This window comes from Homo sapiens, chromosome 9 (assembly GCF_000001405.40).
Source record: "Homo sapiens chromosome 9, GRCh38.p14 Primary Assembly".
Taxonomy (NCBI): domain Eukaryota; kingdom Metazoa; phylum Chordata; class Mammalia; order Primates; family Hominidae; genus Homo; species Homo sapiens.
This window is the reverse complement of record NC_000009.12, coordinates 117,422,325-117,494,413: the sequence shown is the minus strand read 5'-3', so window position 1 is coordinate 117,494,413 and position 72,089 is coordinate 117,422,325. Positions and strand designations below refer to the sequence as shown.

Below are 72,089 nucleotides of genomic sequence, written 5' to 3'. Positions count from 1 at the left end.
GGAACATTATGGATCTTAATCTGCCATAGGAAATTACATACAGACATAAGAAAACTATATCAAAACTGAAAAAGGAAAATAAATGTCCCTAAATTCACAATAATCTTTCTTTTTAGGTTATCCTGGAACTTCATTTCCATAGAATTCTATATACATTTCAGTACATTCTTCCTCAAGGATAAATATAACAAATTATTTACTCCTCAGATGGCCAAGGGTGGCCACACATTGACATATTTGGACAGAAACTGCCCCACATCTGCTAAGATTTCATGGCCTCAGATTAAACAACAGTAAAGGAAGTTAAGGCTTGGGGACATTGGCTTCAGTAAGGACAACTGACCAGTCAATGCAAAGTGCCCAGTGGCCTCAGAAAGCTCAGACATGGTTTAGCAGGCCTTAGGGTACCATCCCAGCAGGTAGCATTAATTTAGCCACTTGGGGATGTTCCCAAATCCAGGTCAGCCTTCTACTGATGGTGGGACCACAGTGAGTGGTTTTGCTCTCTGGGAAAAGAGAGTAGTAAGAGCTAGGCAGTGTTGTGTATCAGAGTGCTCCTCTAACTTCCATATATTGACAATTCACCTGCAGCTATCGTTGAAATGCAGATCCTGATTCAGTAAGTTTGGGGTGGGCCTCAGGCACTTGCACTCCTAAAATGCTTTCAGGTGAGGTTGAGCAGCTGGTCCATGAATTGCATTTTGAATAGCAAGCGTGTAGTAGAAGGGACATTGATTTGAAGTCAGGTAGACATGGGATTGAAAATCTAGCTCAACCATTTATTGTGTAACCTCAGGCAAGTCACTTAATTACTCTGAGCCTAACTCCTCACCTGGAGAATAATTTTATCTCCTAGGATTGTTGTAAGGATTAAAGAAAAAATATGATTGTAAATGCTTAGCTAATAATTCTAGCATGATAAATCTTAAAGAAAAATTTCTACTACATCTTATGCTTCTATTTTCGCCCGTCCCTTTAGCAGCTAGTTTGATTGGTCGTTCCTCCAAGAGATTGAATTTGCCATGTTCACCAGTGGGCAGGGTTACTTCCTGCTCTTATGGGGTAAGCATATCTGGGTACATTTTGCCTCCTTGGAGAAAGATAAGCAAGTCTGTATACCTAGATCGTTTCACTTGTGCCTACAACTGAGTAACTCAGGTTACAACCTACTTTGCAGATGCAGCCTCTTTTCATTTACAGAAAAGGATTAAGTAGACCAGCTTAGATGTCTAAGCCTCATATTCCAAGTAGGCTTTTACCAAAATTCATCATTACAGGTTATTGGGTGTTGGTTAAATTATTAATAAAGAAGAGCTTTGTCTCCCGTATGTATCATTTCCCTTGTGTATACAGTCACCTCAGTGAAGAGCCATCCAGGTATACAAGCAGCAGGATAGACTCCGAGCATTTACCCAACTCCTGGCTTAAAATATTTTAATTTTTTCCAAACCTTGCCCTGATCTCTTCATTGTAGCTGCCATCATTCCACCACCACCACTTCTGCTATCATCATCATCATCACCACCACCACCCCAGAAAGAGCCAAACCCAATTTAATTCAATTCAATTTGAATTGAATTTACTGGGTCTCTGAAATATACCGAATGCTGTGGTTCTGTCCTCTGCATTTGTGTCAATGGATGGCCCGGGTTCATTTGAACAGTTTAAGTGGGTTGGACATACTTGTACTAGGCACTGGGGATACAATGGGGAACCAATCCCTGCCATCAGTTGCTCATAGGGATGAAGAACAATGGCCTAACTCAGAGACTAGAGAAAACGTGGGTCACAAGGGGTGATGCTCATTAGTGAATCCAGTGTCAGAGGGCAAGAGGGGAAGGCAGGGTTGCATACAATTACATCTCACTGAGTTCCCCCCTAGTTAAGAGCTGGAGTAGGGGAAGGAGGGTGCTGGCCATGGATACAGGCAGCACCAGGAGATCTGCTCACACTACCAACAGAATTCTTATCTGGTTTGGAAGTTATCTGAAATTAAAATCATGCCTGACATATGAGGCCCTGGGAGAAATGCATTGTGCCTTTCTTACCTGAGATTATCTCTGTCTAGTTCCTGTGCAATAAGGAGGCTGACAGGGAAAGCACGGTTGGTACCCTTTTCTCCCTGGCAGGAAAGTCATCTTCCTCTAAGCCATGGCTTTTGGAGAAAATTTTTCTCGGGGTGGCATTCCTGCTAAGAAAGTGAAACACTGGCTTTTGTTTGGAAGAGGTCCTATCTGTATCCGGACCTGGAGTAAATGTCATTTGTCCTGGTCCCTAAGGCTTCACTTGAAAGTAGCATGGTGGCTCTTTATGGCACCATGCTAGTCATTTATACATATATTTTCTTATTCTTGCAAAAACCTATAATATAGACAAAACTATGAATCCTGCTTTACAGCTGAAGGTACTGAGTCTCAGATGGTACAGAGACTATTAAACACAAACAAACTTTGATTCTAACTAAAGTCTTTTAACTCTGGCTCAATACGGAAATGACAAACTTATCTTTCCAACTTTTATTTTGGATTCGAGAGTACACATGCAGGTTTGTTACATGGTATATTGCATGATGCTGAGGTTAAACTTAAAGGGCCAAATAGCAAATATTTGAGGTTTGCAGGCCATAAGATCACTATAGCACCTACTCAACTCTGTCATTGAAGTGTGAAAACAGCCACAAACAATACATAAACAAATGAATTTATAGCCGTGTTCCAGTAATGTCCCATTGTGTTTATAATACAGGCAGCCAGCTCATAGGCCACAGTTTGCAGACGGCTATTGTAGAATGCTCTTTGGACTCCCGCCCTTGATACCTGGTGATAAGTAAGGTAAACAGGCAAATAAGCATTAGTGACCTCTGAGTTCTCATTCTGTCCAACAAATACCTTGTGACCCAGGCCTGTTCCCAGGTCCTAAGTCTCTCTGTTTTATTTATGTCAGACATAGCCCACATCAGTCATTGATTCTGCCATATATTTTTATTTGGGCATGGACATCACGGTAGAACATAGATCACACACTCCTTACTTAGCTTCATGGTACAACCCATTATTTAATTTTAAGATTGTATCACATATATAGAGAATTTGAGGTCCATTGCATTAAATAGTGGAAGTAATCTTTATTCGCAGTTTCTAAAAAATACATGCTTTTTTCTACTGGGCAGTTTTTCTATCAACCCTCTATAAAGGCAAAGAGAAAAATATTAAGTCGTAGCTCAGGGAAAGCATTTCTGCTATGGACTTAGATAATGTGACTCAGGTATTGCCTTTCAGGTAAAAACTGGAGATGAATGGATAGTTAGCATGTCTATTAGACTTTCTCTATCAAACATCAGATAGGGTAAACGAGCCTCTGAGAAGTGCTGACTCTCATTCGATTCACAATCAAATACTCTAACAAGGACTTAAAGTGCAGATAATCTCTATTGTGGATTAAAGTAAAAGCCATAGACTTTGGCCGCTATGTGATGCAGATAGGTAAAATGCCATTCTTTTGGAAACACTTAAGAACTGATTATTTATTGCGTTCTCAGGGAAATAACCAAAGCACTTTTGTACAAATGTGATCAGAATATCATTCCCTGTGGGGTGCTTTGGCTGCAGTTCTCAGAGGCCACCCTCATTAAAAACTAGTGGATGCTGGAATCAAGAAATAATGCAGATGTGAGAGTTGACTAGGAAGCCCAGTCAAGGTGTAGAGGGAGAAGACTTGAGAAGCCACCTAGAATTAGTTTTATAGTTTATGCTCAATTTCAATAATATGGTGCAAAGATGGACCAGCCTCACGCAAAGGGCCAGTAAAGAGAAAAAATTATTTGTTTTGTTAAATATATGAACATATTCAAGTCTGTTAATTAGTAAAACCAACTCTTAGTCAAGAAATCTTGATGACAGTACATTCCACCAGTAGTATATAAGTATCTTACATACTACAAGATAGTATCATAGCCAACTTCTCTGTGAAAGACATTCCCTAGAATCAGGAATCCAACTATCCAGTCATTCATTTGCAGATTCATACATGCATGTTTTTATTCATTTATGCATACAAGCATTCATCTATTCCCAGATTAATTTGCATAGTAGCCTCCCAAGATATATTTGAATGCATAAGTACAGGAATTCATTTATTCATCCATGCACAAAGTCATTTATTCATGCATCTATGAAGCATTGATTCACTCTTTCATTCATGAATTCTTAAATGTATTCATTAATCTGTTCAGCAAATTGCCATTTAAAGCTTACCATGCAAAAACTGCCAAATTAAGCTGTGTGTGGAATGAAGATGATTCCCCATCTTCACAAAATGCATCTTTAAGAGGGGAGGGAAAAGACCTTAGGATAAAAATAGTAAATATTAGGTCATTACAAAATATGTGTTACAAGTCAAGTGTAAAAGTCCAAAAACAAGATTTACTTTTGTTTGGGGCAGAGGTGTGGGGGATAGGAAGTATATTGGTCAGGAGAAGGAGGTCTTTAAGCTGAAGCATGACAAGTAGGGGGAATTTGAAGAGAATCACCCAAGGGAACTAGAAGAATCTGTGCAATGAGCTGAGAAAACACAGTAGCTATGGAGGAAAAGGTGCTGAGGAGTAGCTGGGGGCTCTTTTTTGCTGGAGTGCAGGGATTGGAGAGTCCTAGGATGCTAACAGAAGCTTGAAAGACAAGGAAGAGTTAGATCATGAAGGGCCGCAAATACCAAGCTAAGGAGCTAGGACTTTGATCCTGCACATGGTAGTGAGCTGGTGAAGGGTTTTGGAGGAATTTATACTATCAGAAATCGGTTTAATGAGGTTTAATTTGGTGGTTGTAAGTAGGAAAGTAGGGAGAACAGCTGGGAAACTAGTGAGGAGGAAGATATCAAGGGCCAGACCTGGAGCTATGAAAGAGGATGAGATGTGCAAGAAAGAGACAGATTTAGATGATGCTTTGATAGGACGTGAAAACTGATCACAGAAAAGGGGGAGGAATGTTTCTCTGAGGTTTTTTTTTTTTTTTTTTTTGAGATAGAGTCTCACTGTGTTCTCGCACTGGATCTCAGCTCACTGCAAACTCCGCCTCCCGGGTTCAAGCAATTCTCGTGCCTCAGCCTCCTGAGTAGCTGGTATTACAAGCACGCACTACCATGCCCAGCTAATTTTTGTAGTTTTAGTAGAGACAGAGTTTCACCATGGTGGCCAGGCTGGTCTCGAACTCCTGACCTCAAGTGATCCACCTGCCTCAGCCTCCCAGTGCTGGGATTACAGGCATCAGCCACTGTGTCCGGCCTCTCTGAGGTTTCAATTCAGATCTCCAGGAGACAGGGGGCCTTCTAAACATAATAAACGAGCAGAAGAAGAGGAACTGGGCTGGGAAGGAGGAGATAAAGCTTGGTCTGGATTTGCTCTGATTCTCATGATGCCAGCAGATATCCTTGAAAGCAGAGGCAAATAACTTTAGGCTCTGAATGCGGCGGCACACCAGAGAGTCCCTTCCTCCTTCCTGCCCCATCAGCTGCACCATTGGCCTCCACTCCTCTCACCATCAACTCCGGTGACCCAGCCTCTGGTCACTGGAGGAGGCAGAGCTGGCCTGGGTGGGGGGTGGCAGGAGGAAGTGGGTGGTGGAATTACCCACAAAGTGACTTCTCAAGCTCGCCTATTTCTGGTGCCTCTCCTCCTGATGCATCTCAACCTTGGCCTGAGCTAATGAACCTCAGAGAGCAAAGCTGTCTTTTGTTTGTTTGTCATTTTGAAGTTTTCTGGTTGATTAAGATCTATGCCAGCAGGAGGGTATAAAATCACCAGCAATACTTCATTCGAGGATCACAGGGCACTCTCATCCCCTTCTGACAAAATGCTGAACTTAATATAAAAATGCTGTCCCAACCACTTTAGATCAGAGAAATTGTTAAAAGGACTTTTTTCTTTCTCTTTTTTTTTTCCCATCTGAATTGTTATTTTTCCCTCCTCTTATCATTTTCTGCTTTGTTTCACACCCTCTGTAAATCAGGTTTCTTTTAAAAGAGCAAAAATTGAATTCTAGTTACAGACAAAAACTACAAATGAATTTCACACTGAATGAAGTCCAAGGGAAGGAAAAAAAAAAAAAACTGTTACTGGGTGACACTTTGAAGTTAACTTTTCCTCACCAAACCCCGGTTATCGTTTTCCTAAGGACCACGATGTCACCTACCCCTACTCCCAGCCCCCTTGCCCAACCTGTACCCTTGAAACTCCTAACTCTTAGCAGAAAAAGAATGCAGCCGTCACAGCTTCAGTCTTCTGGGGGAATGTAATTATCTAAACTGGCGCGGATCCAGAGCTCAGCTCCCCCATGAAAAGGATTTCTTATGAAAGATTAAGTGGTAACACATATGTCAACAGCACTCCCAGCTCTGGAGTAATTCTGAGCAAACAAGAAAATGGCAACAGTTCCTGTTTCCAATCTGGAAACCCTCCCCGGGTCTTTTTCCACCCCAGGTGTCACAGAGCTCTTCAATTTGTTCAGGTGTTGTATCATGGGAGCCAATAGACAGGTGAGGGGGACAGTACGTTTATCCACGGTGAGGCTTGAGGGGATGGGAGCCAGAAAAGCAGCTGGTTTGGAGGCAGCCCTATAAGGCTGGCTGTTTTAGGGACGCGGCACCGGCCACCAGGCCTGCGTAGCCCAGGCTCCCTCCCGTTTCCTGTAGCCCTCCGCCTTGGCAGGCATGGCAACACTGCCCTCTGCTGGGGCAGCACAGTCATCACACCCCACCCAAGCTCCCCGGGCCAAGGACGATGGCTGGGAATGTGATGGGGAGGAAAAGGCTTGACAGCCAAGCAACCGCTAGGGTCAGCTCTTGTGTGGCTGGAGTGTCAAGAGTCCCCGTCTCTGATGTGTGCCTTAACCCAGGGTTTTAGAATCGAACAGACAGATCTGCTATGTGACCCTGGGCATGATTTACCTTTCAGAGACTCAGAACAAAGAGAAAAGTCACCTACATTAGAGGACTATGGTGAATATGAAATGAATATTAGCTTTTCAGCAAGGGTGACCACACGTCCTGATTTCCCCAGGATGGTCTCAGTTTTTGCTTGTGGTCCTGATGTAATTGTGAACGGCACCCCTTTCATTCTCAAAAGGCAATAAATTATATGGTTAGCCTATCCAAAACGCAAGACACTCTGCCAGACATAGTAGTTACTCAGCAAAACCTAGTTTCTCTCTATTGTACTTGAATGCTGATCTTCTGTGAATGCAGATAAAGGGACAGGTGAGGCAGTTTCCTTTCCCTTTACTTCTATGGGGTAAACTGTACACTAGCTTTTCTGCATCCAGCAAAGAAAGCAGTATGGCAGTGTATGGAAAAATCAATAGTGAAGAGGGTAGGAGTCATAGGAAGATAAACCAAGCCAACAAATTTCAGCAGAATCCTAAGCAAGCCCCTTCGTCCTCTGTCCTGCTGTCTCCCACGTATGAGGAGTGATCACCTTTGCTTTTCCTTTTTTGTAGGACTGCGGCAAGGCCCAAATGCAGCAATGGGTATGAAAATGCAGTCATAGGCAGAAGCAAGGTATCATTATCTCATTTTTGATGCATACCAACTATCCACAATTGGATATTTTCTAGAGATACTTCTCTGAAAAAGATGCAGAAGTTCAGCATGTATAGCCCCATAGCTATATAATATACATTCATTTATGTCTTCCAAGCCTAAGAAATGTGGGGAATTATTGAAATGTCTACCACTGTGATAGCTCAAATCAGTGACAATGGCCAAATTTTGTTGCATCAATGTCCCTGAGGGGAAGCTGGCACCAATGCCAGGATAGCAGCTGATCTGCGTGTCTATTTACATAAATTTGCATTGGTGTGATGTTGAAAACTAAATGCCAATATTAAGGAAAATCGTTTTCTCCCAGACTAAGTCATCTCAGCAGAGCACAGTAGCAAGGAATACAGGCTCTGGAACCTGGCCTGCTACCCTCTATTTGTGTGACCTTGAAAGTTATAACCTCTTGTGTTGTATTTCCTTATCTAGAAATGGGAATAATGATAGCACTGACCACAGAAGGTTGGTGCAAGGGTTAAATAAGTTAATGTGTATGAAGGGTTTAGAGCATCACTTGACCTATTAAGTGCTGTGATATTAGCTGCTATTATTAACTCACACCCCATCCATTGTCCCTCACCATCAGTTTTTGTAACGCAGCCTCTGCTTTTTCTTCTATAAATCATAAAATTTAGAAATTTAGAGCTGGGAGGGATCTCAGAACATCTAATCAGTCACTTTTAGACTTTTATTTTATTCCTTTTAAAATAACTATGGAGCACTTTTTGAAAATAAAAGCTTACACGGAAACCCAGCATGGGGAACCATAGTAGCGTTGCAGTTAAGAAAATGGGCTTTGCAGATAGACAGGTCTGATTTCTAGTTCAAAGCTGCTTATTAGCCTTCTAACTCAGGGCAAGTGATTTACCTTGGCATTAAGCCTTCATTTCATAAAGTGTAAAATAGCAATCGTAATTGTAAATATTTCATAAGATTGTTATAAAGTTAAATGACTTCACACTTATTGAGTGTTTAGTGCAATGCCTGGCACATAATAAAGACCCAATAATTACATTAAATTCTTATGACTTTAATAAGTGAAATAGATACAGGAGAGCCAATCCAGCTGAAGCAGAGGAGAAGACATGGACCCCATGAAAGGCTCCCAGGGAACTTCTAGGACTCTGCAAAGCACAACTTAAAAGCTCCTGATCTAAGCCAACATCTGGAAATCAGAGTCCAGGAAGTTCTCAGCCCTTAATGTTAATTAACACATTCCTTCATCTCTAGTCGTTGTAATTGTTCTAATTCTGCCACTGTCCCCTACTGGTCATGTGATTGCTCTTCTTTTCCTTTTTCTTAAAGTTACAGCCCTGAGACAGTCTCTTTGGTTTAAACACCTTTTTCTAGGCCTGATTAAGCTGAGCAAGATTGTGTGGCATCCCCTGTGGTTGGCTCCCAATGGGGGTGAAAGTATCATGAACTTGCATTTCTAACATCTTCTGTTCCCTTCCTGTGCCTTTGACAGCTCACAGCCGGAGGGGGAGTGAGTCATTTGGTTAAAAATAAAAATACTACCATCTTTTCTCTAATGGCTTTGTTCATGATCACTGCAGGCTGGCACTGATATGTATTCTAAGCAGCCAGGGATAGCCAGTGGGCAGCCTGGGAACCTAGCTGGATTGCCTAAAACCAAAGTTTTGTCATCTCCTTTACTTTGCTGAAACACGGGGATTCAGCCATCTCTACCTTGGCTGGGCTACATTAGCATGGGGTGGATGGAATAGATGGTCAGCCTTCAGAAGAGGGGAACAGTGATGAACCCAAGAGTCACTTAGAGGAGAGAAGGTAAGATTCATAGCCCACAAGAGGGTAGCCCAATCCCTTCATTTTACTGAGACCCAGAAATGGAGCGTTACTTATCTAAGGTCACTTAAGCTGAGAGTTGGAGAAGGAAGCCATGGATTCAAGGCTTCTGTCTATAACAATTACAATGACTATTGCTCTTATTTCTACTTGCTTTTCCCAGCAGTATGTTAAATGTTTTATGTTGTTTGCCTCATTCCATGATTAACACAATTCTATGAGGTAGGTATTATTTTCCTCATTTTACAGATAAGAAAACTGAAGTTTAACAAGGTAAAGTGACTTGCCTAAGTTCCACTGACTAGTACATGGTAAAGAAGTGATAAAATAAGTTCATTTAGGTCCAGTGCCTAGGTTTTCAATCATTGAATCCTCAAAGTTTAGGGAGTGGGGAGTGTATTTATTAGCATGTGTATGTGCTAAGAGAGCAGCAACAGTGTCCTATTCATTATTAAATCCCCAATTTTTTTTTTTTTCTGAGACAGGGTCTCTCTCTGTCGCCCACACTCGAGTTCAGTGACACAATCTCCACTCACTACAACCTCCACCTCCTGGATTCAAGCGATTTTCCTGCCTCGGCCTCTCAAGTAGCTGGGATTATAGGCTTGTACCACCATGCCCAGCTAATATTTTGTATTTTTAGTAGAAACAGGGTTTCACCATGTTGGCCAGGCTGGTCTGGAACTCCTGACCTCAGATGATCTGCCCACTTCAGCCTCCCAAAGTGCTGGGGTTATAGGCATGAGCCACCATGCCCAGCCTAAATCCTCAATTCTTAACAAAATTCCTAAACAGGAACAGGCACCCCATGAGGATTAAGTCTATGTGTTATAACCATAATTTTTGGCTCCATTAGAATCTGGGTGTTGCCCCACCCCCCCGCCCACTTCTAATTAGGATGTTAGTGACTACTATACGACCTTGGTCAACTCTGCCAGAGGACAACTTCCTGTGGCCAGTTTGGGATAACATCTGTTTTCTTTCCCCATCAGACACTATGTACCTGACTTATGCACAGGCTAGTGAGAAGCATTAATGTTGGAACTGAAATGGAAGTTAGTGAAGCCATGACATGTGTCCTGATTTCACCATGTGACTTTGGAGAAGTCACTCATTTTTGCTGAACCTTGATTCACTCAGCTGTAAGGAAATCAGATCATTTGCAAGAACCCCATTCAACAATTGCTTGATCCAAGCATGATGTAAAGCCAGGTTTCTCAAGCTCAGCATGATAGAAGTTTTGAGCCAAATAATTCTTTTTAAGGAGATCTGTGCATTGCAGAAAGCTTAGCAACCTCCTCAGCCTCTGTGAGAGGCCAGTAGTTCTTCCCCAGTTGTGACAAATAAAAACATCTCCATACATTGTCAGATGCCTTCTAGAGAGCAGAGGGCAAACCCTCTGGTGTGAAGTGACCTGGGTTTTGTCTTGGCTTTTTCAGCATCTATCTCAATTTCCTTACAGCTCCCTTGCCTTCTCTGGGCCTGAGTTCTCACTTGAAAAAAAAGGGACTTATTCTATTTGGCCAGGATGATTGAGCCATGAACATGCTCCAGTTGTGGTCTTTTCCTGTTTGTGCTGAGGATGGAGGTAATGATCAGTTGAAAGAATTGGTGCTAAGTGCTTCGCTACAGGTATACGACCATCAGAATCCAGTATGTGTGCTAAGGGCAGGGTGGGAGCTTGGAGAAAGTATTATGTTCACGATATTTGTTAAACCTCATAAATCTTGTCTAAAACCCTAGGAAAATCGCATAAGCCCTGTTTCACACATTCCTTTCCTAGATGCCCACAGTCCAAATCCTTTACCATCATATTTGCAATGTCTATGATTTGAACTCTGCCTAACTCCTATTCTTCTAGATAGGTAGATAGGTAAGTAGATAGATAGAAAGATTGAGAGAGAGAGAGAGACAGAAAGAGAGAGAGAGAGAGAAATGAATAGACATGGGCAAATATCTATGTCTATCCAATAGGAGATATATACATAATAATGGTGATACAGATAAATATGAGATAGATACATGGTTGGATGGATAGATAGATAGATAGATACATAGATAGATAGAGGTAAAGAGATCCTATCAGTTCTTTTTCTCTGAAGAACCCTGACTAGTAAAATATATTAATCATCATCATTATTATCACTGTTGTTCACAGAGCATCCAGTCAGCTAAATATATATTCGAGAAAATGTGCTAGACTCTAGAATCAGATATCATTTCTCAGATGACATAGGGACTTCAGTTCTGCCTGTTTCTGTTCTGTGCTGTAAGCTCCTTCTTTGGAAATGGCCATAGTAACGCCTCCTCCCTCTGCCTCAGGCATTCTGCTGAGTCTCTCCAGAGGTAAGAGATGTAGAAGCTCTTTCTAAGCTCAGAAGTCACTCCTCCTTTGAAAAGGATGGTTATCTATGGCAAAATCAGGGAGACAATCACCAGTTCTGTAGCCAGGCTTTTGGCCTGTTTTGCCCACTGCTATACACTCTTTGCCCTGGGCAGGGCCATTATGGTTGAATAAATGAAAAATCCTACATTTCCAATGGCCAGTTTGGAATGTCAGGATAACTGTTATCCATGTCCACATTGACTAGATAGATAAACATCACATTATGTGAGAAAGTCAAACATATCCAAAGTTGGAGAATGATTTTTCGATGAGTTCTTCTGGAACAATTGTTTTTCAGCTTTCATTTGAGGAGCAGAACACTCTGACCAAACAAAATCTTATGCAAAAGCACACTATACAAAACAGGAGCTGTTTTGGTTGAAGTGTGTGCATGGTGACAGGGTTACAGATCCCAAACACTCCCTACATACCCTGTGCCTTCTTCTACTTCCTCTTCCTTTTCTTTTAGCTTTCAAGGCTATCTTTAAAACCTTAAGTACTTGGAAAACACATTTGGGAAATCATTGGCCATAAATATTTTAGACAGAGGTTGGGTGTCATTAAAACAGCTCTATGCAGGGACCCCGACAGTTCCAGCTTAGCCTTCTTTCCGCCTTAGACTCTGTATGAGACCTCTGGCAAGTACTTTTCTTCTCTGTGTCTCAGTTTTCCCATCTCTAAAGTGAGAGAGGTAGAATGATATTGAATGGTCCAACCAGGCATCAGTCTAGCACAGATCAGACACTCATGTGATCTATCTATTTCTCCCTCCATTTTGTCTTACTATGTTGTCCCAATCTCCTCTTCCTGAAGAAATCAGGGGCCCAGGGGGAACCCAATAGCATGGAGCATCAGCTGCAGCAACTGAGCAATGTGATGGTGTCACCGTGTCTCCTCAAGCTCTTGAATGGTACAATCAGTTGTCTGTACGAAATGACCAGAAATCAAAAGACTCAATGTTGTGATCACAGCTGGGACCCCATGTTTGGCTTGAGCAGGATAGAGGCACAATCCTGGGGCCACATTCCAGACAATTAAAGAAAATATCAGCATCTATTTACCAACGAATTACAGAACATCATTCAAATGTCATCAGTCCAGAACCCACTCCCTGGCTCTCACAGAGCTCTGACTAAGAGCAGTCTTCTTTTCCCTCTTCTCATTACCTCGCTAATATTAGATCAACATCTTATAACTTCTCATGGCATAAGCTTGGTGTGAGGGAACTTGCTTTCTCAGGATGCCCTTCTCTGCCACATAAACATACACGCCTCTTTGACTGCTGTTTTGTGAATCAAAATTTCCATCTTCTTACTTTTTTTCTGCATCCTGGTGTCAAGAAGTCAGAAAACCTAATTTCTAAATCTTGCTTCTGCCATTTCTCCTTGGGATGATCTTCAACAACTTTTCCAAACCTTGGATTTCATGCTGATTCTTCCTTCTTGATCAGGTTTTTAAGTTTTTGAGATAATCAAATTATCATCTGAATTTTAAAGTCTATTATGAACTACAAAAACATCATTCGAATGTTAGTATTATTATGGCCTAAATGGCTATTTACATTTTACAAAATGCTTTCAGCACCAGAGTTATTTCCCAAATTGGGTGCCAGGAAAATCTAGTTTCTTAAAATAAGACTGCTCTAGGGAAGAAAGTTATAAAGCATTCATGGAAAAAAATAAAATTGGATTTTCAATTATGCAAATCTCTTTATGCAGACCTTCTCAGTGCCTTTAAGCTAGAAATGTTATCTACTCACAGAAGCTGTTATTCCTCTCCCATGAATCACTTATTTTCACTTTTTAAAATTAATAAGCTAGAAATATTATCTACTCCCAGAAGCTGTTATTCTTCTCCCAGGAATCGCTTATTTTCATTTTTTAAAATTTAGCAGGAAGTAAAATTTGAGAATCACTGATCCTATATTACCTTCTATAAAGGAAATTACAATATAACAACTGCTTTACAACTGAAAAAATTAAGGCTGGAAAGTGTAAAAAGGTAAGTAAGGCACAGAGAAATTAGGTTGCTACATTTTTTTCTAGACTTTGTAGTTGTTATTCTTTGTATGTTCTCTCTCTCTCTCTCTCTCTCTCTCTCTCCTCTCTTTCTTTCTCTCTGTCTCAGAATCACTTGGTATCCTGCCAGAAATGCACATTCTCATGCCACTCCCAAGACCTGCTGAATCAGAAACTTTCGGTGGATCTCAGCAATTTGTATTTTAACAAGCTCTCCAAAGTGATTCTGATGCATACTAACATTTCAGAATCACTTGATTCTGAATCACTGATTTACTTACTTTACTAATAGTGCCCTCTTTCAATTCCGTATGTCCCAGTCTGGACAATAAATTGGATGGTCACACTAAATATAGCTTTGCTGGCTAAAATTTGTGTTAAATAATTCTGTTTCTTTGGTAAACAGCAGCACACACACACACATACAAACACACACACACAAACACACACACACATTCACACATGCACATACCTGGACACCCCAGCCTCCTCCCCTGGGATGCTCTGGACCTCTGGACGATCCAACTACTAAAGAGTTGATGCCTGGTACTCCTGAGCATCCAGATCCTTACTAGCCAGGGTCCTTTCTGAAGGATTGATGCTCTTAAAATGACAATTAAATGCTTACTGTGCCAAGTGCTTAACATAGTACCTACTATACAGAAAGAGTCTCATAAATGGTAGTTATTTAATTTTCTACTTCTGATATCTTCTTTATGGCAGAAACTGTGGTAGGTTTTGGACATTAAATAGTTATTAAATAGAACACGAGAGCATGATCCTCATAAAGCTTATGATCTGGTTGGAGATACTGACTGCAAATAATTGTGATCCAGGGTGACAGATGCTTTTGTTGGACAATTAGGGTGGTGTAGCAGCACGGGGTGGGAGGGTGCAGTCTGTGTGCAAAATCGATGTCATGTGGAAAAATCCAGATGAGAAAGAACATGACACATTGGGAAAACCACAAGTGGCTCAGATTGGCTGGAGCTTACTATGGTGGTCGTAAAAAAAAATGGGGAAGAATAATGATGATAAGAGGTGAGTCTGGAGTTGTTGGCAAGGGCCTGATCAGAGGCTTTTTGAGCCATGTTGGGGAGTTTAAGAATTCTTTTGAGGGAAATAGGGAGCCACGGAGGGGTTCTCAATGGGGGGGGGCTATTTAGATGGATATTTTATAAAGTTTCTTCTGGCTATTGTGCAGCTGTACACGATTAAATGAGAGAAGACTAGTGCTATAAAATAATTCCAATGATAACAGGTGCTTCCCTAGATGAGGAAAGTGGAGCGGGCATGGAACCATGTACAACCACATTTATTGAGTTTTGCCTCAAAGTTAAAAAACAAAATATTTATTGTTCTCTCTCTCTCTACATACATCATTGGATTTTGTTTCAGAAAACAAAATGGTAGCCCTATAGTCTGGGCACTTGGATCCCTAAATGAGATCATATTTCCATCATTCTTGCTTATCTTTTTTGTTCAGACCTAAAGCTTCAGTTTAAACTTCTACAAATAGAACATGTATTAGCCCATCTACTATTATCTAAATATCTATATAGTGCATTATTGTTAGTAAGTTATCTTTGCTTCTAATTTGATCTGCAACATAAACCTGTGAGTCCTTTTTAATTTTTGGAAATCAAGATTCAGAGAGGGTTGGCCATGTTCATGCAGAAGGCAAGATGCCTGGTCTTTTGTCTCCAAATTCTATGTACTTGTCACATCTCCACACTGTTACCCACTCTTTTCTCGGTGTGTTAGAAGAACATTGGATGAGCCAAAGTTAGTGAGGGAGGCTGGTGTGAAGGTTTGCAATGGTTGCAGTGTTCTGCTTGCATCTTTGTGTCCCACCTAAGCTCAGGAAAGGAAAAGGAGGAGGGAAGCAGAGGGAGGATGAAGGAGAAATGCTGTGACACTTTCTAACATTGCAGGGTAGTTCAAGAGGGGTGCTAGAAGACTCATTCCCCAGACTCACAGCTTTTGAGCAGCCTTTGAGCTGCCTGAAGCTGCCCTACACTCAGTGACAAGTCGTTTTTAGAAGATAGGTATAGGAGAAAGAGAGCCACTATTGCATTAGGAAAACACTAAGTTGAGTCTTTCAATTTCCCCATCTGCACATGAGGACACTAATAATACTTATCTCCCAGGGTTATAGTTAGATTATTGAGAGGATTAAATGAAATAATGCATAGAATGCTCTTCTGAATAATTGTGTAGCTCCCTGCCTCTCTTCACTTCTTTACTCAGATGGCTCCTTTCAGCAAGGCCTTTCCTGTCCATCTGATTTAAGCTTCAAACACTACTTCCTTTTGTCCTTCCTGTTTCCCTTCTGGCTTTATTTTCCCCACAGAACCAACCTCCAACTAATATAGTAAATATTCTCCTTGTTTATTCCCGTGTCTACACCTTTCACAGGAAAGCAAGGGTGGCTTGTCTGTTTTGTTCATTGCTGTATCTCTAGTGCTTGAACAGTGCCTAGAACAAAATAGGCAAATAGGTACAAGTGGGCTGAAGAACAGATAGGTAAACAATAAGTGAAAATATATCATTTGTTTGTTTTGCATTTTCAGAAGTATTTGTTATATGATCAAAGTCTTAGCCCAATTTTTTTTACTATGTAGTACATGAATATTGTCTCACTAAAAAGAAATAAAAAATTAACACTATGAGCATAGAAAATAAAATATACAAATGATTATGGCCAAAAGGACCTTTATAAATCTCTCTATTCCACTTCTTCGGACAAATAGCCACTGTTTACTCTTAGCTGTATAAACCATCATATCTATCCTATGCAGTCACAGGTGTATTAACAAGTATAGTAATAAATATGAGAACACACATTTTCATAATACTATATGCCAAGCACGGTTCTAAAAATTTATGTGTATTAACTCACTTAATCTCTACAGCAATGCTATTAGACAGGTTTTATTTCTACCCAAAATGACAGGGAAGGGAACTGGGGCATAGTTGCTATTTCTTTAATATATAAATAGAATCATATTAAATCTATTAGCCTACAATGTGCTTTTTCCATTTCAAACAAGTTGTAGGTAAGTACACCTTGATATTTAAGGTCAGAATCCATTTATTCCTTCCATAAGCACTTCAGATTTGTAGAGGGCTTTAATTTCACCCCAGCCACTTACTGGTTTTGTAATCGTGTCTTCAGTCTCCACCCCCAAGGGTGCTGAATTGAATGATGTCGAAACTCCTTCCCTAACCATGCATGATCTTGCTCTGCAGCATCTCCCAACTCCTCACTTACCCTGGGATTGGGTGCAGGCAATCTCCTCTATTCCCCACCCCTGAGGTTAATTCCACTGATAAATTCCCACAATGCCCTTTGCTCCCTTTGCGTCTTTTATTTTTTTTTTCTTGGAGACTGAGTCTCGCTCTGTCACCCAGGGTGGAGTGCAGTGGTGCCATCTAGACTCACTGCAACCTCTATTTGCTGGGTTCAAGTGATTCTCCTGCCTCAGTCTCCTGAGTAACTGGGATTACAGATGTGCACCACCACGCCCAGCAAATTTTTGTATTTTTAGTGGAGATGGGGTTTCGCCATGTTGGCCAGGCTGGTCTCAAACTCCTGACCTCAGGTGATCCACTCGCCTCGGTCTACCAAAGTGCTGGAATTATGGGCGTGAGCCACCACACGTGGCCCCTTTGTGTCTCTTATTAGCCTCAGTATTTGATTCCTTCCTCCCTTACACCAAGGAATGAATCATTTTCTGCTAAATGGGAAGGTTGGAAGGTGGGGAGATCATGACTTCAAACATTCTTTAAAATCAGCAGGTGCCCAAGGAAGTCAAGCAGGGAAAGCAGTTGCTGCGATTTCTGCTTATTTGCTGTTTTCAAACCAAATGTTCAACCTCTTTGAGCCTCCAGTTTCTCGTATGTTAAATGATAGTAGCTCCCATCTTACCACATCACGCGTTTGAGGTCTATTATTTTGGGAGAATTTTCATAATCATGAGTTATAACAGTCCCTCACACTAATGATTTGCATACTGTGATTTGCAACTTACACAGTCCTTATTGAAGAGAGTTATTTCCTAGACTTCAAATATCAGAGGTGAATCTTATTATGGATAAATAGATCGAGTGGTTTCCAAACTCTCTGCTTCACCCACTCTGGCAAGAAGAGTCCAGAAGGCATAATGGCAGTCCATGAACTCTTTTCAATATTTCAAAAATGCTAACGGGAATCATATATCTCCCCAATAAAATCAGACTTTAATTGCTTTTGGTGGGAATTATATCAACTAAAATTGGTACTTATTGGAAAACTAATTATCCTCAAATAAATGTAAGTTGGTAGACATAACCTCTTGAAATACTGGGAATCTATGGAGAGAAAAGTCACAGAAGGAAGACTTAGTAGTGAAAAGATGGAGGGTCTAGACCACAGGGACACCTACATTTTACAAATGAACCCCAAGAAGCAAGTTGTACCCTGAAATTCTTACTTCATCTTCTTTCCCACTCCTTCATTAAATTAGGCCTCATCTGTCCTCTACTGGTATTATGTATGCACTAGTCCTGGCTAGTTTCAGTCTGTCCTGCCCCTTGCAATCTGCCCTTCAAACTGCAGAATTCTTTTCTGCAGTTAAAAGGCCGACAGAGTGGCCTTTTTGGTATTCACCTTTCCTATTCCCCGATGAATTGATGCTCTCTGATGACTCCTCATTGATGTTAAAAGAAAGGCACACTCCTCTACCTAAAATACAAGATTCTTCATGCTCCAGCCTCACCATATTTTGAGATTCCCTATGCTCCAGCCACACCCAATGATGTTTGGTTACTGAATGCACCAGGCCTTTTCACTGCCAGTCTGTGTCTTTCAACACGCTGTTCCCTCTACCGAATGCCATTCCTCTACCTGTTCACCTGCTAACTTTGACTTTCCATTTTCAGCTTCATCACACCTCTTCCAGGAAGTCTTCACTGTCTGCAATCCTTTACTCCAGGATGGATCAAGTGCCTGCTCTGAGCTCTTCATTCCATGCTTCATTCTTGCAAGCACTTCTGTTACTGCATTTCTATCTTCTCAGTAGATAAGGAATTGTTCAATGAACATAAATTCCCCTGGCAGAGCCAGGAGTAAAATGCGAGGTCTTCTGACTGCCAGTCGTAGGGCTCTCTGTGTTGCAGACCATTGCAAGGCCTCTGAAAACTTCAACCACTTGGCCTTTCAGTAGAGTCCACATTTTGAGAATAATGTATCTAATATTGAATGTATTAAGGAAAAATGTTTACAAATGCCAGAGAGGAAAGAAGGCATACCTTTAGGGACCTTAGCACATAGATTCTGTCCTCCAAACCAGAAGCATATAGAAGAGGTTTCAGGGCAGAAGCCAAAGTGGAAGCACCTTCCAGGCAGAGGCACTGGAAGAAGCTTCACTACAAATAGTGTTCAGGTACAAACAAGGCCAAAGAGACACCACCACTTGTGTGAGAGAGAACCCTCTCTCGACAAGTTGGGAGGCCTTGTTCCCATTATGCCGAACTCATTCAAAGTATGTTTTCAGGCTGGGCACGGTGGTTCATGCCTGTATTCCTAGCACTTTGGGAGGCTGAGGTGGGCAGATCACTTGAGGTCAGGAGTTCAAGACCAGCCTGGCCAACACTGTGAAATCCCATCTCTACTAAAAATATCAAAAAAAAAAAAAAAAAAGGAAAGAAAAAAAAATAGCCGGGTGTGGAGGTGCACACCTATAATCCCAGCTACTAGGGAGGCTGAGGCAGGATAATTGCTTGAACCTGGGAGGCGGAGGTTGCAGTGAGCCAAGATTGCACCACTGCACTCCAGCCTGGGCAACAGAGCAAGACCCCATCTCCAGAAAAAAAAAAGTTTTCTTCTGACTTTGTGCTTTCTGAGATCCATCAAGTACAATACTGGGCAAGGAGGCCAACATCTCTCACCTGCTTACAGGTTGATATGGTTTGGCCCTGTGTCCCCACCCAAATCTCATCTCGAATCGTAATCCCCACGTGTCAAGGAAGGGGCCTGATGGGAGGTGATTGGATCATGGGGGCGGCTTCCCCCATGCTACTCTTGTGATAGTGAGGGAGTTCTCATGAGATCTGATGGTTTAAAAGTGGCAGTTTCCCCTGCACAATCTATCTCTCCTGCCACCCTGTGAAGAAGGTGCTTGCTTCCCCTTTGCCTTCTCCACAACTGTAGTTTCCTGAGGCTTCCCAGTCATGTGAAATCATGAGTCAATTAAACCTCTTTCCTGCATCAATTACCCAGTCTCAGGTATTCTTTATAGCAGTGTGAAAATAAACTAATACACAGGTACAGGGTCCTACCCACTGTGGTCCTGGCACATTGGGACCACTGTCCCACTTTCAGAAACTCTAGGCCCTGGCCTCCAGGTACCACTTTCAGAGACTAGAAATCCAGTAGCAAGTAAGGAACTCCCCCAGGCTTTATAATTGGGAGACCCAGGAGCTTGTAATAATTAGGGACACTACACTTAATTCACAAAATACTTCTATCTGCACTATTGGGATCTCTAACAACCCTGGACAATTGACGAAACAGGGATGCTTACAAATGAGAGAGCCAAGGCTAAAAGATGTTGAGTGACTTTCCTGAGATCTGACTAAAGTAGAGAAGTTTTCTGTGTACTAACAGGGCAATCAGCCTAAAAATGTTGTGTTTTACCTCTGTTTTGCTGTGCAATGTTGGGGGAGTTACTTGACTTATCTGATCTTCAGTTTCCTTATCTATAAAAAGGAGACAAAAATAATATCACTCTTCCAAAGTTGTTGTGCAATGAAATGAGATGATGTAACTAGCACACTGATGGACGTATACTGACAGTAAATACCTAGAACTTAAGAGCTCCAGTCTTCTAACTCCAAGCCCTTTTCTCCTTTCTGATACTTCTGCCTCAAAGATGTGCTGAATCTTTGGATAACTCATTTAACTTTCTGGGCTACAATTTTTCCAACTATAAAGGAGGTCCTAGTGACCTTATACAACTTATTTGAATTTCAGCTCCCTCAACTCTAAATAGGAATAATTACAGTTTTTTCCTTATAGGGTTATTCTGAGAAGTGAAGATATTGCTTGGAAAATGCTTAACACAGTGCTTGGCACATAGCCAAAACTAAATCTAAATTATCCATTGTCACAGTGCTTGTCGTTAGTATTAATATTATTAATATTAGAGCCTCCCATCATGGGATGGGATATATACCCTCTCAGTAAAGTGATCAGAACTCATTTCCATTTGGATCAAAAGGAGATAAGAAAATTGCTATAATTTCACTACTGATGTCTGCAACCCTTTTTCTTCTTTTTTTTTCATTCAAATATTACACAGTTTAATGGCTTAAAATAAAAATACATTTTACAAGAAATGAAAAATTCAAGGTAAATAGGTTGTGTATTATTTGAGTAAACTCTTCTTCACATATGAGATGCACACTAATTTCTGAGGGTTATTTCTCACTAATTATAAGCTTGACTGGCTCAGATGGTTGTCTTTTGTGAATAAATGAAAATTCTTTCTATCCACTAGTCATATTAAATCAGACTGATTAAGACATATAATTTAATCGCCCTCAAACTTCTTCCATTAAGTCAGTGTGGCGATTCCTCGGGGATCTAGAACTAGAAATACCATTTGACCCAGCCATCCCATTACTGGGTATATACCCAAAGGATTATAAATCATGCTGCTATAAAGACACATGCACACGTATGTTTATAGCAGCACTACTCACAATAGCAAAGACTTGGAACCAACCTAAATGTCCAACAATGATAGACTGGATTAAGAAAATGTGGCACTTATACACCATGGAATACTATGCAGCCATAAAAAAGGATGAGTTCATGTCCTTTGTAGGGACATGGATGAAACTGGAAACCATCATTCTCAGCAAACTATCGCAAGGATATAAAACCAAACACTGCATGTTCTCACTCATAGGTGGGAATTGAAAAATGAGAACACATGGACACAGGAAGGGGAACATCACACACTGGGGACTGTTGTGGGGTGGGGGGAGTGGGGAGGGATAGCATTAGGAGATATACCTAGTGCTAAATGACGAGCTAATGGGTGCAGCACACCAACATGGCACATGTATACATATGTAACAAACCTGCACGTTGTGCACATGTACCCTAAAACTTAAAGTATAATAATAAAACAAAACAAAAAAAGAATAAATATAGCCCAGAATTATTCTTGATGTTGCTATGAATTCTAGGAACCTTCACATAATTCCATCCAGATGTTGAGTTTTAGCATTTACCTCCAAAATACAAAGATATTGTTCAAGTTATTACTGGTGTAGCTGTTGATGAATTATTTCAAATTTACCTTTGTTCAGTGCTAAAAAGAAAATATTTCCTATGCATGAGAAATGGTAGAAAGACCAGAGCCACTTTAGAATAATCACTAGGGGAGAAAGGCATCTAAGATTATATATATTATTTTAATGAAGGGTGCTTGAAATTGTATATGGCTTTCTTTGAATAATAAGCATCTACAGATGAGGTATGATTAGAAAATGCAATCTCTTTTACAGGTTCAATTAAATCAACTTCATTTCAATAATGTTGAATGATTAGAGAAAATTTTATCAGAATCGCACTTTGAGTCATCATTCAAAGAATCAATTTTTTTTTAAATTCTGCAATGTGGTTTACTAGATAATGACAACAGGAACTTTTTCTTCTTTGAATTCACCTTAGAGAATCATAGACTCCTAAGCCTAGAAACGTCTTTAGAGGCCATCCACCCAACTTCCTCTCCAATGTTTAAATTATCTCTATGACTCCTCCACCAAATGGCTGTTAGACCTATACTTGAATACCTCTGGTGATGGGGATCTCACCACCTTGTAAGCTAACTCCTTCTTTACACAGTTCCATATGCTTACTTCTCTTATATTAAGCCAAAATGCAAGCCACAGCAGCTGCTTCCATTTGTCCCTTCATTTCTAACTGGATCCACACAAGTCATGTAGAATTTGCAGAAGTCAAGCTTCAACATTTTTTTCAAACTATAACAAACTTGAATCATATTTGTTGATCACTTTTTTCCTCCCTCGTTCTGAAAAAAGTCTTAAGCACATTTCACCATTCGAAGGATTTTTGTGTGTGTGTTCTCCCTCATCTGCTGGTTCCCACTGGGATGAAACGCAATAAAAAGTCAGAAAGAAGTATAGGTTTGCCTTCTGGCTTTGTCACTTAGACGAATACCACCATAAAAAAATGGTGAATGCTGTCGGTTAAAGTGAACTCCTTCCTCTGCCCTCTACATTTCACTGAGTTCTGATGCAGGCCATTTGGACAGGGAGACCTTTTTCTGGAGATGGATAAGTTGGTGAGTTAAAGATTTTGCATTAAAAACAGATTCTGGTTACAACATCCTCCTGAGAGTTGCATTTTAGTCCCCTGTTTTGTGACTCATATCAATAAATCTCAAGGGGGCACATCAGTTGGTGATAGGATATCTGAGAACAGCAAGAAGTATCTGCCAATCCAAGCATAAAAAAGAGCAGCTCCAAGCCAGCACTTGCCGTTATCAAAGGGTGTGTCAGCATTCTGGTCTTCTTTCTTCTTTCTCACACTCCAACTTCTGCATTCCCAGCTCTTTTTAATGTTCTGTGTATCTCTAATCAGTTTCCCAATCTTCCGCTGGCTTCAGGAAGTCACATGAATAGACAACAGGAGAGCAACTTGTAATATTTTACACTTTCCAATAAAAAAATGCTGGTTGGGAGTGTTAATATTTAATCACAGATAAAGTGTCTGAAAAGTTGAAGGAGAATTTTCCATTAAGATATGGAGATAGTCAGAAAGTATTCTCACCTTGTTAGAAAACCTTATCAAGCAAGTAAACAGCATATGGTGTTAGGAAAAGATGCTGGGATAGCACCCATGGGGCTAAATCTCTTGCCCTGCTGGGGGTTAAATGTGAATTCCAAGTCCAGGGTAAATGCAAACCAAAGGAAGTGCTTCCTGATCCAGTGTACTCTGACCAGTGTGAGCAAGGTTAGGAATGGAAAAGTGGACATTGTGCCTTTGATGTGATGGAAGCTGATGTCAAAGATAACTTTGAACTTTTCTCCTGTGAGAATCGTAGCCCCTATGGACTACTACTTGCAATAATAAACTGCAAGCTAGAACTTACATTTGTGTTGCAATGTATAATTTATAAAGTGCTTTCTCAGCTAGTGCATCATTAGTGACTCCATTATGGGTGACTGATAAGGTTCCCCTTTTGTGGAGGAGGGAACAGAGGCTCAGAGGCATAAAGTTATTTGCCCAAAGTTGTAGAGTAAATTTATGGTTCGGTTTTGAATGCATGTTTTTCTGACCCTAAATCCACCACTTTTTCCACTAAAGCACATTTTTTTTTCAATAGAAAAGGGAGAAGCAGGTCTATTTGGGGCATAAGGTGATAGTGATCATAATGCTGATGAGAATGATGGCAGTGATGGTGATGGCAACTTACATTATCTTCAGATTTTCAATCCTGCTAAGTACCAAGCCATATGCTAGGTATTTTCCATGACCACTGTTATTTAATTCTTAAAACAGCCATTAAATATACTTCTTCTTATTTCACTTTGGAGGTTAACAAAGGGAGGCTCAGAATAAATTACTTTCCCATTGAATAATTTAATAATTTGAAAAACTGAATAATTTCCATAGGGAATTATTCAAATCTAGTTTTAGATAAATTTAAAGGTCTGCATTTTTACTAAACCACAAAAAAAGGAAAAACAGTGGGAAGCAAGTGTTGTTGGTTAATTTTATGTGTCTACATAACTGGGCTAAGGGATGTCCTGTCCAGATAGCTGATAAAATATTATTTCTGGGGGTGTCTGTGATGGTGTTTCTGGAAGAGATTAGCATTTGAATCAATGAGAGAATACCACTCTCACCAACATGGGTGGGCATCATCCAATCCCTTGAGGGCTTAGATAGAGCGAAAAGGGGAGGAAGAGCAAATTTTCTCTTTGTCTGAACTAGGACAACCATCTCCTCCTGCCTTAGAAATCAGCACTCCTGGTTCTTGGGCTTTCATGTTTAGACTGGAACTGCAATTCAGGCTAACCTGGGCTTCTGTCTTACAGATAACAGACTGAGATTTTTCAACCTCTATAATCACCTGAGAAAATTCCTTGTAATGAATCTCCATTATCTATCTATCTATCTATCCATCTATCCATCCATCCATCCATCCATCCCTGTTTTTCTGTCTATCCTATCTGTCTTTCTATCTATCCTCTCTCTCTCTCTCTCTCTCTCTTTTTTCTTTTTTATTTTTCGGAGTCTTTCTTTGTGTCGCCAAGGCTGGAGTGCAGTGGTGTGATCTCGGCTCACTACAACCTCTGCCTCCCAGGTTCAAGCCATTTTCCTGCCTCAGCCTCCCAAGTAGCTGGAATGGCTACATTTATTTTTCTTTTTTTTAGTAGAGACGGGGTTTCACCATGTTGGCCAGACTAGTCTCAAACCCCTGACCTCAAGTGATCTGCCTGCCTCAGCCTCCCAAAGTGCTGGGATTACAGGCGTGAGTCACCACAACTGCCCCTATTTATCTATCTTTCTATCCTATTGGTTTTGTTTCTCTGAAGATCCCTGACCAATACAATGGGGGAGGAGGGGACTTAGGGTTGGGCATGTGGAGTTCAGAGGCAGTCAGGAAAATTTATTCACACAGCAAATCAAGTCTTTTTCAAACTTTATTCAGTTAGCAATGCTCACAAGGCAGCTAGAAACTAACATGGGCCTGGAATTGAGGAAAGTTGCTGGGGACAGACAAGCAGAGCCAATTAGTTCCTAAACATGCATTGAGCATCTAGTACATGCAATTCTAGTATACACAAGGGCAAGTTGTATGGGGATCCTAAAAGAAACCTTGAAATTTATAATTAGAAAATTATTTCTTAGCCTTGGTGAAAACCATTTCAGCAGAGCATAGGAGGCTGGATTACAATGAGTGTTGGAGTCATAATTGGAGATGAGGAAGGGCAGATAGCAAACTATGAAGTTTGTGGCAAAAAGGAGAGTAGTAGCAAAATGACTTAAAAGATTATTAAAGTCAAGGGATTTTCCCTCTGCTCCTTTTAAGATAAGAATTGAACATTTTTATGAGCTAGAGAAATATATAGTGGAGAGGAAGAGATTAAATATATAGGAGAGAGAATAATCAATAGGGAAATTGAAGGCAACGTTGAAAGGTTGCAATTCAGAATTCTCAGAATTCTCTGAGGCTTCAAGCACATTAAAAATTTGGATCAATGAGTGAATCATATCAGATTTCTGGAGAGAGAAAATTTCAGGATTTGAGCAAGGGAGACCTGGGTTCAAATCCTAATTCTGTCACTTTCTAATTCTCTGATCTGAACAAATCAACCTCTCTAAGCTTCAGTTTCTTCATTCCTGAAAAGGACACAAAATAGAGATGCCATCAACCAACTCCTTAGATTGTTCCAAAGCAGATATCCCCGAACTTGCTTGATTCAAGCACCTATAGTACCTCAGTAATTTTTTTACACTGCTCCTAGGCAGCAAAAAAAAAAAAAAAAAGTTTCTTTTCTTGAATATTTTGGTCCAAATAATTCAGTAAATATGTATTTCTTATCATTTAATACACATCATCTGAAAGAAAGATCATGTTATTTTATCTTAAATCAATGCAATCATTTACTCACAGGCTGTATGCACCTGTGGACATAGCACAACTTCTCAAAACTTGGAATCAGATTGGACAGCACAGTTCCCGTTTTCTATTCCACACTGAACTTTGCACAGTACTTAATTTTTTAATACACTAACTTTGTAAAGCCCAGCATTACACACATATATATAACATCATTGAAGGGATTGTAACATGATCTGACGTTGAGACCGTGAACTACCTATGGACTGTGAATGCCCCAATAGCTGTGGGGGTATCTGGTAGATGTGAAATGTCACTGAGATCTTCTCAATAGTGTTGGCCAGATGCGGTGGCTCACACCTGTAGTCCCAGCATGTTGGGAGGCCAAGGCGGGCAGATCACCTGAAGTCAGGAGTTCGAGACCAGCCTGGCCAACATGGTGAAACCCCGTCTTTACTAAAAATATAAAAAATTATCTGGCCATGGTGGTGCATGCCTGTAATCCCAGCTACTCAGGAGGCTGAGGCACAAGAATCGCTTGAATCCAGGAGGCAGAGGTGGCAGTGAGCTGGGAACTCGCCACTGCACTCCAGCCTGGGCAACAGAGTGAGACTCCGTCTCAAAAAACATAAATTTAAAAAGTTAAGTATCTCTCAGTGCCCTTCTAAGTTTTCTGTGGCCCCTGGCTGGAGACCCTTGACTCGTTTTGGAAATCATCATGCTAAAGAGTAATTAATATATGCATAATACATAATATATAATGAGCCCTTACAAATTGATAAGAAAAAGTGGAACATCACAGTACAGGTCAAGAAATGGTGGGGAAGTGGGAAGTATATAAACAGAAACAATCAGAAAAGAAAATCCCAGTGGCCAATACAAGCCTAAGGTAGAATTAGACTTCACTAGGTTTTAGAGAAACGCAAATTGAAAAAATGAATTCACATTTTCACCCATCCAATGCATGAAAACTAAAGATCAATTCCACCTAGTTGCTGATGAGGGTACAAGAAAATAAAACTCTCTCATATTGCCAGTGAGAAATAAATTGCTGCAGCATTTTTGGAAATTAAGCTGGCAGCATGTAATAAAACTTAAAAATTATATCTGTTTAGCCCAGAAATCCTACTTGAAGGAAACCAGTGTACAGAAATGAAAACACCAGTATACATAAATATATAGTCAAATATTTTGATTAGATAATTGTTTATTGTAGCATAAAAAGGGTCTGGAAACAACCTAGATGTCTGTCAATAGTAGAATAATTCTGATATATATCTTTCATGGAGAGCAGCTTACATATTAAATGAATTAGTTAGATCTATGTGTATTGGCTAAAAAAGATGTCTGTGATATAGTGTTAGAGAAAAAGACAAAATGCAGAGTAAATGGTTACAGTAGAATATTGTTTTTTGTAAAAGAAATAGAATAAAAAGAAACTTAATGTTTGTACAAGCATATAGAAAAACCAGGTAGGTAAAAGCTAACACACTTAATCGTTGATATTTATTACAATGTGGAGGGGGTCAAGTAGGTGTGTATAGGGAAAGGAAAAATTACTGGTTTTATCTGTGTTCATCTATGAGTTGTTTTATAGGTGGCAACCAACATTTATTGCCCTTAGCAGTTTGCACAGAAAATTCAATGACGTATTTGGTTGTTTGCTTTCCCCTCCTAAATGCATTTAACATCCCTGTAACACTGTGCCTAGCACATAACAGGGATTTTTTTTTATGCCTTGGGGTTCTGTTTCTGATTTTCTTTCTGTGTGTTTCTCCATTATGTTGTTGCATTTTTCTCTATTTACGTTATCTCCCTTTCCCTTTTTCTCTCTGTCCCTCCCTCCTTCTTCCTCTCTATTCTTCCCCTCCCCTTGTTTTTATGCCTGATTATGTGGACACAGACAAGGATTAAAACAGGGCACCTGCCCTTGAGGAGTTTACAATCTGCTGGGCTGAGGATCAACACATGTTCAAAAAGAGAGGAAAGAAGTCAAGGGAGATCATGCCAGATGGACTTAATTTCAATGAAGAACAGGGTAAGTCATCTACTTAGAAAGGGCGGGAGCTGAGGGCTTATGGGGAATAAAAGTGGCTTCGATTATGGAGTCAACAGGAGATGAATGGAGGGATTGTCGTTCAGTGATCCTCCCTGGGTGGTTTTGAAATTCATCTTTCTGAAGGCCGGAGTCTGGGCTCAAGCACCTCTGAAAGCCTCTTTAGGATCTGATCCCTTCATTTTTTTAAGTCTGTATCTAAGATGTATGAGCACATAAACTTCTTCCCCTACCTAATGTTAAATCTTTTCTATGGTGGCTGTGCTCAGAAGCTACCTGCTCCTGCCTATCCCCAAAGCCCTGCTTCACCAAAAAGAGAAATACCAGATTAGCTACCTGCACCATCCCAGCAACCTGTCCCTTCTCCCCTCACTCCTCACCCCTTTTCCCAGACCCTGGTCTCTCTTTTCAGCACCCAGGAGACCAGTGTCCCTGGGCCATTTCTGCCTGTCTTCCAGGACAGTAGTCCTGGCAGAGGCAGAAGAAGGGTCAGATGGCAGAGCTGCTGGGCTGGGCTCCCACAAGCTGTGTCCTAGTTTTCCAGGGTAAGCTGTCAAGAGTTGCCTCATTGCAGTCCCCATTTCCCTCTCCCTAAATCCCTTTTCTGAGTCTGAAGAAATGGCATTGCCAGCCTCAGGAAAAGCCTCTTGCCCAGGGAAAGCCAGGTCTGAGAAGCTGCCATCAGACCCCATTGTCTATGTCCTGGGACAACTGCCAAGGCCCAGGCATCTTGGCTAGGGATGTAGAAGGGCCCTATTCTGATCCCATCTGTTCAGAGTTGGGGAGAGAAGCCAGATCTCCTCCCCCTTTCCTCTCCCCTCAATCCCAAGCTCTGTGGATGAGTAGCTTTTCAGAGATGAAAAACCAGAGCCCTGTCAAACAAGTCATCTTGCTTGACAAAGATAGAATCTAAATATAGAAAGGTACAGCTAAACTCCACCGCAGAGCAAGCAAACCCAATCTGGCACACAGCTTTTGGGGGTTTCCTCTCCTACTATGGCCCCTAGCCCTGTGCCCAGGACATAGTGAAGGGTCAGTAAATGTTTGGCTACATTGATCTGCAGAATCCTCACTAACACCCCTCCAGCACAAGCACAGGTCTGTTGAACAAACATCCCCATAGAACCCAACGGATCTGCCCTAAAGCCCAAAGAGCCTTGGCCCCTCACCTATTGGGAACATCTTTCCAAAAATACCACCACTTTCAAAGGAACTCCCCTGAGAATGGGGGTGGAAGTCTAATGCATATATTTTGCTCTGCTATGTGTGAAGCATGGTATATCCACTACTTTATTCAGCCTTTGCCATTGCAAGGATAGAATTATCCCCCTTTTATAGATATGAACACTGAGTCTAAAAGATTAATGGATTCGTCCAATGCCACCTTGCTGGAAAACTCAGGCCCTTCTCCCCTGTTCCAGAGAACCCAATGTCATGATGGAGGGATTCATGCTGCTTGACCCCATCGATGGCCGTGGCTTCCCATAATTGTTCATCTCAGGATCTCCAGGGCCCTCTTTTTGTTTAATTAAGATTAATGGAATCATATTTCTTGGAGCCAAAAAAAAATCTTATAGGGAGCATCAAAGTGAGCTTCCTGTTCTCAAAGTGGTAACAGGCTACTCCAATGGCACATCAATGTCCTAGGGTTGCCATAAGAAATTAGCACATACTTAGTGGCTTAAAATAACACAAATTTATTCTGTCATAGATGTAGGGATTACAAGTCTGATATCAAGTTGTTGGCATGGCCATGCTCCCGCCAAGGTCTCTGGAAAAAAATTCCCCTTTGCCTCTTCCTACTTCTGGTGGTTACCAGCAATTTTTGGCATTCCTTGGCTTGTAGCTGTGTCACTTCAATTTATGCTTGTGTCTTCACATGGCTGTCTTCTCTCTGTGTGTGTCTGTGTCTTTTTCTCTGAATCCGCCTCTCCTTTCACTTATAAAAATCCTGGTCATTGAATTTAGGGTCTACCCTGATGCAGTATGACCTCATCTTTATTTGATTATTTCTACAACACCCTATACCAAGTAATACCAAGTAAGATCACATTCTAATGTTCAGGGTATACACGAATTTTGGGGGGACATTATTCAATTTTGGGGGGACACTATTCAGCCCAGCACAGATGGTATAACATGGTGCCAAGGGAAGCGTACTCAGAAGTTCAACTGTCTGGGACTTTAATCCCGATCTGCAACTTGCTCACTGTGTGACCCAGAAAATCTCGTAACTTCTCTAAATCTCAGTTTTCTCTTCTGTAAGATAGGGATAATAATAGTACATACTTCAGAGGCTAGTTGGCAGGAGTCACTAAGTTAATCCATGCACAGTGTTCAGCCCAGTGCCTGGCACACAGTGGGTGCTCAAACAACAGCTTCTCTCCCTGCATGTTGGTCATTAGGGTCACAGGCTCTGAAGTCAGGCTCCTAGGGTAATATCCTGTCCCTATCACTTTCAATTGTAGGAAGATGGGCAAATTACATACCCCCATAAGCTTTAATTTTCTTACTATAAAACAGAGATAATAATTGTATCTACCTTATGGGTTATTGCAAGCAGCACATACAGTCACCCAAATAAAGTATATAAGAGTATCTTGTAAGTTCCCAGTAAGTGCTCACTCCTATGATATTGATGTTCCCCATTTGAATTCCTGTGGTATTATGCAATCATCTGTGCAATAGGAACCGGATTAGCAGAGGGTCCTGGGATTCTGGCAGAAAAAGACCAGAGCTTAGTGGCCCATCAGAAATTGGCTTTTCCCCAGAAGAGAGGGAACCACAGGGCCTGAGGTACTGAGGCTAGGCTTGTCTGTTTTGGGCAGTGGTCCAAGAGGCTAAAGCCCTCTCCTTTGGGGCTGGCTCATACCCAGTGAATTCATGGGAAATCTACGGGCATGCTGAAGCGTCTAGGCTAAGCACCACATGTACACACACTCCCACCAGTCTCCAGCTGCCAGATGAAGGTGACCTAGGAGATCAGGGTTGGAGGATGGCTGGGGACCCAGGGGTGGAAAAGCAGCATGAGCTCATTAGTAACTGACTGTTCCGGTGGAACAAAACCTCTCCTAGGGGCCATAACTCTGTCCCTGGAAGAAAGCATGATGAGAGGGAGGTGGCTGGGACTCCTGCAGCCTGTATCTGGGGCTGCGCAGTGGAAGCAAAGCTGAGTCCCCGCCTTCTTTAAATCCCCAGCATTTCCATGGAAAGAGACAAGTTGCTGCGTGAAAAAAGAAGGAGTTGGGGGAATTTGAAAGGAAGCTGAAAAGCTGGCGACAGGGCTTCCATTACGTAGACAGTCATCCTGACATGGTACCTGAACAAATCCCATCAAGGACAGATTCTCAGTCTTGAAGAGGCAGCACAGTAAAGGGGAAAGATCATGAGTTTTGGGGCCAGGTTCCCTTGGATATTGTGGGGTCCCCACACTTCTGGATGATGTTGGATAACTCTTTGAGACTTAGGCTTCACATCTGTAAAATGGAAATACTTATTTTTCAGAGTTGTCATAAACACTAAATGATTTGACTTATATCAACCTAATTCCTACTGGCTCATTGAACTCAGCTCAGCTGTCCCCTCTGTTCGGATGCCTTCCCCAGTGGGGCTTAGTTAGGTATCCCTGCTGGATACCCTGCCAAGCTCTTACACATTCCCTCTGCCATAACACTCATTCTTTGTTACTGAATTATAATTTCATGTTCATTTGTTTATCTCTCATACTAGGCTGTGAGTTCCCTGATGACAGAGAATGTCTTGTTGGTTTTGGAATTCCCAGTGCCCAACTTAATTCCTGGCACAGCTGAGTAAGCAAATGAATGAACGCCATCTAGTTGAGTAAAAATAAGTCTCGTTAGGCCGGATGGGTGGCTCACGCCTGTAATCCCAGCACTTTGGGAGGCCGAGGTGGGCGGATCAAGAGGTCAGGAGATCGAGACCATCCTGGCTAACACGGTGAAACCCTGTCTCTACTAAAAATACAAAAAAAAAAAAAAATTAGCCAGGTGCGGTGGCGGGCGCCTGTAGTAGGGTTTTTGGGCAACCGTTATTATCAAAGCACTCTGAAGACACAATGGAGGGATTTACTGTTGAGTAATTTTGTATTCTTCTTACAGTAACTTTAATAGAGGTGTAGTAAGGAAAGTTTGGGATGGGTAAAAGAACCAGCAAATGGGGCAATGCTGCAATGTCTCAGGCACTAGACTCTGCATTTCCTATTAATCATGAAATCATTATCAACCAGCTGTTATTATCCTTAGTGTGCACATGAAGGAACCGAGATGCAGAAAAATGAATTAACTTGCCTGAGATCACAAGCCAGTAAGTAGCAGAGCCAGAGCCACTGATTGAAACCCTGATATGCCTGGCTACCCAGCTTATATTGTTTTCTTCAGGCTCCTTCTGATATGAAGTTGAGGCTATCTCGAATTGCGTGACTCACAAAAGAAAATGAAGGGGAAAAAAAGCAAGAGTGGAATTCTCTAGGGTTTATTAGATTTATACCCTATGTAGGATTTTGCCTCTTCTTTTTACCCATGTATTTGCTAAGGAAATGTGAGTAACATATTTTGGACACCGAGGCATCCAGGGACCCTGGCTGAATTAAAACCCTGTTTCTCAGGGGCAGATATTCTTCCTAGCCCTGATTATAATGGAAATGATTTTGTGATCATAGGAGTCTCAGAAGGGCTTGGGGCTGTGAGGATGCAGACAGGAGAAGAGGGAGAAAAATATCTTTTTGCTTTTCTCAGAAGGAAAATATTCTCTAGATATTGTAAATTGATGAAAGCTCAGGGGAAAAAATGCCCAGCTGTGGGGCTGTGGAAAAATTCAAACATCACTCAGGTGAATGGGATCCTTTGTTAGGTATGATGGGGGGCCAGTAGGGGCTCTTTACCTGTATTCTCTCTTTGAGTTCTTACAAGACTACGCCCATTTTACAGATGAATACGATGAGACTTGGAGCTATGAGTCATGCTGCCAGCGTGTGGCATAATTGAGATACTTATCCAAGCATATCTAGCTACAAAGGGCATCTGCCCCTATAGGTGCAGGTACCAGAGTGGAATCTTTGCCAGTAGAATAAGGCTGTGGGCTAGATACTAAGTGAGACTCAAAATCTAGTCTAGCATAAATACAAGTTTTGTTTTATTTTTATTGAATCACTCAAGTATTCATTTTGATCTTCCTCTTTCCCACCCCTCCTCCTCACACTTCCTCTGGCCTAAGCACAGCACTGATTTTAGGGCCATGGAAATTTGCTTCTTCATGGTACCCATCAGCCCATGCGACAATGACAAATAACACACTATTCCCAAGGACATATTTTAAAGCATAGGTAAAAATTTACAAGAATATTCGCCACCAAGGTATTTATAATATCAAAAGGCAGCTCTCCCAAGCACCCCAAAGTAGGCAAATGAACGAATAAAGCTATGGCACAGTTATATGTGAAATTCTGTGCAGCAATTAAAAATTGCTTGGGTGATAATATTTAGGAACACAAACATGACTGCATGTTCACTATATAGATATATTGGTTTTTCAAAGTAGATAATAAAACCATATGACCAGTGGTATTGTAGGTGATTTTTATTTCTTTTTTATTATTATTAGCATGTTGTCAGTGTTCCATAATGAATATCTGTGGTTTTGTAAACTGAAAAAATCATTAACACTTATTTATAACATGCATAATAATCATTCCAGCCAGCAGTCTCCTTAGTTGCAATAATAAAAAGACCACTTTATACACAAAGGTAGAGAAGAAGTGCTGAGTCTGCAGAAAAATCTGACTAAATACTTGGCATCTGCTCAGAGAAAGGGGAGCATCTGCTTTCTGTCTCCCCAAGAGTGGACATGCTTGGATAACAAGATAGATTTGGGTTGAATACAAGAAGTCCCATCTGAAAGCAATAGTCATCCACATATGCTACAGACAACTATCCTGTGGATATTGATAAGCAGAATAGACATCTAAACCAAGAAGGTTCATGTCATAATGATGATGGTAGTACCAGCTACAAAGCACATACTATGTACCACATACCTAAAGCAATTCAACTATAATTGTCACATAATACTTATTTAACGTGGGAAAACAGGTTAGATTGGATGCTTAGCAGCACACATTCAAAACATAGCAGAGTTTATCTTGAAACCCAGTTCTGTTAAGCTCCAAAGCCCGGTATCCTTACACTATGCTGATTTCCTTGGCTTCTTCTCCTGCCTAAAAATATTCTTCTCACCAAGCTTGCTGCAGTGCCCAGTATTTTTTAATAAATGTTTTACATTTTAGAATACTTTCAGATTTACAGAAAAATTGTGAAGATAGTACAGAGTTTCCATATCACTCGCACCCAAGTTGCTCTATTATTAACATTTTACATTAGTATGTCACAATTCATGAAATAATGTTAAGATGCTATTACTCATTAACACACACACACACACACACACACACACACACACACACACTATTCAAATTGTATTAGTTTTTACCTAACATGCTTTTTGTGTTTCAGCCTCCTACATTACATTTATTCATCAGGTCCCCTTAGGCTTCACTGAGACATTTTCTCAGATTTTCCTTGTTTTTGATTACCTTGACAGTTTTAATAGAATGTCACTCAACTGGGATTTGCGTTATGTTTTTTTCTCACAATTAGACTGGAGTTATGGGTTTGGGGGAGGACGATCACAGAGGTAAAGTGTCATTTTCATCATCTCATATCAAGGGGACATACTTTCAATATTACATTACTGATAATGTCCAGCTTGATCACTCAACATGACATTACTGATAATGTCCAGCTTGATCACATGGCGAAGATGGTGTTTTTCATGTTTTCCCACTAAAGTTACTCTTTTTTTCCCCTCCTTTTCATACTAGAATCTTTGGAAGAAAGTCATTATGCATAGCCAACATCTATGGAACAGAGGGAGTTAGGCTCTAACTTCTTGAGAACAGAATGTGTGTATATATATATAAATTATTTAAAATTCTTCTGCATGGGACATTTGTCTATATTCCCCCATTCATTTATCTACCCCAGCATTGATTTAAGTCAATATGGATTCATGGAATATTTATTTTATACTTTTGATTAGAATCCAATGCTACATAAACTCTCTTGCGTTGCTCAAATTGTTCCAGCATTGACCATTGAGAGCTCTTGCAATTAGTTCCTGCATCCCTTTGACATCCCCATTACAGTGTGTGTGTTTTTTCTAAAGTGGTATACTTTCTGGTACTATGAGATACTCTGGGTTTACCCTGTATATTTCCTGCACCAGTCTTAGACATTTTTCGAAGTAACCTTTGAAATTCCAATACCGTTCTCCAAGTACCACTGGAGAATGGCGTTAGAAACCAAGATACAGACACTGGGTATGCTTGTTACTACTGGTTATTAGGGTGTCATTGGTTGTAAAGTCACCCAGCTGACAGAGTAAGGAACTGTATGTCTGTGTACTAACCCATTTATGTACACATACCTATATATAGTTCTGTATTTAATCATCTGTGTCTATGTTAAGCAAAACACGAGCTCATATTGATGTCTTCAACTCTAATCCATTACCACATGGACCATTCTAGCTTCCTCTCCTTGTTTATTTGCAACCTTCCCCTCCAGCAGTGAGAAACCTGGCTCCCGCCATCTGCCATCCATTTACTTAATTATTCAATTCCAGCATACACATGTAGTGGTTTTAGAATTGTTAACCTGTACCTCCATGAGAAACAGCTTTTTCAACAAAAGTACAGTACTTATGTACAGTTTCTTTGCCTTTAGACTTCCAGACGCCAATCATTTCCAAAGTTACTTAAGTTAGCTTCATTTTTCCCCACCCTCTTCAGTGAGGTCATTTTGTATATTTATTACATAAATGCATTGTTACACATGCATTCTATCCTGAGCTTCTCTCAACTCCTAAATTTTCATTTTTAAATTTACATACATCAAGGTTCACTCTTTGTCTGTAAAATTCTCACAAAATCTCAATGTTTTCCTGAGGTTGTGTCTTAGCACTGTAATTGGGTGACTCCTCTGTACTACAAAAATCATTTTTCTACTTGTCACCTACTCTCTTTCCTGGCTGAAGCATTCCCAATGTCCTTAAACCCCAAACCCCTACTGATCCCACCTTGGCTTAGGTGAAAGTTATACTATAGGGGCTGGAGTAATAGAATTTTCCTTCTTCCAACTGGAATAAGGTCATGGCAGTGTTTCTGCCTGGAGTATGTGCCTTTGTATGAAGAGGCTCTGGGAGGATTTCATGATTACTCTTCACTTCACATCTACCTGCCAGAGACACAAGGGGCTCTTCTACAGATCTTCAACTTGAAAACCTAGTAGAGTTCCCAGTAGAGGCCTTCATTTCGCAAATGACCTGGCAGGTTTATTGTAAAGCCCACAAAAGTATAAGGGTCCCCCTTAGTCTGAGGCCCCCAGGCATTTCTCACTCCCATGCTTGTTCATACTCATCCACCAGCAGTTCTTCAAAATTATAATTTCAATATTTCTATCAATGTATGCCTCCAGCAGCTTTTCCTCCAGGTAAGCTGGGTCTTTCTGGATGAGTCTTCTACAGATTTCAGTGTGCAGTTTAGCCTACAACCTTACTTCTCTAATGGACGCAAGAAAAGTCATTGATTTTTAGTTTGCCCAGCTTTTTCTTGTTGTTAGGATGAAAGTGATCATTTCTAAGCTGCCTACATGTCAGAGACGAAATCCAATGTTCAAGATTTTTACCATTAGAATATCATTGCTTTGAGTAAAATCACTGTTATCACTTATTGTATTAGTCATATCCTATCTGGGAAAGATGAAGAAATCTACCCATGTCAATTACTAGAGAGATGGACAAGACCTTGGCCCTTCTGCTTTTCAAATAAGAAAAGTAATCATTAGTGAAGGGGAGAAAGTTTAGTGAAAATATTCAATGAATTCCATTTGTATTGGTTATTGAGACCAGCTTAAAATAATTAATTTCTGGGGTATTTGAAAGCAGATTTCCAGAGAATAATTCACTAAAGTTGAAATGTCAGGTACGTCTTCATTGATTTTACATCCCAGCACCTAGCAGCACATATGACAGAACAGGTGAGGTGCTCAAAAAGAATTTTTTGTTTCGACCATCTATAAAGTTGAATGTAAGAGGCCATGGAATGACCTGTTTGTTCATCTCATTGATTCATTAAGACATGGAATGTAAAAGGCCATGGAATGACCATCTACTGAAACTAAAATTAGACATTTTACCATAATTATTTTTAAACCACTATAAGTAGATATTGGTTAAAAACTTTATTATTGATAAACTCATGCTGGGTGAGTTTTTTAAAAACTTTCTTTCATAAAGTCACAAGAAAAATTGCTATATTTGAAGATCTTCATTGTATATTTATACAAGTTAGCAAATGCTGCCTAACAAACCACCTCAAAGGTAATTGCCTAAAACAACACACGTTATTACTCTTGAGTTTGTGTATCAGCAGAATGACTCCTCCTGTCTCAGTTTGCCTTCATTGTGTATCTGGAGTCAGCTGTGCATCAGTCAGTCAACTCTGTTGACTGCAAATTTCTCTTGAATGGACTCATCTGTACTCTCCTCTATACATTGTCTGATTTTCCAGAAGGCTACACAGGGCTTTTGACATAGCAATGACTGGGTTCCCATGGAAGTGAGCAGAAGCACTCATGAGGCCCAAACTCAGAACCAGTGGCATTGCCATTTCCATCATATTCTCTTAGCCAATGTAAATTGCAAGGCCACATTCAAGAGATAGAGGAACAAACTCCCTTGCTTGATGGAAAAGACAGCCAAGTGGTTTTGCAAAGGGTCTAGGTACAGGGAAGAGTGAAGAATGGTGGCTATTTTGGCATTAGCTCTTCAAGTTTCTAATTTTGAAACTATTTATCAAGGCTAGGTGTGGTGGCTCATGCCTGTAATCCCAGCACTTTGAGAGGCTGAGGTGGATCACTTGAGGTCAGGGGTTCAAGACCAGCCTGGCCAACATGGCAAAACACTGTCTCTACTAAAAATACAAAAAAAAAAAAAAAAAAAAAATTAGCCGGGCACCGTGGCACACGCCTGTAATCCCAGCTACTTGGGAGGCTGAGGCAGGAGAATTGCTTGAACCCAGGAAGCAGAGGTTGCAGTGAGCCAAGATCACACCACTGCACCACTCCAGCCTGGAAGACAGAGTGAAATTCTGTCTCAAACAACAACAACAACAACAACTATTTATTCTAAGTATTCAAAATGCTATTTGGTATTATTATATTGTGTAGATGATGCTAAATTTAGAACTGAATAAGATGTAGAACTGGGGCCACCTCTCTAGTCAAAGTATAATCAAAAAATGAATTCACTAACAACCTTCCAATAAGTCACCAAGGTATCCAAATTTCTCCTGCTCTGGAGGGGGTGGTGATCTCTGTTGAGTAGCTCACGTGTTTCCAGGTAGATTACATAGGACCTGGATGATATCTTGGCTGAGTGGCATGACTTTTCAGGCAAAATCGATATCACTTTGGGGCACTAAGTTCCAAATATAAGACTTAGATCATTTTTCTGACTTTATAATTCACTAATTATGAATCTTTTAATAAAGCATACAATTTGTATGTATGTCTAATATTCAAATTACTTGCTTTCTTTTTCTGGCCGACTTTGCAAACTCAGGTAATGACCAAGAGGACATTCATGTATATTACATCACTTGGTCTTCAAAACAGCCTTGCAAGCTGAACAAAGGCCATGGCCTCCATTTTGCAGATCAGATCATGGAGGATTAGCTAAACTCACAGACTGCTCATGGCTCAGTGCACCTTTTTGCAGTTTCCTAAGTCCTAGGCTCACATTTATAGAGGGTTATCTTCCTCTCAAGCACCCTCCTCTTAATTTCAGAAAATAGCCAAGTTTTGGGTTGAACCAACACTTCCCTGATAAGCCATTCTCTCACTACCACCTGTTGCAGCTGCCACCACTGTGGACTTTAAAATGCATTTTTGCAGACTGACTCAGTTACTCCATTATCCCAAGTGCTCCCCAGAGAATTTTAAGGGAGAGATTAAGAAACACACAAATAGAAAACAAACCCAAAATCAGTTACATTGGTATAAAGAAAAGAATTAACTTTTCCCTTCTTTTACCCAGTAAAGATTTGAAGCTATGAAAAACCCTCATTAACCTCATGACTTGTCCTTATTAATTATCAATAATAATAACCAGAGCTCATGGGTCAATGTTTCATGGATAAAATTATGAATTAAATGTTGATGATGTTATTGTTCATAATAGTCATGTGATCTGATGTTGCTTTTATATTTTCGCCTCCCATTCCAAAACTTCATTGATTAATTCTAATAATACACCCTATTTATTTACATCTTTTTGACTTTATTTTGCAGATGGTAAATTAAGGCACACAGGAGATAAATAACTGTTTTAGTACCACTGAAAGAGGTTGTTTCTGAACCCTTATGTCTGAGCCTTGTACCCTGGGGTAAATGGAGGAATAAAAAGAGCAGGGATTTTAAAATCAAACAAAACAGTGTGCAGTCAGGTTCTATTCCTTGACTTTGAGCAAAAAATTGTTTTCTCTTTCACAAATGACCTGGCAGGATTATTGTAAAGTTCCTGGCACAAAGTAGGAGGCACTCAATCAATGGCATTTTATTTTCATTTTAATTTATGCTTAAGAATTGTTTGAAATAAAACAAAGGAACAAAAACAAAAAACACAAATCTCCAAAAATAGTAATACTTGAAGTTGCTAACCCCTTAGTCTACTCTTGTATTCAGTACTCATTTACTGTATATATTTTATGTGCAAGATGCAATTTTCAATGTAACTAAGAAGCATTTCTGTAAATGTGGTCTTTAGACCTACATTAGAATCAGCTAGAATAATTGCTTATGAGAAATTCCTGGATGCCATCAGAGATCTACTGAATCAGAATCTTTGTGGGTGGAGACCAGGAATCTACATTTTGATTAGTATCCAAGTGATTCATCTACACCATTAAATTTTCAATCTATTCTTATAACACTTATAACCTGCATTTCTTATTTTCCAGAGTCCTAAAGATTAAGAAGAGAGGTAAGTTATGTGCACCAACTAATATAACAAAATGTACAGCGTGGTTAAGTACCCTAAGGAATGTTCAAACAAATTACTAGTTCAAACGAAACTGGGGCAGGAGAGATCACTTATTCCCATAAGTAATCAGTGAATTCTCCCAGCAAAAGATGATAGAAGTTTTTCATGAAGGTGTGACTATGGTCAAGTTTTCAGCTTTCACTGGTAGCTTTGGCAAAAGCTGATCTTTCCAGAATCATAGGGGATTGTGTTTACTCTATTGTGGTCTTAGGCATCATGATAGCAAGAAATTCACCAGTCATCCATCAGACAAATTTGGGGTCTTTTGTTTTTAGTGACCAGAATTCTGAAATTCTAAATCATTGTATTTTTTGTTTGGTTTTGAGATGGAGTCTCTCTCGCTCCATCACCAGGCTGGAGTGCAGTGGCGCAATCTCCACTCACCGCAACCTCCGACTCCCTGGTTCAATCAACTCTCCTGCCTCAGCCTCCTGAGTAGCTGGAATTACGGGCATGCACCACTACTCCCAGCTAATGCTAGTTTTTGTATGTTTAGTAGAGACGGGTTTTAGCATGTTGGCCAGGATGGTCTCGATCTCCTGACCTCGCAATCCTCCCACCTTGGCCTCCCAAAGTGCTGAAATTACAGGCGTGAGCCACCGTGCTCAGCCTAAATAATTGTCTTTTAAAGTATTATAAAAGTCGTGAAGATTTTCAGGTTCCAAAATTTGACTCCGAAACTCAGAGACTAAGCTTATTTTTGTATTGCCTGCACTCTGTTAAAAGAATGCTTCTCTGAGTGTTTGAAGGTGGAATTCACCTTCTCCTGGTCCAGGGGCAATGTAAGGTAAGAACATGTTAATAATTCGAAATACTATCTCATTATATTGATTATTAAAGAACAATTTCTTTATTGTATAATTTATAACCCTTTCACATTTCAGTAGCTCCAACACCATAACAATTCACATTCCATAAAGAACTCCGCAATTGTGTAAGAACTAACATTTTCATCTCTTAACCTTTAATACTTCAAATAGTTTAATTTCTGGCTCACACCTGTAATCCCAACACTCTGGGAGGCCAGGGCTGGAGAATCAGTTGAGCCCAGGAGACCAGCCTGGGCAACCTAGACCTCATCTCTACTAAAATTTTTTTTTAAAGAATAGCTGAGCATGTTGGTGCATGCCTGTGGTCCCAGCTACTCAGGAGGCTGAGGCAGGAGGATTTCTTGAGCCCGGGAGGTTGAGGAGGCAGTGAGCCATGTTTGTGCCACTACATTCCAGCCTGGGAAAGGAGACCCTGCCTCAAAAAAATAAATAAATGTATTAACTTATGCTCTCATCAATTAATTTAAGCAGTGAGGAATGATCAGAAATGGTAGTGGAGTAAGACCAGAAGGAGCCCCTATCTCCAGTTCAGTGATTTTTATACTCAAAGTTCTCACCCAGGAAGTTTTCTTCTTGATGCAGACTGTGACATCTGAAATTTAAAACACGCATTAGAAGCTCCAGGCTGTTCCCACCACCCCTTTGCTGCAAATAGTATCCATTTAGTCCTCGCTCATATCTTACCTCAATAGATTGGAAATAGAGGAAAAATACTTTAATCCCACTTATGATCTAAGAGACAAAATAAAATGTTCTATGAAGAAAGAAGGGGGGTGATTTATTAACAAGTGACTCTGTGTAGTAGCTATGCAAAGTGTTAAAAGACTAGGAAAAGTCATTCCTATTTCTGGTGAAAGAAGATAAGGAGAAATAGATATTTGCCAAGGCTGATGTTTCCCCAAATCCTTGCCAGCAAATCATGGATCCCAGTATCGCTCCTCTAACTTTAAATGTGTATTTCTTTACTTCTGTGTGAACAGACAGGGGGATAGATTTAAGGTGAACAGCTGGAAATATGGGAAGAGAAGATATTCCAAAAGGAAGGTACCTGAATGGACAAAGGCATCGTTACCTCCAACAGTACTGATGCCATCATCTACCCTTTTGTGGATTTTACTATGTTTCAGACAATACAGTTTTATTTATTCTGCACAGAAAACCTAAAAAATAAGCACTTCTCTAATCATTTTGTAAGTGAAAATCCAAATTTTCAAAGAAGAATCTTGATTTACTTCATTAGGGAAATGCAAATCAAAGCCACAATGAGAAGTCACTTCCTACCTACTAGGATGGCTATAATAAAAAAGATGAAGAAAAAAATAAGTCTTGGCAAGAATGTGGAGAAATTGTCATCTTCGTGCATTGCTGGTAGGAATGTAAATGGTGCAGCTGCTGTGGTAAACAGTTTGGCGGTTCCTCAAAAAGCTAAGTATAGAATTATGCTATGATCCAGCAATTTCACTCTTAGGTATGTATCTAAAATAATTGAAAACAGGTCAGAAAGATACTTCTACACTGAAGGTCATTGCAGCATTATTCACAACAGCCTAAAGGTGGCAACAACCCATGTCCATCAACAGATGAATGGATGTGCAAAATGTGGTATACACATAAAACAGAAATTATTCAGAGAAATGTTGACACATGCTGCAACATGAATGAACCTTAAAAATATCACGCTAAGTGAAATAACCCAGATGTAAAGGACAAATATTGTGTGATTCCACTTATATAAAATAAGGAAAATTCATAGAAACTGAAAGTAGATTAGAGTTTATCAGGGTTTGGGAGTGGGGAGAAAGAATGGAGTGTTATTCCTTGATTTGTGCAGAGTTTCTGTCTGGGATGATGCAAACATTTTAGAAATCAAATTTTGTACAACATTGTGAATGTAATTAATGATTTGTGTACTAAAATGGTTAAAATGGCAATTTTTATATGTATGAAACAAATAATTGAAAAAATAATTAATATATGATACTACAATTAAAAAAAATAAAAAGACATTGAGTTACTTGCCAAAATCACAAATGAGTAAGTAACAGAGGTGACAGGTAAAGCCATATGTGCCTAAAAGCACTCTCTTAAATGTCAGATCATTCTTCCTTTTTACACTCCCAAGATGGGAAATCACAGATTGCAATGGAGGCACACACATTCATTCCAATATTTTGTGCACGAAACATCCCTTTAATCTTACTCTTGCCTTTTTCCTACAGCATCTAGCAACTTGAAACAAACCATTTTCAGTTACATTAGATCCTGTAGTTTAAGAACCTTAACCTTGCTATTCTGTCACCCCAACTATTGAGATTAGCAAGGTTTGGAGACTTTTTTTTATTCATGTCATAGCCTTACATGAACAAATACATTGTATCACACTATGAACTTTCTATTTTCAATGTTTATATCAGTCTTGATTTTGTGGGAGGAGATTTCAATGCTGTGGTCTATGCCTGAGCTAAATGCTGTGGTTTATGCCAGAGTTACACAAATAATGCCATTGGAACATTTGCAATTCTTTGAATTTGAGGGGGGATAATATACAAAATTAATAGGCTTTTCTATATGGTTCTCACTAATTTAGAATTTAGTATAAATATAATAGTAATTGGAAAACACAGTTTCTGTCCTATGTTCACCCACTTATGTGACGGACACATAATCAATTCTGAATAAATAATGGTGATTATTATTATTATTAAACTATCAGAGATGTCTTAGTCACTATACCAATAAACTAAAACAGTTTGATATAATCACCTCTAAGGTCACTTTATACACCTATTTTCTAGAATTCTAATTTTTTATTAGTAAAATTAGGAGAAAATCAATATACAGGTCTATATCTTTCAATCCCCCTCTAGTCCCTCTCTGGGGAAAGCTGCTTCTTTAACTTCTAAAGGTTGCTGCTGTTGTTAACCATAATTTATTGTTTTCCCACACTTGGGCCAGTTTTTCTTTCCTGGTACCTTTATCCCTCAGGTGAAATTGACACTTTCATGGCCTGGTGAGTGGAGTGTGAAATAATTAAATGTTGCAAGCCTATTGCCTTCAGATTGAGTCCAACTCCCAAATAGTGGCATTGATTTTCTCCAACTTATGACAAGACATGGGTCTGACAAGTTACCATCCAAAAGGAAGATTTTCAGAGAATTTCAAGCAGGCAAAAGTTGGGCTTACAATAAAACTTTCCATCTTAGAATGTAGCTCGCAAAAGTCAACACTATAACTCATTTACCTTGAGCCAGACTCATCACTTGTACTAATTAAAAGAAGGATTGTCTAAACTCCAGAAGCCCATGTTTTGGATAGAATTTAATTCAAGTTCCTATGGGGACATGCTGATGGAAATTGAAAAATATTTATTGGTAACTAGTATATCACAAGCTAGTTATAATGCAATTCTTGAAAATCCATCTTTCAAGGAATCTAATTGTTCTGTGTACTCTAGATTTCAGCTTTAACTCACTTGCCAAACTTTGCAGATAATCCTAAGAGGAACTTTATGTATTCTGAATTAGTGAACCCCTGAAACGACAGCATTTAAGTGAAATTGCTTATACTCAGCTTCTCATGTCATTTGGAAGGAACTTCCATTAACATAATATTGTTGCTGCTCTATAACCCCAGGAGAAGAGGAATAACTTATCTGATTAGTGGGTTCTGCAGAAAGAAATGGGCATACACAGCTCAATCTGCAGCCTTGATTATTTATGTATTTGTCTGTTTCAGGTCTTCCTGCCTGTAAGAAGGAGGCACTCTCTGCTTCTGTCATGTGCTAAGCTTCGTCAAACAGATTATCTCTCTAAAGGTAGAGGCCTGTGATTGACCGCTGTACCAATGACTGAGCAGGTGAGCTTCACTTATTCAGGAATGAAATACTAGCAGGTCCACTTGGGCAACAGGCCCAGAGCCATAAAACCCAAGAGATTTAACAGTAGAAAAAATGAATGAATGATTTTTCCCTTTTTACTCCCGTGTGTAACTCTCAACTGGTTCTAAACACAGGTGGGAAAACAGGATCTCATTTATTGGATCAAACATTGCGTTCCTCAGTGGTGTCCAGAACAGAAGGCTAAATTTAGCTCAGTGTGTCTCCATGTGGACTAGGAGAGTCCAAACATCTGTATTTTGTACACAGTAATGTAAAGGTAATGTGGCTGAAGGTTAGGAGATCCAGGTTCAAGTTGTAACTCCATTTCTAAGTTAGGAGGCAGCATGGATTCTGGAGCCAAATTCACTTAGGTTAACATTCAAGATCTGCCAGGGCATAGTTTTACTAACTTTGGGTGTGTTATATGAATTCCCTGCTCCTCTTTTTCCCCTTTGTAAATGGGAGAGAGTAATGCCTACTATCTGTGACTGCAGGAAGGATGATGTGTGTAAAGAACTTGGCACATTGCCACCATATAATACATGCTCAATGCACTGTGCCATTAATCATAGGGCTGTCTGTGGTTCTATTTTGCAGGTGCTGAGAATAAACACATGGTACAAGTGAATTTGTGTTTATATGTAATTACAGGGTTCATTGGGCTTTATGGGGTTTATATCTGCGTTCCAGAAATTGTTGTTTCCTTTCTAAATCTCTAAACTTTTACCATTACTGGAAAACACCAACAGAGGGCATCAGGATTTAATTCTGGGTAAGTTGCTCCTGGAGGCTGAGGTTCTGGTAGTCTGATAGGACTCTAAGCAAAGCTTTTTCCCAACAGGAGTGCTAAAGATTTCACCCTTTCTCTGACACTTCAGTAACCTCAGCCCCTTCCTCCTTGTCTGGTGCTAGAGCGCATGCCTTGGCTTCTCTTTCTAGAGTTTCTCTCTTGGGTATGTACGTTTGTGCCTGGGACACGAGATGATGGCACTTTATGGAAACAACCGTGATTAATGACATCCGAGCTTTCTGTGCTGCGTGCTGAACTGAGGCAAGTGGGTTACCGAGCCTGATCTACTGGAAAGTTTCTGTCTTACCTGATACCAGGGAATCTTCTGGCAGGCACGCAGAATGGGGCAGCCGAAGCAGAGAGGACAATGAGCAGAGAGACCACTCTCTGCACCTAGCACAATCACAACTTCTATAGAAAATGTGGCAAACAGATAAACTGTGTCTCAGTTTACCCTCTTGCTAGAGGTGCAATTACACTTCATTTAAGGAGCCTTCAACATCACCTTAAGGAAAAAGGCTACATTTAGAGCCAAGGGCCATGGTATTAGCTCTGTCCCTTACTGTGTTATTATACAAGAAACAAATTCTCAGAGCCTCATTTTCTTAATCTGTGAAATGGGGAAAATCCAATTACCCCTTTATTTTTTCCTCTGGAATGGTGTTAAGAAACAATGGAGAGGATTTTTTTAAAAAAGTGCAAAATATCAACATAAAGGATAGCCTATTATCACCACCATTGGTCCTTGCAGTAGTTCTGGTCATAGCAGCAGTGCCATTAGAAGTATCTGTTGGGTTGTAACTGCTCTCAGAGATGCTGGGTATGGTAGCTGTTAAGAGCACAGTCTGTGAAGTTAGATAGTCTCGGTTCACATCCTACCTGCCATTCACCTTGCAAGCCACTTACCTATCTATAAAATGTAAATAATAGTAGTAGCATTGACCCTATATTTTATTTAAAAAGACATGACAGATATTGTACATAAAGTACTTAGCGCAGGTCTTGGAATTGAATAATGCTTAATAAATGGTAGTTATTAATGTAATCATAATGATTATTTCTTCCTAATGAGGGGAGGCATTCTTGAAGGATGTTCTTCTAACACCACACATCTGGAGACCAAAAGAAGGACAATTCCCAAGGGCCCCCCTTTCTTTTTCTTGAACGGCCTTAACCCTTAAGATATGTTCCTTCAGTTGTCAACCCCAACATCACTCTATATGGCTAAGTGCAATTGAATGAGATCCTTGTAAATTCTGTCCCCATCTCACATTCTGAGCCTTGTACACAAGATACAGGAGAAACTCTTTTCTCCAGCACATAAAATATGTATACTCTCACCTAGCAATGAAGGGTTGTAAGAGTTCTCATTTAATTCAATCTCCTCATCTGACAGATAGGAAAACTGAGGACCAGAAAGGGAAAGGGATTGATCCAAGGTTCACCTCCAGGGCTCAGTCTCCCATAATGGGAGAACTTGGACAAAATATCAAATTAGTCTACTTTATTTTTTTTTCTTCCTGTTGCACTACACTGACTCTTAGAAGGAATTAAATAGTGAACTCGTAACGGGGCTTGAAGTTTGGAAAGCATGCCCACACCCGTCTGGAACATTCTCTTGTCTCCAAGCTGACCTTCTGAGGCACCGTCTCAACCCCAGGGAATTCTGCCAACATTTTTAGTGAAGTGTTTTGAAAGATAATGCATTGCTGTATCCTTGAGGGAAGAAACACAGAGGAAGAAAAGAAAAGAAAGAAGGAAAGAGGGAGGAGGATAAGCAGGGAAAGGAAACAGGAAGGGGGAAAGTAGGGAAAGAGACAATGAGAAGACAGAGAGGGAGTAGCAACGGAGAGAGAAAGAAAAGATATACTAAGTTCCCCTGTGACAGGCACTGTGCTTGGCACATAACATACATATGTTACTTGATTTAATCTTCATCACAAACTTAAGTGAGAATATTGACATCTCTGATTTAAAAAGAAATTGCTGCTTAGAGAGGCTAAGAAGCTTGTGCTGAGTTTCTCATCTAAGCCTGTCTAACTGTAAAACTTAGAAGACTGAAAATTGTCATCTCAAACGAAGGAACAAATATTTTCAGAGACATAGATGTATCAGTCTCTGACTTCACACTTTGGATTTGGAAAGCTTTCCCATGGCTTCCATTTGAGACACTTGCGCATTTCTTCATTTGTTCAGTCATTTATTCACTCATTCTATCCATCCATTTAACAAATACATGTTACATACTTATCACCATAGAAGATGTGTAAAACTCAGTGCCTTTTATTCCCACCCAATCTCAGTGTGGTGGATTTGTCTATTCTGTGCCTGCAGATATGTGTACACACATGCATGCACATAACAACACAAAGTACCTGCATTGAAATTGAGATATGCAAATACATCGCGGACTACACACCCACACTGGCCAGCTCTCTGCATTTGGTCTCTTCAAAAGAGAGATCCAGGGAGTAGTAGCTGGAGACGCCCTGGGTCCAGGCCTTGAGCCCGTGTCCCGGAAAATCATCCATGTCCTTGCCTGTGGGTCCCTGGACTGTGAGATGGATCAATTCTCTCAGATGCTCCACTCTAAAGGGCCTCTGATGGCAGGTCAGGCAGTGGGGTCTGTTTAGGTCTTTGTAAGCTGATCTGGCAAGAGGGGAAACTCAGAGGAAAAAAAAAGTTCATATCACAGCAAGGGAGTTCATCTACATAGTCGTGTATGGGGTGCTCAGCTTGTTGTCCAGGGAGAGGTTTTCTCTAACGGAGTACAGAGAAGAGAATGGTGAGCAACAACAACCATAAAAATGACCAAAACTGTTAATCCTACTAGATTATAATTATTGTATTTGTCTGCTCCAACCTCCTGCTTAATAACAGCAAACATTTACTTTGTCAGGAACTGTGTGACTTTACACTTACATCTCACAAGAGTGCTTCGAAATAAGCTCTGTTTTGTTTTTAATATGAAAAAAACTGGAGTTTGAGAAGGTTCAGTTACTTTCTCTAAACCACATGGCAGAGTCAAGGTTTTAACCACTTTCTTATGCTGCTTGCACCCTCCCCTCCTATATTCTGTTTTCCCATCTATATAATGTGGCCATCATTCTATTGGGTTAGATCACAGATTCTTCCACCTGGCTGATCATCAGCATCCCTCTAGATGCTGTTAGAAACTGCCAATATCTGTGCCTTGGGGTCTTAAGCGAGTCTCACAATGTGTGTTTTTCACAATGCCCTAGATAATTGTGAGGACCAGCATGTTTGGATGTCCCATTTAAGAGGATCTCAAAGGACAGAACCAGGTCCAAGATTCCATACTTCTATTATCTTTTTACCTGCTAGCTTGAAAGTAAGAGAAGAGGAACTAGGGCCCCATTGTGGAACAGCTGAAATTGAGCCTGAAGCCATTCTCCACTCTGCCCCCATGGGCCTGCCCATAAATCTCGGCTTTTTAGGAGGGGAGCCAACGCCAATCGGAGGCATTTCCCCTCAGAGCATCTAGTGTCTGGATATATCTGCTAAGCAGAGCAGCAAGACTGTACAGGCCTTGCTGGCTCTTGATGGCAGCAGCTTGTCCAGAGTCACAGGATATTAATTACCAGCAGGCTCTCTGTGCAAAAATTATTTCTCCTGCACACTGGTATTTGGCCCACCTGCAGAGCCAATTACTAATATTCCCTTCCTCCTCCAACACTCACCCCCGTCTACTTGGGCCAGCCTCATCTTCCTAGATAGTTCTCCTAAAGATTAACTGAGAGATCTGGATTCCAGTTTCAGCTCCGCCAGACACTGTGTCACTCTGACAACTTACTTTTCTTTCCTTACTCCTAAATCCTCACTTGCCTTCTTGAGCTTCAAAAAGGGTAAGAAAACTGGAGCTCGGATATCCAGCTGGGATATGGCATTAAGTCATTATAAACTAGTGTTTAAGGGCAGAGGCCCTGGAATCAAGCAGACTTTGAGTTCATACCTCCCCTTTGCCATTTACTGACTATGCAACTTTAAGCTAGTCACTTTACTTCTCTGAGTCTTACTTTCACCATCTGAAAAGTAAAGATAATCATGGTGCCAATGGTACAGATTTGGGGGAGAATTTAATGAATGATATGAAAAGAGTGTTTGACATACAGCAAATGGCAACTATTATTGTTACCAGTATTGGTTAGTATTATAAGACAGGCATATAAACAGATAACTATATTCTAACACTATAAGTGCTTGGGCAGAAACAACAGGGTCTCGGGGTTCCAGTAAATGATTCAAGTCAAGTTCAGGTCAGGAAATGTTTCCTGGTGGGGATCTTGGACCCAAGCTGATGTGAAGGATGAGTAGTGGCTTTCCAGGTAGAAGTCGAGGAGAATTTCTCAGGCAGCATGGATTCTCTGTGCCAATGGCTTGGGGCCCATCACTGCTTCCAGCCTCACCTGCTTTCCTTCTATTCCTGGGGTGTGTCCAGACCTTCCACCTCAAGGCCTTTGTACATCTGCTTCCTTTCTACCTGCCTCCTCCACTCATCCCTGGGAAAGTGTTTGTTCATTCTTCCTCCCACCTGCTGATACTGTACTCCTGAGACCTGTTTTCTATGTTCAGCTCCTGTCGCTGGTTTCCCTAGCCTCTGTCCAAGGATTTGCCCTCACCTTTTAAAACAGACAGAAGTCTCTGATATTTAAGCCTTGCAATGAGCGTTTCTACCTTCTTTAGGTACAAGCCTCTCTGTTTTATATCTGGCTGTTCTGTGTAGCTGTCCACTCCTGATTCTAACTGGCTCTCCTAGGACACTCTGGTGCCCACAGACATGTGCTCTGCATTTGGCTCGTTCTGAATAGAAGTGTAGTTGAAAAGTATCCTCTTGAATGAGACAATAGTAAAAGGCATATGGAAAAATATTTGCACATTTATTTAATCAGTGGATACTTATTTCACCAGGCATTGCAGAATGAACTGGGGTATAATTATGAAGAATGTATACTTGGTCCTAAACCACAGGAAATTGATGTGCAAGTAAGAAGGCAATCAGATGGAATAAATCACAATGTGGAATGAAAAAGGAAAGCTCAGGAGGCTGTTGGGGCACAGAGGAGGGGGTACTGCCTCATTCAGAGTTCTTAGCTGAAAATAACCCTTTAAGGTAATTTAAGGAGAAAAATGAATTGATGAAAGGATTGGACTGAAAGTGATTAACATCCAAGTTTTTACACCATACAACCCCCAAACCACAGTGTGGGGACATGCCAGCAAATCCCACCCTGCTGCCCCCTGACCGAAAACAGCAGCACATAGCCCCTGCCGTGGATGCCAAATACCAGAACTTCCACTTTCTCTGACCTGAACACTAGGTGCACTTGCTGTCAGCTTGGCTAGGAAAAATACTTTGTGCATGTCCCCTTTCTCATGTCACTGGCTTTCTAATAAGGCCTGACCCAAGAATGCTCAGCTGATGAGGCTGAGACTGCACCAATCAAGTTGAGAATGAGGCAGGATAGTGTCCAACCAGAGAAATTGTGTGTTCAAAAGCTGCTACTGCACAGCTCAAAAAGCATGGCAAGTGTCCAGTACAGATCTCTAATGGAAAATTTAGGGGAACAGAGAGTGAAAGGGAACACAAAAAACTTCTCAGATGTATTGATATCTCATCTGAGCTTCAAAACAAGAGAAGAAGTTAACCAGGTAAAGACAGGTCTGAGAAAATATTCAAGGCAGATGGAATGGCAGACGCATAAGCTTGGATATGGGACTATAAAAGCACTGCCTCTGGGAAATGGTGATAGTTCAGTATGGCAAGAACATAGACTTGGAAGGAGGAATGATGAGAATTGAGACTGGAACAATGAACAGGTCCAAAGCCCCCAAACCTTAAATTCCTTGGGCTGAGAAACAGAAACATGAACAAGGCAATGTCCTCCAGAGACATCAAAGAATAGTCACATGATCCAAGACCATTCCTGTTAAGTGTCTCTGATGTTTCATTTCTTCTTTTATTGAAGGCACATCATTGCAGCTACTTAAAAACTCCCTGTAAGTAGAAATCTTTCCCTATTATGGAGTATTTCTCCCATAAAATCATACAGGCGTAGGCTGTTTATGGAAGCATGAAACATTCCTTGCAGAAGAAATAATTTTGTATTCATGATGGAAACATCTTCAGGCTCCATTTGGAAATTAACACTAAAGCTGTGTTCCTCCACCTTTCTGGTCTGCAGGGCTCACCTCCCACCTCTCCACCTGTGCAAGGCGCAGCTCGTACCCCACACCTCCTGCATAAAGACTTCCTCTGCTGCTCCCATCCTCACCCACCTTTTCCTAATCTGACTTCCTCTGACCTCATTTTCTCAGATGCATGAGATACCCTCTTGCAATGAAAAGCAAAGGGAGCTCTTGCCACTTTTCACCTGTAAAGATTCTTTTTTTGTGAGATCTGTCTGGAGCAGGAGGCTGGCACATAAAATGTGTACTTAGCATTATTCTTTTATGGAAGCTAAAGGCTCCTTACCAGGGCTCCTCTGCACACAGAGGGCTCAGTCTCAGTACCAAATTAATGTGTAAGCCAATGCAGGGCCCCTCGAGGATGTGTCCTCTCTATGAGATAGGGTCACATCAATAAGCAATGCAGGGATGTGCCTGTATCTCCTAGAACCTGCCGCTTCAGCTATTCATCATAGCAAGTCATGGTGTTCAGACTAAAAAGAACATTGTTCTAAACCTGCATGAATCTCCTCTGATCTTGAGCTTGTTAGTAGCAGAAAGGAATGAACACAAGTCTAGAGAAGACAGTTTTCTTAATTGTGTTCTTATTTGGTACCAGGGAGAGAGCATTACTTCTTTAAATCACCATAGCACTGTGTGCAAGCCACTTTCTCTGAGTGATTCTTCAGCTTTAAAATGGAGTGATGGCAAAGAACGTATGTTATTTCCTCCACGAAACACTACTTCTTAAGAGCTCAAGTCCAGAACCCTTCATTCTTCCAGGTAAATACCTAAACATTTGGAAAGGTGATTATCAAATGACCCTGGAAAGTGCTTATGGGTCAGAGGTCTTTGTGGGTGTAACTCAGATTGGTGTAAATCATAAAGTTTGGAACTTCTTAGAGACTGAGCAGTTCAGAGTTAGTGTCAAGTCCCCTGTGAAGAGGCACTGAGAAGCCACTGGGACCCAAAGCTACATTCACATTTGTTTTCTCTCCTGTCTGTGCCTCTGCTCCTTCTTCCACAGTCACAGGTATTCATAGCCCTCTGCTTTTCCAAATCATGATGGCTGACACAGCCCCCAACTCTTCATTGCTTTTTCAGAAGCAGTGCCCAGCAGTAGCTGACTCCGTCTTCCATTTACTCAAACCCAAACTCCTGAAAGGGGAATCTACTGGGCCTAGTCTATTGTGTCTGGGTCCAGCTGCCTGTTCCAGTCAGCTGTGGTCAGGCTGAAGAGCTCGCTGGGCACATGGCACATAGCTCAGCTGTGCTCATGCATTAGGGGTTATGTAAATGTAGCTGCTCTAAGGTGGGATATAGGCAGAATAGGATTTTAAAGCTGTATTGATAATCTTTTGCTGCATAACAAATTGCCTGTAAATTTAGTGGCTTGAAACAACAGTAGACATTTATTATCTCACCGTTTATATGGGTCAGGAATTTGGTAGCAGCTTAGCTGAGTGGTTGTAGCTCAGAATCTCTCATGCAGTTGAAGGCAAGATATCAGATGGGGCTATCATCATTTGAAGACTAGACTGGGGCTGGAAGGTCCACTTCCAAGGTAGTTCACTCACATTTCTAAAAGTTGATGCTAGCTGTTACCAGGCGTCCTTGGCTCTCCCCATATGGGTCTCTTCATGGGCTGCTTTCATGTCTTCATGACATGGCAGCTGGCTTTTTTCTAAACAAGGAATACAAGAGAAACTAGAGTGAGAGCCACAATGTCTTTTATGACCTAGCCTCAGAGGTCAAACGCCATCATTTCTGTAATATCCTATTGGTTACACAGATCATCCATATTCATGGTGGGAGGGGACTATACAATGGCATGAATACCAGGAGGTGAAAATCATTGGGGGCCACCTGGAAGCTGAGTACCACAAGAGCCAGCACTAATACAGGTTTCTAGACACAAAAAAGCAACATTTTCATTGAGTAGATCCTGCCAGTATTTTTCCCTTGGATGATCAAGATGTTCTCTTTTAGATTCAACCTGAATCTCTCTTGTTTTAAATGCAGAATTAAAACCAACTTTGTGTGCCTTAGAGTGTGAGATGCAGTACAGCTGGTTAACTACATATTCATGATTTGTAGGACACCATTTACCCAAGAGATCTGTTCTAATTTCCCTGGAAATGTGTTGAAGGAGCCCCTATAGAGAGCAGGAGCAGTGTGAATCTCCAAGGAGTGGGTATCCACATGTATTAATTGATGACAGTGATTGATAGGTTGTCGAATGGAGGAAATATTCTTTAAGAAGGTAGGGAAGGAACAAAAGAACTCATGGCTTCTATATGGATAATCTGAACATTCAAAGCTTTGACATCTACAACATTGGCCACTTTTTCATAATCCAAACTTGGCAAGCAAAACTAGGAGCCAAGTAGAAAATAATAAAAGAAAATTATATGTGTTCAGTACCAAGAAGCAATGATTCTAGGAAAAAGTTAAATTCCAAATACTGAGCTGTTAAAATAATGTGTGCTTCAGACTCCTTAGGAATGTGGGAAAAAAAATTATGGCAAGACCAGAAGTCTGGAGATCTGTCTCCTAATCTTCAAATCAGGTGTACTTTTATTGGATTCTTTAATGTAGGGTGGACCATGACTAAAAGCTGTATTTTGAATTTTGATTTAGTTGTATAAAGAGCCATTGACTAAGAGCTCTGTCACTTGCTAGCAGTGAAAAATTGGGTAAGAAACATTCCCTCTCTAGGTGACCTCTGTTTCCTCATCTGTTAAAAAAAAAAAATGGTAAATGTACTTACCTTGTCTGCTCCTCAATGTTGTTGCAAGTATCAAATCCTGGAAAGCACTTATAGATTTGTCAAAAGCCCAGGGAAGTTCCTTACTGGCTCAATAAGGTTGAGAGACCCTTGCGATGCTTGTACTTTGAAACACAGCAGCACCTACATGTGAGCTGCAGAGGGGCTATTCCAAACACCAGACACACAAATCAATATGGCTATCCTCCCCAAGGGCCTCAGTGGTAGCTATCATTATCATCATCATTTTTCTTTTTGGGCTCTCTGGACATATGAGGAGCAAATCTTGGACTAATCTCTCTTTGGATCCTAGAGTACAGGAAATAAAGCTCAGAACCTGAGGGTATGTGTTTTTCCCCCTGTAAAATGGAGACTTGGAAGATGCAACTTTGTTAACAGAAAGAAAAAAAAAGCAGGCACCAATGATAGTAGAAAGAAATAAGGAGGAAGGATAGGGCCTTCCTGATGCTGTTCCTATTTCTAGCATCCTTTGTTTCTGAGGTCTAGCTGCACTCCCTGCCCTGAGTTTCTCAAGAACTATCCCCCCAATCTCATAAAAAATTTCCCCTTTCATATAAGTATGTGTCTGATTTGTGTTATTTGGAATCAGAATAGCTCTAAATAATGTCATTCCTATCAAAAGAATTAATTTTTAAAATGTACAATTTCCATAGAATTGGTATTGGCTTTCTCACAAGAGAATATTTATTATTGAGACATAGGAGCACTCTTAATCATATTAATGATAATCATATTAATGATGAAGAATGTGGACTCAGAATCCAGAATACCTGGGCTCAAGTCCTCGTGCAAATCCCTTAGCCTTGGTGTGACTTACTCTTTTTTATTTAGCAAATGCTCATAATAATAATAACAACAATAAAACCTACCTTCGAGGACTGCTGTGGGTGTTAAATGAGTTATTACACAATCAAGGTCACTTATCATTGTTTCATCCTATGGGGAAAAAAAATCACAGAATTCTTAGCCCTAGCTCCATTCTGAACTTTTTAAAAGCCAGTTTATTAAACACGTGTAGGGGAGGTGCAATGTAGAATACCTTTTGAGTGCTGAAAAGAGTTCTCTGTAATAATGGGATGACTTCAAAGTAATCAAAATTTTATGTTGAAATCGGCTACTGTTGCCATGTGGAAGGCGGCTGAGACCCCCAAGCTTCAGATGGGAAGCTCCAAGTGAAAATTTACGTCCATGCTCAAAAATCCTGGAAACAGGGATGGATAATTGAGATTCTGGCTGAAGCAGAGTGAACAAAGACACTCTAATTAAATTCTGCATAGGAGCTAATTAACCCATTTATGTGTTTTCTTCCTTTGTGCAATAGTGGAAGCACATTATCAGCATTCATATATTTGCAAGTTATCTGTATGGGTGTGTGATTTTTTTTTCCCCCTTGAGTAATACAGGAGGAGGTAGATGCCCTCCATGGGATCTCCCAGCCATAATTCATCTGTCTGAGGCTTCTGCTTAGTTTCAACATTAGCTCTGGGAAGCTCATACATGCTTTGCTCTTCACACAGACATAAAAGTCAGCCTGGATGGCTACCACCACTAATCAGATTTGTCTGCTGATGCAAGGCCCTTCAGTCATTCCAGAACTGGTAAATGGAGTCACCCTGAGGACAGGCCCTGCTGCTGATTGATGTCCAGTGTGGGCAGCTCTCTTGGCTGCTCAACATTCAGAGAGGCTCTCCTTGTTTCAGTGCTAAATGATTGACAGTCAGGGTGAGTATTTCAGGAGGAAGAGTCCCCCGCCCACTCCAGCCATGTGGCAAAGGTATTTGCTTCCTTGGGAAGGAAGTGATTTATCTGTGGGAGAACACTGTTTGGGCAAAGTTGCGTAGGAACAGCGTCTGTCTCTGCAAGCATGTGTGTATGTGAGTGTGGGCATAAAGCAGCAAGAGTGGAAGGTAAAGACAACGTGAACGTCATAAAAGAACACTTCTTTTTACAAATGCTTGAAAACATTCGATGCTGAAAGACTTCAGACCACATAAATGAATTTGCACCTAATTCAACATAGCTATACTTCTTTCTTTTTCAGAATTAATGAGCCTGCCTTATCATTAGTTTTATCATAGAAACTATCACAGAGAAGAAACCATCTTAGAGAGAAATCGGTGGAAGACAAGATGAAAAAGGAAAAATAAAAAAGACTGGAGGCAGGGGAACATGGAGAATGCAAGTGTGTTTGCATTTGCACCAAGTTTGAGTTGAAAGGCTTTATAAGGATTTTGAGCAGCTGTATAAGTAGTTAGAGCTAGATATGTGTATATGTGTTGCCATTAACCAAGTTACTTCAACATTAGCCTTATGATTATATGCCCTAGCATTCAGATTCAAGGAAGAAACAGTTTCTCTGGAGAATTTTGTTCCTTAGTGACTGATTTCAGTTGATTTCAAGGTAAGCCAGGTATGTAACTAACTTTTTAAATTTAGATGAATATAAGTTTATGTTATTAATGATTATTTGTTTATTCATAAAATTGACACTGACATGTTACTAAAATACAAGAATCTCAATTTTATATTGAAGAAATTAATTCATTAGGTCAAACACATAAAAATTCTGAAGTGAAAATGATTCATGTGTCAAGTGGTCATAATGTAAGACCCCAGTAAATATTCCACAGTAGGTTGAGCTAATGGCAGTTGCTTCTCAGTACACATTCAAACATATTTTCTCACAATCTAGAGAGTTCATCTACACTGGGCAGAAAGGGCTAGATTGATTAGCAACCAAAGGCCTGAGCTCCATCGCTGGTTGCATAACAATAGCTGTGTGACCTTTGATAAGGTGCTTAGCCTCTCTATGCCACTGCTTTCTCACCTGTCATGTAAGTGTAACAATGTCTTTCTCACCTGTCTCATATTATTGCTATGCAGAAGAAATGAGATTTCATTCTGGAAGTTCTTTAAGCCCCTGAACAAAATGCAAGTTTTTATGGATCCACACACACATACACTATTCATGATCATGAATACATAATGTACTCTGTTTTGAATATGCTGTAGGTGTTTTGTGCTTTGAATGCTTGTGCCTGGAGATCCCAGCCCATAACAGCACACAATAGGTGTCCCCTGTGGGGGTAACCCACAGAGTATAACTCCCAGAGTATAACCCAGGTGATATTCTGCCACACCTGTGCTCTGACAGATGGTGGTGTGGAGAGAGAAATTTGCCACATCAACACATGCCAAGGTAAGGAGAACAGAGCCACGTAATAGCAACACCAAAGCCTGTCTGTCCATTAAGCCAAGTCAAATGCCACTTTCTTCACATAGCTTTCTGGGGCTTCTTTCTCCTCCTGAAGGAATTAATTTCTTCTGAATCTGTGTACTTGTTTCACTCTGTCGATGTGGCCTTGAACTTTCCGTACCCATGCCAACCCCAACAGCATTCAGCTGGCACCCAATAAATAGGATTCCAGCTCTCTTAGAGTCTGCAGCCTCAGTTCTGAAATTCTGGCCTGACCCTGAGTCATTCCTCAGATTAGATTTCACCCTATTTGTATTCTCCTGCCTTGCAACTTCCAGCCAAGTCAATACATAGTTACCAAGCACTTGCTATTTGCTAGGAGTGTGCTAAATTATGGGGTACGGTAATGGACAATAATTCATGTCTTTTGCTCTCTTGAAGATTAGAACCTAATGAGGCTATAAACAATTAAACAATTTCAATCTTCAAACTAAGGAATTTATAGGGAAATTTTCAAAAAGGGTCCAGTATGAGATATATGAGATCTATGGGCTGAGAAGGTGTTAATTAGGTGAAAGTCTGTTTAGAAAGGCAGAATGTTCCAAGTAATACATCTAGGCAACAAAGGAGAACCTGTTACATTTAAGAAATGGAAAGACACTCGGTTTGGACAAAGCTAAGTACTAAGCAAAAGCCAACTTCTTTACCTATTTCTCTACTTCCAGCTTCACCTTATATTTGGTACCTTCATACTTAATGTTGGGCTCTGTAACTCCCTCCTGTACAGCCTCTTAATCACCTCCCCAGTTTGGTCAACACCAAGATCCCAGTTCCTTTTGATCCCCAAACGGACTAATTTCCTCTTGCCTTATAAATGGAAACTGATCTGTCTCAATGTTTTTTTTTTTAACATGTAATTTGCATCACAATGATCCAATTTGAGGGCACATATTATTTTTCTTATCAGACTGCCAAGGAACAGATGATCTTTGTATTTCCTCCCAAGTACCTAGAATAGTGCCTAACAATACATTTGTATTTTCCTATAACAAATTTCTATCATGTCACTTTCTGGTTTAAAATCCTTCAGTGACTCTGCAGTACATTTTAGGACAAAACCCTATTCCAAAATACAGGCCACAAGTCCCTCATGTTCCAGCCCCATTAGCCTGCCAGCCTCACCAAAGGCAGAAGCCCTTTGCCCTCCTCACTTCCCCTTCCACTTACAGGAAGCACTCAACTTCTCAAGGCTTCTTGCTCCTTCCTGCCTTTGAGCTCCCTCACATGCCATTCTTTCTGCTTGCCCCACCCAGCCCCACCCAGCCAGACTCAGCCCTTCACTGTGGCTCATCTTGGAGGTCTCAGGTTACATATCACTTCACAGGAAGGCTTTCCCCAATACTCACTTAGTTGCTACTGCTACAATATGGCACTTATTATGCTTTACTGAAATTACTTGTTGAAATGTTTATCTCTCCTGCTGAGGGTATCTCAGCCTTGGTATGATTGACATTTTGGACCAAATCATTCTTTGTGGCGGGGGCTGTCTTGTACATGGTAGGTTGTTTAGCAGCATCCCTGGCCTCTACCCGCTAGATGCCAGTAGCACCTTCCCCAGTTATGACAGCCAAGAATGTCTGCAGACGTTGCTAAATGTCTCCTGGGGGGGCAGTCACATCCATTTGAGAGTGACTGTGCCAGATCATTGAGAAGGTAAGGACTGTGTCTTGAATAAGTAGTGAATACCACTGTATCACAACCTGGCATTTAGTGGAAGGCTACTGATCATGTGTTGCATGAATGAATAGAAGTTTTTACTATAAGCTCCTACTGAATGAATGAATATTAGTAAGAAAACTGTGTCAGAAACACTGGTAGTTCAGAACCCTGCATTTTTATTTAATGAAGGGTGGAACCTGCAAGAACATGGTGGTCTCTTACTTTGGAACCTGTCTCCTCCTTGCCTGTTAATCGGTCCTGGTCCTCTATTCCCCCCACCCCCAAACATACCTCTTTGGGCTGCCCTGTCCACCCATCTCCCCTCTACCAAGCAGAAAAAAAAGGTTCCAGCTCCCTGAGCTTTCTTCTTCAAAGACATTTAAGCTTTTAATGCGAATCCTGATTAATTAACAAGGGCACGGGACTTACATGCATTTCAAGTTGCTTTTATCTCGTGAAGAAAAGAAGCCTTTTGGCAGATACTTTCTGTTCAATGTCTAGTTCAGTATTTCAAAGGGCAAGCTGTGATGGGCTGAGCGGGTTACCATTTGTGTGTGTGTGAAGGGCAATGACTAGTAATTAAGGGACAGACCCCTTTATGTCAACTTAAGAAAAAAAATTAATCTCAGCTTCATTTCAAGCTGGGTTTGGTGTTGAAGGGCAGAAGCAAAATAGAAAGGGGGTACACTGTATGGTAATGGCTGGATCTCTTTGGCTTTGAATGAAAAAGCTAATATTTGTTGAGAACCTACTGTATACTATATCAGATCCCCCCAGAACCCTGTGGAAGAGTCAATATAATTTAATTTTACAAAAACAAAGTTTGGGAGGCATCAAGTTATTTGTCCAAAATACAACAAATAGTCCAGCCATATTCAGAATATGGTAGATCTGAATACATTCTTTCATCCAAAACTTCCGGCTTAGTCAATTGTCTGCTGCTATAATAGATACCACAGACTGGGAAATTTATGAAGAAAAGAAATTTATTTGGCTTATGGTTCTGGAGGATGGACAGTCCAAGGTCATGACACTTGGATCTGTTCGGCCATCTGGTGAAGACCTTGTTGCATTCTCCCATGGTGGAAAGAAGAAAGCAAGTGAGTACAAGAGATAGAGAAAGATAAGGGCAGAACTTACTCTCTTATCAGGAGTCCGCTTCTATAACCCATTCTAAAAATAAAGCATTAATCCATTCATGAGGGTAGAGCCCTCATAACCTATCACCTCTAAAGATCCCACTTCTTAATACTGTCACAATGGCAATTAAATTTTAACGTGAGTGTTGTAGGGAACATTCAAACAACAGCAACTACAACAACAACAGACGTCAGCTCCTGTGTGTCTTCCCTTGCTCATCTATGCCTACCAGAATAGAATGAAAGAAGGGTTTATTTGATCCTGTGTTCAAGTCATTCATTTATTCCACTAGGCAATCTGTCAAGATCTCATAGATTAAGGGCTCCTACAGCAACCTGTACTCACCCTATTTTACCCTTTATCATACATTTTTGGTAAGTAATCTTTTTATTGTTCAACTTCCCAAATAAAATATAAACTTTTAACAAACAGGGACCTTGGCTTTCTTGTTGAATTCTGTATCCTTAGTGTTTCACATGGGGACTGACACAAAGTAGGTTTCAAGAAATAGTTGTTGAAGTAAATATTTCCTTAGGACCTACTCTGCTGAGATTACTAGTTGCCTTGTATCATAGTAGGTCATACTTATCCCTTCTTTTTAAGTAACATAATTCTCATTTTAACCTGGAAGGCCATACTAAGTGGCCAAAAGACAACCCAGCTCCTGTGTCATTAAGAATAACTGTGTAAATCTGATTCATGAGATGTAAACAGAAATGTTGTGTTTCACTTCCATGAAGTCTTTTACTCCATCCTCCTCCTTAGATCATGCATGTGATGGCTGGAACTCAGTCATTTTGGACCATGAAGACCAGACCCACACGCTGGGGCCTAAGAAGCAGAAGTATGAAAGCCACCTGGATCCCTGAAGACCATGGAATTGTTAGAACAATTCTACTCTATCTGTAGACTTGTTTTATTTGAAAGATAAGTAGATTTCTGTCTTATTCAATTCACTGATTTTGGTTCTTTGTTATTTGCAATCAAATCTAATTCCAGTAGATACAACTCCTAAGTGCAGAGCACTGTTCTAGGGATTGTGGGGCATGCTGACATGGGTCTCATGCCTGCATAGCACTCATAGCCTGCAGAAGAACAGCAGTGCTGCCATATCTGATGGTCATTTGACACACTGAACTCCAGCCATATCAATTTTCTTTTCAGTCCCCAAATGGCAGTCACCACAAAAGAAGAAAAGATAAAGCTCTTAGTGGGATCTGAATCAAGAGATACCACTTACAGTGGAAGGAAAAAAGATCATTTTCATGGAGGAACTGCCCTTGAATTTCGCCTTGAATATTGATGAGTATTGGAATCTGCAGAGACTGGGATAAGGTTGGGATGAGGTCGAACACTACAGGAACAGAAAATATGGAACATGTTTGGGAGCAGGCCAGGGATTCTGTCATATAAAGTGCATGAAAAAGCATATCATGTAATATTTATGATTATTGCTCTGGAGTTAGACTGTTTGGGTTTGAATCCCAGATCCAGTGTTTACTATCTATGTGACCTCGGCTGAGTCATGAACTTCCATGAGCTCCATTCTTCTCACCTTTAAAATGAAGATCACAACTCCTACCTTCTTGGCTTGTTACCAGAATTAAATGAGTTTTTATGTGTGGAGGGCTCATGAGAGTGGCTGTCCCAAATAAGCATTCTCTAAATGTTAGATATGACTGTCATCCCCTTAAAACTGCAAGAGTTAGTTGAAACCATAGCAAGCCGAGCCATGAATGCCATGTTAATGCATGTTAATGCCATTATTATAAAGGTACCAAAAAGCTGCTGACAGTTTGTGAGCAAAGTTGTGGATGACATTATCAGAGCTGTATTTTAGGAAGTCTTAATATGTCAACATATGTCATACTATTATGTTTTCTCTCCCCCGCACTCCATTAGCCCACTGACCTAGGTGCCTCTTCCTCCCGGAACACACCAGCATTCAGCAATTCCCCAAGGTCCCTCCCCTGTCTCCAAAGCTGTCTGCCTGATCACTGACTTAGGCAAAGCTTCCTACTTTTCAGAGACCTGTGAAAGGGAGCCAACCCCCTGGCTCACAGCCCCTAGCCCTAGTTGTTCCCATGGACTTGCTGAAGGATGTGATTCTTTTGCCACTCTTCCACTCCTCCCCCAATTCCTGCAACCCCCTCAGGAGTGGTGTTCTCAATGGTGACATTGTGACTCCAAGCCATGAAATATAGGCCAGTTATTGCATCATAGATGGATTATATGAGCCTTTTATTTTCTTCTTGGTGACAACGGGAACCATGCCGCCTTCACAAGAGCTGGCAGAGACAGTTGACTATATTGTATGCTATTAACTGAATTATGCCTCCTCAAAATTTGTATGTTGAAGCTTATTGACTGTATTTGGAGATAGGGCTTTTAGAAGGTAAAAGTCAATAAGGTCATGAGAATGGGACCCTAATCTGATGGGGCTGGTGACCTTATAAGTAGAAGATATCTTTCTCTTATCTCTCTTTCTCTCATTTTCTCTCTCTTGTTCACTCTCTCTTCACTTCCCTCCTTTTCTCTCTCCCCCCTCTCCCTTTCTCTCCCCCCCTTTTTGAGCACATGTGCCAAGGAAAGGCTATGTGAAGACACAAAGTGCCACCTACAAACCAGGGAGAGAGCCCTCACTAGACACTAACCCAGATGGCACCTTGATCTTGGACCTCGAGCCTCCAGGACTGTGAGAGAATAAAATTCTGTTGTTTAAACCACCCAGCTTGTGGGATTTTGTTATGACAACCTGAACAGACTAATCCATTGTATATACATTTACAGTTGGTTATACTGACTGTTGTTGTACAAATGTAACTTCTGCACTTAGAAGTCAATTGAAGACCACTTCCAGCAGCAAACTGCACCGTCTATTGATAACTTAGCAATAGCCTCCTAATCTTCCATGCCAGTTGTTAAAAGATGCATTGGATCCCCTCGTCCAGATTTCTGGCTGCCAAGCTCTAAGTCAAAGTGATATTCCACCTGTGACCATTTAGCAGCTACAAAGAGTTGTTTCAGCTCCCCCACCCACACACTTCTTTTTAACTTACATTTTATTGACTTTTGAAGCATCTTCCACTTAAGATGTCTGCACATGGACACCCAGTGAAACAAATCATAGCTACAAAAATACTGAAATACAGTCTCAAGCCAGGGGCTGGCCTTGGTCCAGGTAAAAATAGAAGAAGAGAAAACACACACAACAACAACACCCTACATGCATGTTGCTATTTCACTCAATTTTCATTCCTTAGAAAGATAACAGGGAATGAATATTCATGGTGAGAAATGTGAGGCTTCGGCCTTGGAAGCATAATTATTGTTGTTATTTCAAATTTCATTAGCACTTTATATTTGTAAAGCCCATTTTGATGACTAATTTTGTTCCCTTCCTCAACTTTCTGCTCCATGTCTCTACACCTCCCCAAATTCCCTATCCTCTTCCAAGAGCTAAATCAAGCACTGTCATTTTTACAAAAATGAAAAATCAGGAGTGAAAAGGGGAAGTGACTTTGACATAGAAATAACCAATCATGGCAATGGGAATAATTATTCCAGGAAAACCTGCTCTGAGGCTGTCAGGCCACCTGCGTGTCGATGGTGGAGCTGCATGCCCCCAGTGCAGGAGGTCCATGTTCCAGCCGTTGCTTTGCTTCTCTCCTCTCAGCAAGGAGCCAAAGTAGAAGCATTGATAAATGGTATTCCTGAACTTGCTTCCTCCATCTTTGTGACTAATGATCTTAACATAATTTTGCAACTTTCACTGGGATGAGCTGGGACTTTTCTGATTGGTTGAAAAGGTATGAAAGGGGACTATTCTTTTTTTCCAACAGCTACTATATGCCACGCATTGGGCATGAATATGTATGATTATTCTCTGTGCCAGTTACCTGTTACTGCATTACAAATTACCCCAGAGTGCATAGGCTTAACACAATGATTATTTATAATCATAGTTTACTTGTCAGCGGGTTGGTTGGGGGTCTGTTGATCAGGGTTGGGCTCATCAATGGGTCTGCAAGTCAGCTGGGATTCAGTTCTAGGCTGGGCTTAGCTGAGGCCCCCTTCCTGGGAAATCTCTGTTGCATGTATTTCTCATCCTCCTTCTGGGGCGGGTAGACTGGCCCAAGCATTTGCACCTGGTGAGTGCAGAAGCATAAAATAGTAAGCAGAAACACACAAGGCTCAAAACTGGCCCACGATGGATTTTACCTCATTCTATTGGTCAAAACAAGTCACATGGTCAAGCTCTGATTTAAAGGGTGGGGGAATAGACTGTGCCTCTTTAGTAAGAGAAACTGCAAAATCACAGGGCAGAGTTTGCAGACAGGGGAGAGGTGAAGAATCGGGGCTATAACATAATCTACTGCATTCCATTTTTCAATTGACTTGGGAGTACCTTGCCTAGGCTACTGCGTGAAGTCAAAGCCAAGTATTTTGCACTGTAAAAGAACTTTCCGTTCCTTTTCACACATCTCCAACAATTTTGCCCCAAAGATCACACTTAAATTTGCATCTTCATTTCAATCAACAGTTTCTTTTAGTTATAATATTCTAGAAAACTACCCTCATTCAGTGACTTTTCTTGTTATGACACTTGTTAATTATGATTATGATTGAAAATGATGACGATGATAATAATGTTTGTTTCTTCTCAATTATGAGAGAAAATGTGGAGTAGTGTCTGTAACCAGGAGCTCTGGAGTGGGACAGCATGAGATTAAATCCTGGCCCCATCACTAGCTATGTGACTCTGGATAAGGAATTTTGTCTTTCTGAGCTTTAGCTTCTTCATATGTAAAATGAAGATACTTAAAGTTCCCAGCTCTTAAAGTTGTTGAAGGAGCTAACTGAGATGGTACTTCGACAGCATTTAGCATACTGCTTGGTATATTGCAGGTACTCAATAAATGGTATTATTATCATTATTATTATTATTATTGTTGCCATAGGCCAAATTGTATACTAAATGCTGCAGGTACATTATCACATTTAAGTTGCATAGTGATTTGAAAATAGATCTCTGTCAATGTTTGTCTACCTAAGCTAAAAGTTTATTTCTTTATGGCTGCAGTCCTCATTAGGATTTGCTCATATATGGAAGAAGGTAAAATGGCCCAACTTATTCTTTCAAGCTGAAAGGTGCTAGTTGTGGAGACAGCCATGCATTTCTTCTGGAGTGCCATCCTTTGAGCCCTGCAAAAGTTGCCTTTTCTCTCTAATAGTCCATCTGTCCTAGCCACTTCCTCTTTCAAAAGATAGACACAAACAGAAAAAAAATATTTTGGGTGACATCAAAGCACATGTTGGATGAATTTTGCTCCCCAGTGGCTAGTGTCCAGGGCAAGGGAAGTTGGACTTAATTCTTGGCTCTGTTGATGCCTTCCATTATTTAAGAATTTCAGCAATATGCCTGTGGTTCCTAGAGCTTCTTCTGTTGGAAAATGGAAGGCATCTGCCACAAGCTACCTTGACAACACCTTTGGAGTGAGTGGGTAGGGTAGGCAGGAGAGTGTGACAGTAATGCTTAACAATCAGGAAAAGCTCTCAGGAAAGAGACACATAGTAATTTTTATCAAGGTTCAGACAGAGTCCCTGGTGTTCACTGAGACCACACTGTCAGATTGGTCGTCATGGATCCAGGTTTTTGATTCACAGATGGTAACGACATTTAGACTCAGCATGCTGATAGCCTGTCGATAATAGTAGAAAGTGACAGAGGTGTCATTCAGCAATCAGAAAATGACCAACCAATACCTTTCCCCAGAGATTTTTATTTTATCCCATGGGCCAGCTTTTACTAACTCATTTTCTTCAAAAGGATGCAAATGCCTCCCATCTGTCTAGAATTTGCTCTTAACCTGAGATAATGGGAATCAGCAGTGACAGAGGGATCTTTCTGCTCTTTTCTATCCATTATCACTTCTCTGATTATTGTGGTGCCCTTGCATGCAATTCAAGGATAATCAGAATTTGCAAATTGACTGCATTATGAATCTCCAGGTCTCAAGCTTTCCTGTACCACTAAGTGGCAACTAGAAGCCAAGTCCTGTTTGTTTACTACTAAGTACCCTTCCTATAGCACAATACCTGACACAAAATAAGTATTAGATAAATTCTTGTTGAACTTACAAGTACATTAGTCTCCTAGATCTTGAGTCTCTCTCTCACTCTAGAGCTCTTTAATCATTCATTTATTCATTTGTTCATTTGTTCAATAAATATGCATTAGGATTGTGCCTTGGAACTTTGCATGAGTTAAAAAAAAAAGAATCAGATGGTCTCTAGTTTCAAGAAATTCAGAGTATAGGATGGAAGTGAAGACTTTGCACCAGCTATTTGTTACCACAATAATGCTGTGTGATAAAGCCACCTTGAAACAGTGGATTAAAGTGGCAATCCTTTATTCTCATTCAAACATCTGAAAGCAGGCTGGGGGGATCTGCTGATTTACACTGTCTTGGCGAGGCTTGTCTTCAAACTTCAGGTTAGGTCCAGGTCTGCTCTTATGTCTGTTACCCTACTCGGACCAGCAAGCAAGGCAGAGCATGTTCCTCTCACGGCAATGCAAAAACACAAAGAGGAAGCCCCACTATGCAAGCCTCGGTTCACATCATGACTGCCAGTATCTCACCAGCCGATTCATGTCGCATGGCCAAGATCAACATCAGTGGGCTCTGGGGAAGTGACAGGAGAGAGAGTGAATATTTTCTGTAAGCTTCATGAGTGCAGGGACCATTTTCAGTCTTCTTAATCATAGTTATCCTCATCACAGCCTTGACTACAGTATCATATGTGATAGAAATTATTAAATGTAATAAATAAGTTATGTGATGAATAATCACATATAAGGGGAAAAAACTATTACATATACAGAGTATGATGAGAATCAAAAATGCCCCTGAAGGATGGCTGCTGTATGTGCACGCAGAGTGCTATTCAGAGGGAAATAATTTAGACTGAGGTAACAGGGAAATTGGAATGTGTACAGAGAACAGTAAGGACATTTATTTTGATGAGAGCATGGGTTATAGGAACAAAAACAACAAGAAAGCAGATCAGAAAGGTTGTTTGGGAACTTGAATGCCATGCTAATGGGTTACATAAGACCTAAAGCAACAAAAATTAATTAGAGAATAACAGATGAGAATGAAAGCTAACCAAAAAAAAAGTACATAGTGCATTGGTGGCAGGGTAGGTGTTAGACAATATATTAGTTCCTAAGAATCTCCATAGATGTCAGGGAGAATGAACTACCAGTAGACTGAGGTGATAAATACTAGACATTACACTTTTTTCAGTATTATTTTTTCCCAGTGAATCTTAGTGGGCATCGCAAACCTCAGGTTTAATGCCATGACTGCAGTATATCTCTTCCCTGTGCAGCTTCCTCCTGCTTTGCTCCTGTCACCTTGAGCAGAAACTCCTCCTGCCTTCTGAGCGGAGGGTCTCTCCCCACCTGCTGGCCAGCTGCTGGGAGACAAGTGATGCTATTTAGAGTCCAGGAGACAGTGCAGAGCAGAAGGGAGTACTCTTTACCTGTCTCTACAGTCTTCCTCATCCCTAACCCATCTCCAATTTAAAATGCTACAAACTTTCACAAGAATGTATAGACATACGCTTTGACATAGGCCATTGTTTTTAAGTTACAGTATAAGTGAAGCAATTAAGAAATGCATGCATGTGTTCATTTACTCAGCAAATACTCATTGAACACCTCCTATGTGTCAGGGCCTATCCTAACAGCTGGGTACCACAACAATGAACAAGACAGGTAAAATATCTTTCCTCTTAAAGCTTTTATTTTGGTGAGAGATGTCTGTCCACCAATCAATCAGTGAATCAGCTATGATGGAGAAAATGTCAATGTGGATATTATGGTGAATAAGTGAGTTATTTGGAGAAAAGAGCCACAAGAGTCCCCTTTAAGGCGATGGCATCTGGAATGATCCAACAAGAAGGAATAAGTGAACACCCCCTGTATGCCAGACATGCAACCTGAGACACGTGATTTAATCTCTCCTTGCCTTATTTTTTAATTGGTATGAAGGGGGATGATCATGAACTCCTTCACAGAGTTCATATGAGGATTAACTGGGTTGTTATTTTCAAAGTGCTTAGAATAGTTAACAGGCACATGGAGCAGCTCCAGTCTCAAAGTGGAGACAGATGAGTAGATACATTAATTGTAGCATGATCTACATTCTGCTCCAGGTAAGTGCAAAGTGCTAAGAGCAAAGAGAGGAAGAGTACCTAACCCAGTCTAGGGCATCAGAGAAGTCTTGCTAGGGGAAATAGTGTTAAAGCAGAGAGAAAGGAAGGTAACATTTATTGAATATGTAATTCTTGGGGCTAGGCAATTTCTCTTGTTACTTATTTTTTCAGCAACTTTGTGAGCTAGATATGATTATTTCCATTTTACAGATGAAGAACTAAGTCATTGATTAAACATTTTATTCATGATACTGCAGCAGAGTTACTATTCTAAGCTAAGCCACCTTATAGCAAATCTGCAGCAACTTTTCTTTTGCTACTGTGGCTTTTGACCAAGATGATTGAAGCTGTTGATAATAGTGAACATTTATTGATTATTAATATAGGTGAGACACTGTGCTTCATACTTTTAATCTACTAGTTCATTTAATCCTCATCCAACTGCATGAGGTAGATACTCTTGTTCTCAGATTAAGAAACCAAAGTTCAGAGAAGTTAAGTGCTTTTCCTAAGGTCACACAGCAAATATCAGAGTCAGAATTTAAACTTAGACAATCAATCTAATGCCAAAACCTATGAGCTTATCTTCCATCTGTGCTCCATGCTCACTCTACCATGAAAAGAAGATAGAAGTAAGAGTTGGAAGACTTGATTCAGGACTCGATTCTGCCAATTATTATCTGCCCTATCTCAGGTAAATTACATCTTTGAATGTTCTTTTTGTGATTTGTAAGTTGATGCTAAAATTTCCTGTTCTGTTGGATTCACAAGGTTTTGTGGAAATCAAATGTCATGATGATGAATGTAGAAGCACTCCATTTAAATGGAAGTTATTGTTAATTATTGTTTCTCATTGTTGTTGCTTCTAAAACCCAGGCAGAGAATAGTAGAGGCAGCTGACGAGGACAGTCATTCCTTGAAAGGGACAAAAAGATAGATGCCTTCAGAGACTTGGAGAATTTTCATAAAGTTTGCTCCATGTGGCTTCCCCAGAATATGGAATTTGAATCAATACATGGTACATCCAATAAAGAAGATATAAATCAGTACATTCTCTTGGTCAAGGTCAACCACAAGTGGAACCAGTTTTCAGTGGAGATAATGAATTCTCCACTGTTAGGGTGAGCAAGCTACAGGACCCCATGGTGGGAGAGGTTGTAATGGGTAAGTCTGCCTCCTGGATGTGTTCACATCTGGACAGCTGTGATAGGCTCCACGTTAGACTCCTTGATCCTCTCTCACACTAAACCAATCCATCCTCTACATAGATCCAAAGTAACGCTTAAAAAATGTAGTTCTGATTATGTCATTCTCTTTCTTAAAATTGTCCATAGCTTTCCACTTAAATTAGAATTACATCCAAACTCCTTATCATGGCCTACATAAGCCTGAATAGCTTCAGCCAAACTAACTTTCTAAGACTCACTTCATTCTTTTCTAGTCTTCCCTCTCAACTGTCCCGACATACTGACTTTAAATGTTTGGTTCCTAGAACTTGCCACATTTTCTCTAACAGCCTTTCACGCCTGCAGCTCCCTCTGCCTTGAATTCCCGTGGGAATCCTCCTTTGCCATAACAATTCCTATTCATCTGTCTTTGTTTCTAATAAATTGTGACTTTTTCAGAGATACATTACCTAGCCCCAAAATATAAATGAAGACCTCTCTCATTATTCTGTTTTATAGAACCATATACCTTTTCAGCATAACGTATTTAAAAACTTCTAATCATATATTTATTTTTGATATTTGTATTTGTCTATCTCTTGATTAGACTGTAAGCTTCATGAGTGCAGGGATCATTTTCAGTCTTGTTCATCATTGTTATCCACATGCCTGGAAAATAGTATTCCCCAATATTCCATGAAGAAGAGAGGATGAAAAAATGAGAGGGAGGGAAGGAGTGAGAAAAGAGAGAGTGCTCTTTTGAATTTAGATTTTTTTTTCTCTGTAGACCACAGCCTTAGTTTTAAAAAATAAATGCCCTAGATCTGGGAGGAGGAACAGAGGGACTTCCCATAACTTTCCACAGATTTCTCTGAAAGCCTCTTAGAATTAGATGGAGTGAGGCTGAAGCTTCAGGAGTCACAGGGAACCTGCAGAGCCCCAGCTTTGCTGAGTCTGTGGATTATCATACAATAGTCATCAAATAGAGCTTGGTATCTGGGTCAGGAGTGGGAGATGGCCTCTGCTTCCTTGAGAAACATCCAGGCATAGTCCTGGGAGTTAAGTTTATATAAAGCTCTTAAGATAGTGGGAGAAACAAGGAGAGCAGTCTTTAAAGCTGGAAGTCAGGGCAACGAGAATTCTTGTGTAGTAAAAAGTACAGAGTACTTGAAATCAGGCATTCTCGTGTGTTCATTCCAGATCATCAACTACACTGGCACCTGCCCATGAGTATAGTAGAGAGGTAGTATCATTTCCATTTTATAGATGAAGAAGTGATACTTGAAGAGATAGATAACTTGCCTAAGGCATTAAAGCTAGGAAGTGGGAGAACTGGGATTTGAACCTTGGCTTTCCTGGCTCTGAGTATTGCTAAAAAATATTGCATAAAAATTAAAAACAACATGTATAGGACGACATATATCAACAAAGTTTAAAGATGCAGACTGTTACAAGATATCTGCTTTCTCCCTAGTATGTTCAAGGTCACAAATTTGTTACATG

The 72,089-nt window shown here is 40.5% G+C and overlaps 2 long non-coding RNA genes across 8 annotated transcripts, besides 1 other annotated feature; one reads left to right on the top strand and one right to left on the bottom strand.

Moving 5' to 3' along the window:
- Positions 6,472 to 6,631: an enhancer, noted in NCBI's record as "active region_28886". NCBI's record gives its function as "activates an Ori minimal core promoter by ATAC-STARR-seq in GM12878 lymphoblastoid cells {active_cell/tissue: GM12878}" and the evidence as "EXISTENCE:reporter gene assay evidence [ECO:0000049][PMID:35858748]".
- On the top strand, positions 28,246 to 63,923 carry LOC105376242 (uncharacterized). Of its 7 annotated transcripts, none has more exons than XR_001746912.2 (5): positions 28,246 to 28,479; positions 40,589 to 40,611; positions 45,237 to 45,356; positions 56,660 to 56,864; positions 57,470 to 63,923. It is a non-coding gene; the product is annotated as an uncharacterized LOC105376242 (long non-coding RNA). The 7 variants fall into 7 exon arrangements; XR_001746911.2 differs by having other exon boundaries at positions 56,660 to 57,543; positions 61,008 to 63,923; XR_001746914.2 differs by having other exon boundaries at positions 56,660 to 61,157; positions 61,490 to 63,923.
- LOC124902330 (uncharacterized) lies at positions 54,000 to 56,335 on the bottom strand. Its single transcript, XR_007061904.1, has 3 exons — positions 56,182 to 56,335; positions 56,012 to 56,078; positions 54,000 to 54,038 (listed from the first exon to the last, which is right to left on the bottom strand). It is a non-coding gene; the product is annotated as an uncharacterized LOC124902330 (long non-coding RNA).
- Positions 63,924 to 72,089: the final 8,166 nt, after the last annotated feature.